The sequence below is a fragment of the Hermetia illucens genome, chromosome 3 (genome assembly GCF_905115235.1).
Source record: "Hermetia illucens chromosome 3, iHerIll2.2.curated.20191125, whole genome shotgun sequence".
NCBI classification, from domain to species: Eukaryota; Metazoa; Arthropoda; class Insecta; order Diptera; family Stratiomyidae; genus Hermetia; species Hermetia illucens.
Genome location: NC_051851.1, coordinates 104656807 through 104728895, shown reverse-complemented (window position 1 = coordinate 104728895; position 72089 = coordinate 104656807). Strand labels below are relative to the sequence as shown.

The window sequence follows — 72089 nt, the reverse complement described above, 5'->3', positions numbered from 1 at the left end:
GAGAGATCAGGTAGGATTCAGCATAGTGGAATAACTCCAACTATAGTCTATTTATCTCTTTCCCTGATCTCAGCATTTTATTTTCGTTTTACTGAGGATAGTAAAGAGTACGTTGCCTCAAACCCTCCTCTTTTACCTGGGCTTGGGACCAGCATACTATGTGAATAGCATGGCGGAGTTAAACCTTAAAAGTGCCACTTGCTATGTGTAAAAGATTCACAGACCGATATAGAAGCTGTGAAGGAATTTTCTACAAAAGAACAAAATATATCGATAGGTTATATCGATTATAAATAGGTTTTGGCTCCATATCACATTTGTGTCTACTACAAGTGTTACGAAATTTGTACTTCGCCTGACGCACGAAGCTATAGGTATTCTCCCGGAAATCCGGACATCTGTTGCATGAGAGCAAATACAGGATCCAACCCAAATTTAGGGTATTATCGAAAAGTATGTTGAGCCAGTTTATTGACGACATCAAATTATAGACTAAAGATGAAAATTAGCTTCGTTTCTTGCGAGACATCATCACCCAGTTTAGAAAGGGTATCGACATGCAGTTAGGTTTATAGCAATGTTGCAGAAAGACAGTTACTCGTGGGAAACATACCGATAATATAATATGCATCCAAATTGCTATTCAAATTGAAGTTATGGATTCGGATTCTGAAAATTGAGCTGTTCGGAAAAAATAAAATTATATCAGTCAATACCTTTGCCATTCGCGCCCTTCTACACGCTTTCTACTCAGCCCTTTGTTAGGTTGATTGTATGTACTATCTTTCAAATCGTCTATTCAATGGCCTCAACTCTGAAGCTTTCAGCCATCTTTTGCGAATATGAGAATATCTTACAGAAGCAGAAAGTTTGACGCTAAGGTGGCCGGACAGCTGAGTATGAAGTGCAGGGCCGTCCTGTCATCTTCTTCACATTGGCTGCATATAACCGAGACCACTACTGCGATTATATTTCATGTGGTAACTTATTGAGCAGTGAACTATTAAAAACTCTAATAAAGTTTGCTTGTCTTTCACAAGATTTTTGGCTGCGGGCAGGAATTCAAATTTGGCTATTCGGCTGCGATCACAGCCTTCAGAACAGAACAAAAGATCCAAGTAGCTCCGGAAGATTTACATGAAGCGCTGCAGACGCACGATCTAGCGGCCGAACTATACTTGGAGATGCAGAAAGCTGTTATCTTTGCAACTTATATAAATTCAGAAGCATTTTGTCTGGTAACAAATTAGTCTAGCGCGCTCTGATAAGCAATTCCTTCTCTGCACATTTGCTGTCACAGGTATTTGTATATTTGGATAACTTGTAGATTAAGATGTAGTTTCCCCATATTAGGAGGTTAAAACATCGCAAACCCCGTTCCAGGATGCAACGTCTCTAGATAGTTCGTAGGGGCATGGTGGGTGGGGAGTGGTACATAAAGTTTTGACGCCGCTCGTTTCGACACGAGCACGTTTCGACGCGGAACCTTTCGTCGCCACATAATAATTGGTTATCCAACATTTTTTTTCAAATTGTATCTGTTATGTGAGTTCATGTCGTTTTAATGATGTACATTTTTTTACCAGCATGATGTTGGTGGTATATTTAACGTATTTAACGTATATTCATGTATGATATAGATATGTGTTTTGAATTGCGTAGCAATACTATTGAATTAGCGTTTAAAAAAACCATATCTGGAATCGTATTACTTTCAGATACAATTGTTTGTATTGGCTTTTGTTCCAGGTTGAAATGTTCTTAAAAGTCATGGTTCAGAGGCATAGCGAGGTGGTTTTACTGGGGCAAAGTCTCACACTGGGGCTTTCGACGCTTTCTACCCCTTTAAATAAAAAGAAGTGGGAATACCGGAAGCTGGGCATTTCGGGTAGAAAGGTTTTGTGTTCATCTTGTACGGAAAATTTCCTATGCACGTTTTTCTATTCATACATCGCTAAAAATTCAAAACACTCGCTCCGCCGTTCGTATGATGAGTGAAATCATATGAACGTGAAATACGAAACCTTGACATACGTTACATTTCACGCAAACCTTCTAAAATTGTGTAATATAACGGTGCCAAATTTTATATGTCTAGGATGAATTTAAGGGGTTTTCGGGTAAATTTCTAAAATATGGTAATATGCTATTGTTAAATTTATTTGAGCAGATATTGGAACGGAATGCACAGCTTATGTAGAGATACATCAAAGGTTATTTTCAGATTTTTCGGTTGGATAGGTTCTGAGAACGAGATCTGTTACACTTTTCGGGGAACATATTTTGAGTTCCTACTCCCCTACATTTCTCGCAATATCAGAAATGTGCTAATCAAGTCCTTTTGTGTAATATCCCACATGACCATATTCTGTGAAAAAAATGTTGGCCCCTCTTGCATGTATGGGGAGCCACCCTTTAATACAAAATGGCGCCACTTGCTGTATGTAAAGGGATTCACAGACTACATGTTCTCACCAAATTTCGTGACAATTGCACCCGTTTCCAAATGAATCGGGTGCGCTGCTTTAGATGCCTTGAACTTGGGAACATAGCGGCAAAAAGCACCAGGGAGTGTGGCAAATCAAAAAGGTGCAGAAAATGTGGAGGAGGAGGTCAGATGTTCAGGCAGTGGAAGGCTGAGCCTGAATCTAACCTTTGTAGGCAGCAGCTGATGCCCAATCTTTAGGAGAGCTTTGGATGCCGTGAAGAAATGAGAGGGGGGGGGGAGGGGGTAACGCAGGACATACTCTCACAGACAATCTATGGGAAGGAATTCGAAGTGGCGATAATCGGCGAGTCTTATCGCAACAGTAAGAGTGGGGCCGGGGCTATAAATGTAGCTGACAAGGCAGCAAAATGGGTGTGTGGAAATTAAGCCATTCAAGAAGTGTTACAGCTTCCAGAAGTTGGTTTCATCAGGGAAATAGGTAGTTGGTATGCTACGCCAAACACGACGATAACAGAATTCTAGGAAATGCGTTTCGGATGCAAGAAATCGAAAACCTAAAATCATAGTGGGTGATTTTATCGCGTGGGTTGTGGATTGGGGCAGCCGAATTACGAACACAAATTTTCGCATTCTGATCAAGGCTTTCGCGGGGCCAGACTTTGTGCTTGCGCATACTAGAAATGTATCCATCTTTTGTGGGACAGAGTCAGGTTGAATAGTTGATCAGATATATGTCATAACCACATTGGCAAGGAGAAGGATTTGGTTTGTCAGTGAGCACTATACCCAGAGCAACCAGGCATGACCAGCAGGATGACCAGACTAAGGAAACATATGCGACCCTTCGAGGTAGGCTTAAGCAGATTATACGAACCGACAAGCGAGAATGCTTCAAGGAAATTTGCGCAGAGGCAGACTGGGCAATAGCGTATAGGGTGGTTATGAGGAAGATGGGGGGGGGGGCAAACATCAAAACTAACCTCCCACATCTTTTGCATCATATCGTGATAGCGCCCTTCCCCCCGGATAAAGGGGAGTGCAAAAACCGTAGACAAGCATTGGACGGCTACACCATATCTGCGGTAACTGAAGAGGAACTTGCAAAGATTTGTCGGAGAATCGGTGATAACAAAGTTCGGGTTTGGATCTTGTTCCCAATAGAGATTTTAAACTCGCTGTTAAGGCCAGACTCGACTGCCTTATCAGCGTATTTAAAGCAGACATGGTAGAAGGAGTGTTCCCCACTCGATGGAAGCAGCAAAAACTAGTTTTAATCCCGGACCACAATAAGCAAAAGGGACATCCATCATCAAACCGTCCGATTTGCCTAATCGACACGGTAGGAAAGATGCTCGAAAGGGTAATTTACAATCTACTTCTTCCTATTATAGAATGTTAGGATGGCTAAGCGGAACGACAGTTTGAATTTTGACAACCCCATTCGTTTGAAGTTGGTTCGAGACGCGATGTCGTCTGATAAATGCTGTGCCGCGGTGATGTTGTTAAAAGCTGGGAGTGGATAAAAAGCCCATTGGCTAAAATAGGTGCTCCAAGTAACTTAACTAAGCTCCTCAGAAGTTACCTATCGGAAAGGACATTTTGGTATGATATGGATGAGAGACCCAAGCAGTATACCGTCACAGCAGGAGTACCACAAGATTCAGTGTTGGGTCCTCTCCTGTGGAACGGGATGCGCAATAGGATTCTTGTCCTTCCCTTGCCAAAGAAGGCCACGATAATCAGTTCCATAGATGAATCTAGCCATTTAGCCGGTTGTTTTCGCGAAATAACCTGAAGGCGTTGAAGCGTAGGCTAGCGATACCATTAGCGCCATAGAAGCGCGGTTGGAGACGATTCAGCTTAACCTTCGGGAAGCAAATATGGAGGCGGTCTTGGTTACCAATTGTAGCAAAAGGAATACGATTAGTATTCGTACTAGTGGTCACATCATCACTTCAAAGGCGGATTTCAAATAGCAGGGGGTAGACGCTAAGATCAATTTCAAGGGACAAGTGGAACATACCAGTGAAAAAGCGAGAAATATCAGCGTATCGTTAGCGCGGATTATGCCTAACATTGGAATCCCAAAATACAGTCGCAGATTACTTGTGGCTGGAGTGGTTCTTTCTACACTATTATACGCAGCACCAGTTTGGGAGGATGAAGCACTAGCGTGTCAGGGCTATCGGAGGAGAGTAAACATGACTTACCACTTTGTGGCGCTAAGGGTATGCAGCGTTTTCATAGCAATCTCAGTCGAAGCGGGGCAAGTGAAGCACGCTGCCTGTACGAGAGAAGGAGAATGAATGCACCTGAAAAGCGTACAGAATATGGGAAGACGGCAAGGCAGGAGTCGCTGGAAAGTGGCAGCAACGTTGGAATGAGTGGTAGAGGGGCCTTTGGACCCTCATTATCCTACCCCGTATTAAGGGCTGGATTCAGCGAAGATACCTTAACTACCACCTGGCCCAATTCTTGTCAGGGCATGATGGTTACAGGAAGTATCTGTACGAATCCAAGTTGGATCATCATCATCAACGGCGCAACAACCGGTATCAGGCCTAGGCCTGCATTAATAAGGAACATCCCGGTTATGCAGCGAGGTCCACCAATTCGATATCCCTTAAAGCTGTCTGTCATCCTAGCCTACGCTATCGCTCCATCTTAGGCAGGGTTTGCCTCGCCTTCTTTTTCTACCATAGATATTGCCCTTATAGACTTTCTGGGCTGGATCATCCTCATCCATACGGATTAAGTGATCCGCCCACCGTAACCTGTTGAGCCGGATTTGTCGTCGTTATGTAGGTTATGGAATCGTCCATCCTCATGTATGGGGCCAAAAATTCTTCTGAGGATTCTTCTCTCGAATGCGGCCAAGAGTTCGCAATTCTTCTTGCTAAGAGCCAAAGTCTCCGAAGAATACATGAGGACTTGCAAGATCATTGTCTTGTACAGTAAGAGTTTTGACCCTATGGTGAGACGTTTCGAGCGGAACAGTTTTTGTAAGCTGAAATAGACTCTGTTGGCTGACAACAACCGTGCGCGGATTTCCTTATCGTAGCTGTTATCGGTTGTGATTTTCGACCCTAGATAGGAGAAGAAGAGGGAGGTTGGATGATTCTTTCTTTTGCCCTGAATGTGAGGACCCGGAGCATGTGCATGATTTTGCGCAGAGAGGAGGAGCCTGGAAGAATTCAGGCAGAAAAAGCGGAGTGCGCAAAGAGGGCGCAAAGAATGGAAGGCTTGGTTGCTTAAAGGGCAGTTCTTTCCGTGAAGTAATGCTTTGCGGCAGTTCCATGCGATAGGAAGGCGCAGAAAGTAGAGGTCGTTTTAGTGTTTTCTAAGATTTCCATCTTCATCCATTAAAAGGAAAACGGAAAAACACACATTGAATCCATTCTAATAAGGCTTTGTTTCATACACATATAGACTTTCCGGCCTGCATCATCCTTATCCATACGGATCAAGTGACCCGCACACCGTAACCTGTTGAGCCGAATTTTATCCACAACATGACGGTCATGGTATCACTCATAGATTTCGTTTTTATGCAGGTTACGGAATCGTCCATCCTCATGTAGGGGGTCAAAAATTCTTCTTAGTATTCTTCTCTCGAAAGCGGCCAAAAGTTTGCAATCTTTCTTGCTAAAAACCCAAGTCTACGAGGAATACGTAGGGATTGGTAAGATCATTGTTTTAAACAGTAAGAGGTTTGACCCTATGGTGAGACGTTTCGAGCGGAGCATCGGAGCTGTTATCGGTTGTGATTTTTGACCCTAGATAGGTGAAATTATCAACGGTCTCAAAGTTGTAGTCTACTATCTTTGTTCTTCACGCTTGACCAGTGCGGCTTGATGTTATTGGTTGGTTGGTTTTCAGTGCTAACTTTGCCACCATATATTTTGTCTTGCCTTCATTGATGTGCAGCCCAAGATCTCGCGCTGCCTGCTCGATCTGGATGAAGGCAGTTTATATGTCTCGGGCGGTTCTTCCCATGATGTCGATATCGTCAGCATAGGCCCGTACTTGGGTGGACTTAAAGAGGATAGTACCTCTTGCATTTACCTCAGCATCACGGATCACTTTCTCGAGGGCCAGGTTAACGAGGACGCATGCTAGGGCCTCTGCTTGTCTTAGACCGTTGTTGATGTTGAATGGTGTTGAGAGTGATCCTGCTGCCTTTGTCTGGCCTTGAACATTGGTCAGGGTCAGCCCAGTCAGTCTTATCAATTTCGTCGGTATACCGAATTCTCTCATGGCCGTGTACACTTTTACCCTGGCTATGCTATCATAGGCGGCTTTACAGTCGATGAACAGATGGTGCAACTGGTGTTTTTATTCCAACAGTTTTTCCATCGCTTGCCGCAGAGAGAAAATTTGATCTGTCTCTGGTTTGCCTGGAGTGGAGCCTTTTTGGTACGGGCCAGTGATGTTCTGCGCATATGGGGCCTGGCAAGATAGCAGAGAATATCTTATAGATGGTACTCAAAAACGTGGTACCTGTATAATTGCTGGACTGTGTGATATCTCCCTTTCTATGTATGAGGCAGATAATCCCTCGTTGCCAGTCGCTGTCCCATAGCCTGAGGACAAGTTGATGAACCACTTGGTATAACTGGTCGGCTTCATATTTAAGTAATTTGGCTGTAATTCCATCGGCTTGGATGGATTATGCTCATCCATACGGATTAGGTGATCCGTACCCGGTAGAGGACGTGCAAGGAACGTGTTTTTGCTCTGGTAATTGAAGTGTCTTAAGTCGTGCATGCTCTACCCAAATCTGAAGAGTAAAGTTCCATGTATAGCTGGTATTTGAAAACCGCTTCATGCGGTTTTCTGCAAGGAAGCGCATTCTCGCCACTCGACTTTGTTCTTGACTTGAACAACAGCAATTAATGAATCGATTTATGCCTAAACGAAGTAAATCTACATAAAGTCGATCCACATTGCCTCTTACAGTAGTGTACCATAGTTCTGTAGGGTACCGGTACGGTAGCTTCTAGTCGATGTGAGGTGATGGTGAGATATTTACGAATAATATCTCTCTGAAGGGAGTTTTACATCTCCCCTCCATCCAATTAGTTAGTAACGAAAAAAACAATTCATCACCAAAGCTGAAGTGGAAATTCGGGCGATTATTGTCTACATTTACAAAATATAAGGTATCTAGAATATATCTACATTTACTTATATTCATGATGGAGCTGAAGTGCTTACATTAAACATTGCCGCTTTTATTTGTGTATTTGAGAAAGAAAACGTTGGCTTGAAAACAGCAGTTCAGCAGTGGGAAATAAAGCAATTATATTAAGAAACTCATTTCGATTCTGTTGTAATTTACAAAGCTTTAATTGCATTGCTTGCTAGTACCATCATAAAACTCACTCTGCCACCGTCTTGCAAACTGAAACAGTAATTAAGGTTCGAAATAACTCGCGGCTACCTTCACAAATTTACCTTTCCCAGTACGCGTTTGGATTCACGAAATTCCTAATCCAGATTTATAGAAATTCTTTTGGGAGCTCTAAGTTGGCTCTGGCTTTACCCTAAGTTCTACGCTTTTCCTTTTTGAGTTATTTCACGGTTTCATCGTCTGGTCCCGAACAGCTTTAATAAGAGCAGCTCGAACGAGTTAGGAGATGAGGGATGAGGCTGCACCCCTTTTTTCTGCGGTGGAAAAGTCATTAGCGAAAGTGAACAATATGCTCTTCGTGAATGAAACAGTTTGTCGAGGATTGCTGACTATTGGGAAAGTATTCGAAGTGAAACTAAAATATGCTGACTGCAACAAAAACGGTGGTGGCTGCTTCGGAGATATTTATTTCTGGTTCCTGAATTTATCTGAAAGCACTCAGCGTGAAAATTAATCGGTTCTCTTTTCAAGGGATTAATTAAATTCATGTCTATCATTGTGAATATATTCCGTGTGATTACATTTTTTTTCGGTGAAATGGAACTTTTCCAGAGTAGGAAAAGTGCAATTTCGGTGATTTCTAATTTCTAGTTCATGATCGATGAACCCCAAAGAATTTGGTCTGCTCTCTTCTTCAACCCCGATGAAAACTCGTGGCGGTTGCCAAATCGCAGCGGTCACCCCCCTAGAAAGTTAATGGGGTCATATTTTGCTTTCATTAACCTTCCGTGCACATCGCGGTGATTATTGACTTTCCAATAAGCTTATTAATGTTACGGAAATAGCCCATTCCGGGGTGTCATAACCTTTCAAAAGAGGATAACCGCCAAATTCTTTAACGATGTTAAAAAAGGACCTTATTCTTCTTACTACCCTCTTTATCCTTTAACATTCCGGATTGGCGCTTACAATTTAAACTTTACTATGATGATTTCAAAATAACTCCCATTTGAACCGCCATTACTACCACGTTACGATTTTCCAATTGTCTTTGAAAGAAAAGATATCCCGCTTCTTCATTCATCCTTTCCGCCTGGGGCACGGTCTTCAAAGTTAAACCTTACCGTTTGGACAAGAAAATAACCCAAAATTAGGGTCCCATAACTTTGTAAGCAGAGATAGCCGTCACCATTTTTTAACTGTATTAAAGAGGCGAACTTCCTGTTCTTCTTTCATTCCCTCCATCCTTTCTCTTTTACTCGCCAGGGTTGAAAATTAAAACATTATTTTAACGACAAAACAAAAACCCATTTTGAAGGGCCACAACTTTTTACGGAGGCGGGGGGGGGGTGATCGCCACGAGCTTTTATCAGGATTGAATGGGACGCCCCTCTCCCCTTCATAAACTATTCACGCCTTGGGTTGAAAATTCAACCTTTACCGATCTCCATGGCGATCGCGTGAATGATGTAGAAGTTAATCTAGTGTAGCGCCATCTAGTGGAGAGCTACAGCAATGTGAATAGGATCAAGATATTTTCCACGGAAAATGCATAGCGGTCGAGTGAACGGTGTAGAAATTGATCATTTCTAGTGGCGAGTTACCGCACTGTATATAGCGTATTAAGCCATTAAAAAATACATACAGTCGGCAGCAATCGTATTCGTATGAAATATTTCTTTTGAGACACTATAAAATAAAAATTGTTCTTCGCGACAGTTATAACTGAAAATGCACACCTAAATTCATTTATGTCTTAGTTATATACAGAAGATCACTTATGGTGTGAATTTTTTTTTTCCTAAATTCACCACAAACTGTACTTGACAAAAGAACAGCAATTAACAAAAATCATGATTGATACTCGACGACGCATTCGTATTCGTACGAGCAAAAAATGTCCCGTTATATTTCAGCTGTTGAATTTTTGGGTATATTCTTAGAAATGATTTCTGTTCTAGAATTTTTCTAGCACTCAAAAACGTCATTGTAGTTCGAAACAAGTGTTCGGAGTGATAAAAAGTGCAGGATGGGCAGAAAAGGCAAGGAAACTTCAATAGAGACCCGTGAAATCGTTGTATCCCTACATAATCAGGGAAAATCGTTAAGCGAGATAAGTAATATCGTTGGTCGAGCTAAATCAACGATTCAGTATATAATTCAAAAGTACAAGTCGGAGAATATGCTGGGAAATAAGCCGAGAAATTTAGGACGAAAAAAGTTGACACCGCGAGACGAACGTTTTATTTTAAGGCAAATAAAAAAAGTCCTAAGGAATGTGCTACAACGATAACCGCAAGACTCCACCAACATTTTAATAAAATAGTTTCTGTTGATACCGTCCGAAGGACACTTAAAAGGTATGGTCTCTTCAACTCTGTACCAAGAAAGAAACCGTATATCAATAAAGTAAATAGAATTAAACGGTTAGATTTCGCGAAAAGATATATTCACAAGGATTACGACTTCTGGAAACAGGTAATATTTACAGACGAAAGTAAATTTAATATCATCACCTCGAACGGAATTGGAAAAATTTGGCGAGAGAAGAATTCAAGCTTGCATCCGAAGAACCTAATACCCACCGTAAAGCATGGCGGAGGATCTGTTATGGTGTGGGGGTGTTTTTCTGCAGCAGGAACGGGCAATTTGCATTTCATTGATGGAATAATGGATGCTGCCAAATATGTGAATATCTTAAAATGTAATTTAAACCCAAGCGCGGAAAAATTACGAATACAAGATAACTTTATTTTTTATCAAGATAACGATCCGAAACACACGGCTCTCAATTCGCGTTTATGGTTACTTTATAATTGCCCTAAAGTATTACAGACACCCCCCCCCAATCACCGGACATTAATCCGATAGAACATTTGTGGTCGGAAATTAAAAGAGGGTTAAAACAATATAATATAAAAAACGCGGCAGACTTGAAAGATGCAATCGGAAAAGAATGGAGGGCAATATCCCCTCTATTTACAGAAAAATTGGTGAGGTCGATGCCAAATCGATTAAAACATGTTATTAAAAACAAAGGCTACCCGACTAAATACTAAATGCTTAATTTTCTCGTTGTTTTTTCTCGAAATTCATAACGTACGAATACGAATGCCTCGTTTAGTTATACGACAGTTTAACTGAATACTTAATTTTTGGATTTTATTTTATTGTTGAGTAATTGAATTTGAATATTATTTTGTAAATTTAATTGGATTTAGATATTGTATTTAAATAAAATTTACGCAATGTAAAAATAATGTTTAAAATTCTTTATTTTTTCATGATTACTTAATTTTTTCCCTCAATACTCACGGTGTACGAATACGGATGCTAGCCTCTGTATATGTTTCATGACAATCGGCTGAATGATGTCTATCGTTCACAAAGGGAATTGGTCCGCATTCTCGATATTCTACCCATTCTACCCATATTCTACCCCACGAGCAGGAAGAGTGAGATACTTCGTTGGAAAAAACCTTGATATTCTTGTTATAAATGAGACTCTGCTTGCTCTTTTTTTAAAATTCAGAGCCATTGACCAAGGTTAGTGTAGTTAAGGTGTTCAAAGAAAAGTGAAATAGTCCTCCAATTAAGATAATATGAAGGACCCATAACAAGAAGAAAAATGTTGACTTAAAATTTTCCAGGGGTTCAACCTCGACGTCTATGTGGGCTTTTGAGAATGAGTACCTGAGTCAAATCAGTGTAATAATCTCGGGCGAACGCAATGCTGACCACATTGCCTCCTACAGTGTACCGTTACGGTCTTGAATGAAGTGATCTAACACATTTCAAGGCCCTGGTCCAATATGGATTGCTGCGCCAATAATTATTATTATTATTATACCAGCTTATAGTTTTGCATATAAAGCACATCATTGCAAGTGCCGTTTTTTTATCCTTTCATGGTTATGTTCGCAGATTCCAAGGCTTTATGAAAATGCGGGAGTAGCAACTCTGCAGGAACTGAAGGGCTGCAAAGAGCAGTGCTGTGCCGAGGAGCAGTCCGTATCCACATGTTGGAGTGGCTTACCAAGAGGAGGAACTGCTCAATCTGCTCGGTTGAGAAGCGCTCCTTGCTTCATTGCCCTCGCCAGAGATTATTACTCATTCACAGCGGGGTTGACTGGTATCCGCAATCCAGTCACGATAACAAATCCTTCTTATAACCTGCTCTTTGGAGAGAGCATGCTATAAAAACGTTAAACTTTTCGTGTTGAGTTCGGTGGCTTGGGAAAAGTGAATACACCCTATCTGGGTTGAATAGCATGATATATATGGACATGACACAAAATATAACAATAACAGAAACTAGTTTTACTACTTCAAATAAAAGTACTATTGAGCAACTTTTTGTCACACTTATTGGTGCCATAAATTAGCCCCTATCTGTGGCAGTATTTACATTTCGGTAGCAAGAACATTTCAAAATATTCAGGTTGTTATATCCAAAATTACTATCCTTTTATGACAGAGTTGAGTTCAGTTTTAAGCTGTAGCAATTGAAGGAAATTTTTTACTTTCAGTGATCCTAACGCATAAGTGGGTCAATTTTTAGAATGATTGGTACGAAAGTAGACATCAACTTTGATGCGATTAAATAGCACATTAAGACAAAGTTCTACCATGAGTCAATTAAGACCTGTAGAGCAACTTTTGGCGTTTCAATTCCTGGCAGCAAAAAGTTAAGTGAAATGTCGGAAAGAGCGGACAACAATGGGACAAGGCTTTACCATAAGCATGGGACTACTGGGAAATCATGAGGTTTCTCCAAAGCCAAGAGGTAAGCGAAAATCTCTAAATCAGACTTTTATGTTTGCGGTTAAGAGCAGAGCCTTGATCTGCTTGAGCTAACCTTCTAAAAACGTGAGCAGATGGGTGACAAACGCTGAAATTAATTCAGATATTGCTTCAGCATAGCAAAGCTGTGACGGTGAAATTAAACTTTTTAATCCCAGCTGAGGGTCTGGGTATATCACTAACGCTTCTTAATTTGTGAATGGGAGGATAGCCGAACTGGGAACGTAGGAGATAAGTTGATATATTTCTCTTTGAAAGCCCAGGACATCGGTATCCACCAAATTTAAACACTACCACTCTGATGATGATTTTATTTGCAGTGGCTTAGTGGCAACAGTGTCCGGATAGCTAAGCGGTTAGAGCATAAGGTTGTCGTACGGAAGGTCGTGGTTCAAATCTCACTGGTGGCAGTGGAATTGTATCGTCATTTGAGTCGGATAACAGTCCACTCAGCTGTGAAAGAGTATCTGAGTTATAGTTAGGATGATAATCTTTGGCGAGCGCAACTACTAACGGCATTAGTATTAGTGGCCACATTTACAAAAACAACATTCACGTATAGCGATTTGCGGAACTATAATAGTTAGCTGCAACCGACCTCACATTCACCATATGATTCACAAACCGCACAGCCCATAAAAGAATTATGCATGGTCAAGTTTGATCACATTAAGAACGATCGGATGGGTTAGTACCTGAATCTAGGCCTTGAAACATGTTACAACCTGAAACATGTTACAACCATCATAGTATACTAGAAGGCGATGTGGTCAGGATTGCGCTGCTTGTGATCATTACCCTGATTCCACTCAGGTACTCACTCAGAGCTGAGTCGTCTGGTATTTGACATACAGCCACGATAAAAATAATTAGACAATTTACTAGTATTCTTACGTGTATACCTAGTCGAACGCCAACACTTCTGTACTCTGACTGGCCCCGTGCCCCGAGACCTCGATACCTGGATTTTTCACACTCGTACGAATTGCGCACATTTTTTTCCTGGATCTGTAACATTGGATTGGGTAACGTTTAACGAAAACCCCTTCTATAACTTTTATAGAAAAGTTTTATTCCATATCCGGATGGCTCCATGGTGAGCACTAGGCTGTCGCACTTTTCGCGCAACTGCGAGCTTGGTGGTAATGGACGCACCTTCAAGAAAAATGGGGAGCCAGTAGTGTCAATGTGGTGCTGAACATCATGCTTAACGGGCTCAGAGAGGCTACGCTCGGTGGTGATGTTGCGGTGTTTGTGAAGAAGTGCGCGAATACGTGGGTCGGTAATCTTCTTCTTTTTCTTCAGCCTTTGTCCCGTTCACAAGCAGAGTCTTTATCGGTTTCACCATTTAGCTCTATCGAATGCCTGATCTGGGTGCAATTTCGAGGCTTCTAAATCCCTATCCAGCGTATCAAGCCACCGTTGTTTCGGCCGTCCTTTTGGTCGTTCACCCTTGACTTCGATGTTCAGACCAATCTTGGCAAGTGAATTCTCGTTAGCACGAATTACATGACCATATCATCGAAGACGCCTCATTTCGGATGTTAAGTCCTTGAGGGTTTTACGTGAGCACCTGTCTGAAAGACTTAATCCCACGGTCTTCTTAGGACATGGATTGATTTCACAAATCAAAGCCCCGCTGGTATACTCCTGGTATGTCACTTCAGATGAGTCCCCGTGCAGACTCGGGTCTGATCGCCCTGATTAGGCCTTTGGAGCATTTGCCTACTGCATCACTATGGAGGTTCTCCTCGGCTACTTCGTTTTGGTTTGGCCGACAGGGTTGCCGCCCCGTCTTCCTCACCGCCACCTCTGAGCACCTCATTTCGGATGTGATCAAACCGTGTCACGCCACTAGTCCAACGCAACATCTTCGTCTCCAATACCGCAAGACGCCGTTCATTGTCTTTTATAGTCGGCTAACGCCCAGAACCATAGACAGCGACAGGACGAACGACATTGCGGTAGATTTTAAATTTGAGACGTTCGTTGAGACGTTGACCACAAAGAACACCAGTTGTGGAACGCCACTTCATCCAGGCTGCGTTAATCCGTGAAGCAATTTCATAACGCAGTTCTCAATTGGCTGATAGTGTTGACCCGAGGTATTTAAATCGCTCAGTCCTGGGCAGTTCACTGCCGCTGACAGTGATTGTACCTGTTTCATGGAGATCGGTTGTCAAAATTTCAATTTTATTTAGATTCAATCTGAGACCGTGTTGCATTCCATTTTTGGACACGTTGCTCAGCATTACCCGCATAAAGCAGTTTGTGGGGCGCTGGACGTTAGATATCCCGTGTGACGGTGTCCGCATCTTAAAAAAAAATGGAAAGAGTGCTGGGTGACCAGGATGAGATTTTTCCTTATGATCTAAGTGAAGTTGTGGGGTCAATGAGGGACCAATTACGAGTATCTACTAGCAAACCATAGTGGCTCAGGAAATGGGCGCCTAAGATGGGAATGCTAATTTCCACGATAATGAAGCGCCAAAAAAACGCTCGTCAAAGTCCTAAACTCAAGTCTATCTGCTGCGCGAGGTTCAATGATTGCGATTTTAAATTGTTATTTCGAGATAGCTGAGTGGTTAGAGCATAAGGCTATCGTACTGAAGGTCGCGGTTCAAATCTCACTGTTGACAGAGGGATTTGTACCATGATTTGACGTCGGATACCAGTCGACACAGCTGTGAATGAGTACCTGAGTCAAATCAGGGTAATAATCTCGGGCGAGCGCAATGCTGACCACATTGCTTGCTATAGGCAACTGTACGGTCTTAAATAAAGCGCTCTCACACACTTGAAGGCCCTGATCCAATTGGATTGTTGCGCCAACGATTATTATTATTATTATGCCGAGATACGGTGAGAATCAAAACTTCAGCGATTGTATCGACCAGGTAGTTGCGCCGGCTCAAGGGGATTTAGATTGTAAAGCGACGTGGTGCTGTATTTCGAGTAACAGTTGCCAATACTTCTGGCAAGTCTGATTTGCTTGGTAAGAAATCTTGTCCTACTCCCCGAACGCAAAGCATCGACGGCCTGTGTCAACTCAAAGACGGCGGCTGTTAGTGCTGCTACCATCTACTGCAGCTGAGCCACCAACCACTAGGGGTCGCACGTGGACGTCGTTGGCGGAGTCTCATGACAGTGCGAGTAGCTGTTTCATGGTCACCAATCGACTTATCATTTTGGACTTATAACACTCGAAAAATCAGGGAGCATGCTTCGAGTTAACAGGTTTTCGCTTCGACTTATCACACAATTTTGCACTATGTGCATACATATTTTTAATTCTACAAACTTTCATTGTTGGAGTTCGTCCGCTTAGATAAAAGTGGATTGGAGGCAATGTGTATGTTCAAATTAAAATATTTCTTCTAATTACTGGCGCCGTTTGGGCATATGTATTGAATATAGTTCTGAAAGTTCACACGAGTGGTAGGCGTTTTCGATTATTAGAAGTATTTGAAAGGTGTGAATGTGTTTTATTGATTCCTTGTTTTCTGGATCCTTAGTTACGTATTAACATATTTGCTGAAAGGGAAGAACTTGGTGCACGCGAACCAACTCCGATGGTTGTGAACGAAAGGAACCATTTGAACAAATTATTTTGGTTTATTATGGTTGGTTTGCAAGTTTACATGAAAACGGAAGGACATTAGGAGATTATTCTTAGATAAACATTAAGAATGATAATTACACTTTCATATAACCCTGGATAAGGATCTGTTGTATGTAATCAATCTGTTCAAATAAAACCTGAAAGGATCGGACGTTGCAAATATTGAAATCCATCCAACTATGTACATAATTATCTGACACGTAAAGTTAGTTTTAATTCAATCTTGGTAGTAGAAGTCAAGACTAAAGGACGCCTAATACGATATTGGCTTGATTTTGAGTAAGAAATTAACGACTAAAACTTGGTAAGAAACTCTCTTTTTAAATGGACCTTCATACTCTAAGCGACAAAATTATTTTAACAGAAAAAGAATAAAAAAACCCACATAGCAGTATGGATAAAGTATACAGCTCCTCTAAAAAGAAGAGATAGAGGCAAGTTATTAATTCAAAAACGAAAGTGGAAATAATTAAACGTTTGGACCAAGGAGAGAAAGCCGCGCACATTGCTGTTTCCTCAGGATTGAAGGCATGTGCTATTAAACAGATAAAAATTCACGTGCATATTGAGGCGTGCATTTCTTCACCAGGAAGTACCATAATAACAAAACACCGACCCTTTGTATTAGAGAAGGCGGGAAAAATTGCTGTATGCCTGCAGTCTCGACATGAACCAGAGAAATATACCAATTCCAACTTCAGTCATCCATGAAAAGGCGTAGAGTTTGTTCAATACGGTCAGAAGTGAAAACGAAGCCTTCGAATTTAATGCAAGTCGAGGATGGTTCGACAAATTCAAATCAAGATTTGGTCTGCATAATTTAAAATTGACTGGAGAAGCGGTCAGTGCTGATTATGAAGAAGCGAAAAAATTGCCCAACAAGCTTAAAAGTATTATTGATGAAGGCGGTTACAGCCCGAGACAAATTTTTAATGTCGGTGAGACAGGACTTTTCTGGAAGCGTTTACTATCACGTACATTTATTTCCAAGGAAGTAGTTACAACATCAGGCTCCAAAGACAGGCCTACACTTGTTTTGGGCGGAAATGCCGCTGGCGATTTCAAACTGAAGTTTCTACTGGTCTACCAGTATTTGGAGACATAATAAAAAGGCTTGGGTAACGTAGGTGTTATTCACTGAGTAGTTTAGAAATGAATTTTGTCCACGGGTCAAAGAATACTGTATGAAGGACAAGTTATCGCACAAGGTTTTGCTTTTAGTCAATAATGCTCCTGGACATCCTGAAACGTTCAACCAAAGTGATGAGGATATGAAAGTGGTATTCTTACAGCCAAATACTGCTTCCCTTCTGCAACCCATGGGCCAAGGTGTAATAGCTACCTTTAAAGCATACTATCTGGTTCGAACTTTCAGACAGTTGGTGGAACGTTTAGACGATGTAATAGCATTGGATAAAGATAAGCAATTATCAATTAAAGAAATCTGGAAAAATTTTGATATTCTCAAGGCTGCTGAAAATATCGAAGCTACTTGGAAAGAGGTAACTAGTTGCACAATGAACAAAGCCTGGCGTAAAATCTGGCCAGAATCGGCTGAGTCTCTTTCTGGCATTGATATCGTCAGCGATTCAGAAATCAACAGAGAAATTCTTGAGATTGCGAAAACTATAGGCTTTGACGAAATCAATGAAGAGGAGATATTTGACGTAACTGATACTCCTGAAGTGCCACTTTCCAACGAAGAATTGTTGAATATTATAACAGATGACACCGAATGAATTGGTACAACAAAATTTAGACGAGGGAGAAAAAGAGTTTCCAACCAAAAAAATTTCCAAAAATTTCCCACGTCACCAGGGAGGAGGGGTACTTGATTTAAAAATATTGGACCACAATCAAGTGCATTCTCTTCGAGAGTTTTTCTTTGAAAAAAAATCCGCTAGACAATTACATCAGGCTACCGTCGTGGCAGATAAAATTATCTCCTTTGAACGTGAAAAGCAGAGAATGGAATCCCAGGTCGAATATTGCTTCAGTCGAAAAGAAGATCGACATGTGGGAAGAAAAACCCATTCACGGAGGTGGTATAAGAAATTTGTTTTCGCCAGGCATTGACATCGAAGCCTCCAACAAATGGTTGAAAAATGATGTACTTTTCTGCAAGACCGAAGCATTCCTAACTTCAGTTCAGAATGCTTTGCTCCCAACAAAAAATTACAAACGGTACATCCTTCATGACTCCTCAATCACCAACTCCAGTTGTAGGTTATTCAACTGTGAAGAGGAGACCATCCAGCACATAAAATCTGGGTGCAGGCTGTTGAGCAGTAGCGAATACACCAATCTTCATAACTCCGTCTGCCGGATTCTCCATCAAAACCTCGCGTTGAGGTATAACTTAGTGGCAACTTTCCATGCTTACATAAGTATTCTCCGCAGAGAATGTTGGAAAATGATCGGGTCAAACTATTGTGGGATCACACAATTGCCACCGACCACAGTGTTAATCACAATAGACCCGGTCTTGTTCTGCTGTTTAAGAAAGAACGAGCGTGCTTCATGGACCAGAAAACTGTTGAAAAATAGCGAGAAAAAATCCGCAACTATGGCCCTTTGGCAGACGATATGAAGCAGACTTGAAGACTGAGAAAGATCGAAGTAGTCCCATTGGTAATTTCAGGGACGGGATTAGTCCCGCAGAATTTACATAGAGCGCTGACAACGCTCAATTTTAAGGCTGGACTATACATGTAAATGCAAAAAGCGGTTATCCTCGCAATCTGTGCTGTAGCCCGAAGAGTCTTGTCCGGTATCAATCTGACGTAGTGGGCTTCAGGCTTGATTTGTACTGTCTTCCATATAAAATCCATATCTCTGTATTATAGAACCACCGCGTCATTGTTTTAAGTGTTTGCGACAATCGGGATGTAGCAATATATTTTCGCATGGTCGCACACGCTTTGCGTTGAAACGCATCATCACTGTGCTGCGAACCTTTGGATGTTGCCTTCAGCCCATCTTTAGGTTGGTCGGCCCTCGGTCCGGTTGGGCAACGAAAAGGGTTCATGGGATTTTTTGACTACTATATATCCACTTGGAAAACAGAGCTTATTTCAGCTTACAAAGCTCTTACAAGACAATGATTTTCCCAGTCCTCATGTATTTCTCGGAGACTTGGGTTCTCAGTAAGAAGAATTGCAAACTCTTGGCCGCGTTCGAGAGAAGAATCCTCCGAAGAATTTTTGGCCCCATACTTGAGGATGGACGATTCCGTAGTCTACATAACGACAAAATCTATGAGCGATTTCATGGCCGTCATGTTGTGGATAAAATCCGCCATTATAGGTTACGGTGGGCGGGTCACTTAATCCTTATGGATGAGGATGATCCAGCCCGGAAAGTCTAAAAGGGCAATATCTATGGTAGGAGAAGAAGATGAGGCAGGCCCTGCCTGAGATGGAGCGATGGCGTAAGTCTGGGCGCCAGACAACTTTTAGGGATGTCGAATTGGTGGACCTCGGCGCGAACCGCATGTGTGGAGTTCCTTATTAAGGCAGGCCTAGACCTGATACCGGTTCTTGCGACATTGATGATGATGATATATCCACTTACGAATGTTTCCTTTTGGGACAGCTAAAAAAGCGTTCAGCGGACTTTTTACGGAATAATTATGCAGCAAGACACGAAACAACATTTGACAATATTCACATCTCACGCGCGAAATTAATTTTGAGATTTTAATCAGCAACTGCCACTTGGCGGTCTACGTAGGTTTCTTAAGGCAATTTGTGACTTCACATACAATGCCGTGGCCTTTTTAGTGCGTTTGAATTGTAAAATGTTGATAATTTAAAAATTACAGTATTTTTGTCAAAAACGGGCTTTGAGAGTTTTATTAGATTGCGTCGTAGAAATTATTGCTGTAATTAGTGCAAATAACGCTGGCAAAAATTCTTTTGCGATATCATGGCTAACGAGATTCGAACTTGCGTGCATGCGAGTCGCACGTTGTTCGTTCTGCCACACCACGTACTCGTGGAAATCCCATGAATACACTAATGAATATAAAAACAAGTCGGGCAAAAATATATTCCTCACGATCGGGGTAGATGACTGATCTCTAGAGGAAATGAAACGTCAAAAGCGGGTAGAAACACCTCTACACGGACCAGAACCCTTTTGTGGAATCGGAAATGGGCTATGGCAATGATTTTGAAAAAATCAAGAGGAGCAGCTGAGGGAATTACAGGGTGCGGCAGCATAACTTCCTTTTTTGAAATGCGCGCCACTCAGTTAGTTGATGTCATAGCGGAGCGCTAGTGGTCTCGTTCAAGAGGGGATACTGTGAAGTTTTGTCCCGACACGGTTCAGTCGCCATCATGCGTTGGAATAGTGAGGAGCGTGCCTTTGCCGTTGAGGTTTACTTTTCAAGCGGATGTTCGGTTATTGCAACACAGAGTGCATTTCGGAATCGCTTTAATTTAGCCCCGTTGGCTCCCGTCCCAGACCGCAAATCAATTGTTACATGAGTCACTACATTCAGACAAACTGGAAGTGCGACGAAAGGAACAACTGGAGTCCTTCGGCCCGTTAGATCACCTGAGAACATTGAAGCAGTGAGAGCGTCAATGTTGCGATCGCCGCGGCGTTCTGCGCGCAAACACGCATCTGCCCTTGGACTATCCGGTCGTTCTGTAAGAAGAATTCTTCGTGATGATCTTCATTTTCATTCCTATAAGATGGCGATAGTGCGGGAACTTTCAGAACGTGACTTGAATTCTCGGATGAATGCGTGTGAGCTTCTTCTTGATGTCGTTTCCGAGGGTGCTATTGTTTTTTTTAGCGATGAAGCCCATTTTCATTTGTGTGGGTCGGTTAACAAACAAAACATGCGCTACTGGGCTGACACCAACCCTCGAGAATTGCATCAAAAGCCTTTGCATTCACCCAAAGTCACAGTGTGGTGTGCAATTTCCTCAGCTGGAATTATTGGTCCCTGGTTTTTTGAGGAAAATGAGGTTACAGTGACAGTGAATTCGGACCGGTACGTAAACATGCTACAGAATTTTGTTTTTCCCACGGCTAGAAAATTTGGATTTGGGGGACACTTGGTTCCAACAAGACGGTGCAACAGCACACACTTCAAGAGCATCGATGGCTGTTTTGAGGGAACACTTTCCACAGCGCCTTATCTGAATTAGAGGCGATTTGGAATGGCCGGCACGCTCTCCCGATCTGTCCCCTTGTGATTTTTTTCTATGGGGTTTTTTGAAATCCCGTGTTTACGTGAACCGTCCAAGAACCTTACAAGATTTGAAGACCAACATCCAAGAAGAAATTCCCAACATAACACCTGCTATGCTAACAAGAGTCATGACAAACGCCAGAAATCGGTTTACGCAATGTATGGAGAATGGGGGACGTCACCTAACAGATTTGATCTTCTAAACAATGTACATTATAAAAAATAAAAAAATATTTTCCGATCGATACAATAGTTTTTATTGAGTTTTGAAAAAAGGAAGTTATGCTGCCGCACCCTGTATAATGGGTGACCTTACCAGAAATAGAACAGTCCAGGGGGGCTGGGATACGAACGCTAGCGCAGTAATGGGGATTCTCACTGGTCGCAGCCGACTAAACTATCACTGAGGAAAACTTAATTATTTATCCCAATTACCTGGAATAAGCTAGATGAACAGTGTCCCACATCGGTGTTCAACAACCTGGCGATACTTTGTTTAAATATTTCGAGACTTTCTGCAGCACTTAGTTTATGGACTTTATGTATTTTTTGTATTATTCATGGGACATGAAATGTTATGGCCGCTCTCTGTGTTTTGCGACTGCAGACTTAACATACCGTAGTGGGGTTTTGTCGCTAGTTCCGCTTTTTTAGTATGTCGTGTTTTTAGGAATCGCTTAGCCGCCCTATATATATAATGGTGCATTCCGGGCATGTGATTTTATAGATCCCGCTTGATAAATAAAATTCTATAGTTAAACTGGAAACTTTTCCTTTTAATAGTTTTATTTAAAAAGAACTATAGTAAACAAAAAAACTAGTTCTAGAACTATTTAGTTCAAATAATTGGAATTAGGGAATATATTAAAATTCTTCACGGATATAGGCTTGCATACTATAGTTGATAAATTGATAGGTACACAATAACTAGTAAAAGGGGCACAACAGCTCTTTTAAGACTCAGTGCATTCCCTTAACAGAATAATAATAATAGTGCATATTTGCAAAAATTATAAAAATATTTGGCAAAAAAACCGGTTTGGATTTTTTTGTAGTTACAGAATTTTACGTTTTGTTAGTAAGTAATATTTCTTTTGTAGAGTTTGGACCCAATTAACATAAAGGGAGGAGGTAAAGGGAAATTTAATTCACTTTTAAATTGAACTATTTGACGATGAGTGTTATGGTGTGGGTTTGTTACGGAGCAGAGGGAGCAGATAATTTGGCATTCGAGAAGAGGAATGTGGATGCGAATATGTACATCAAGTATGCACGTATAGACAATGAAGATGGAAAATCAGGATCTCCTTTGTCTTAACTGATCTGGGTCAACCTTGAAACTTTCCAGCGAGAAGGAAATTTGTCTCTTCTAGGTAAGCGTTGAATGCCCTCTGGTCCTGGTACCTTCTTAGTTTTTCTGGAGAGGACTGCCTTTTCCAGGCTTTTCACCGTGAAGAAGTGTAATCCTCGGCGCCTTTCACGCTTTTGTCATCAACCGGAACGGGTTCATCTTTTCGGGGATCAGTTTATGACCCAGCCTCCACTATTTCCCATCCACCCCGTCGACTAACTCCTGCCCTGCAGCGAGTTTTGCTTTTGGCGATCCCCTAACACGGAGATCCGCTCAACTCTCTAGTCTGCATGAGTTATGCGTCATCTTATAATTTATTACATAGTCGCTAGACATCAAATCAACGACAAAGTCATTCCCTCAGCCCTGGGCCGAACCTGAAGTCGGACGTCGTCAGGAACCTAGCGGCAATGGTTCTTAATAAGTCGGGACGCAATGCAGCTGGGTTTTTGTTCTTGTACTGCTCGCTGATTAGCACTAGATGCTCTTTGATTTCCGCAGCGCAAGCATTGAAGATAGTTACAATCCGGAAAGCTATTCTTAGGTCTTAGGTTCTACTGAAAACGAGTTGAAAGAAAAGTTGAACTACGGTGTTAATAGTACCGTCGTGAATCCGACCAAGAGAAGTTACTTTTAAGAGGAATTCAATATTGCACTTGCTATTTTAATGCTTCTGCTGGAAGTACAGCTTCTGAATCAGGTGGATCATAACTCTTCGAATGCCACAATATACAATGTAAGAATTCCAGATTCTTGTAGGAAGCCACGGCGGTCGGGGACAAAAGACATCAACTGGCTATGATTCCGAAAACGAGAAATCGAACATAAGGACCTCCCACGCAGAGGCAATTAATTTTGATAGCGGTTTGCATAGCTCAACTAAGCAGAAATATTTATTAGCGTTATAAATTGTTGCGATATAAAATGTTAGAGACAAATTCGTAAGCTTATCTGCAATACTTAGCAAAAGGTAATCTGAAAAAAATAATTTTTTCACTTTCCAATTATATTATAAATCACCAAATTAGTATAAATAATTATTTTATACCTTATAAATTCTATGAATAAATATATATGCATAATTAGTCTTGCATAAAATTGAATTTGAAATGGAATAATTTCCAAAAGAAACTTAACTAAAACTGAAAGAAACTAAAATTATCCAATACTTTTTTTCTACTTTTCCAGCGGCTATTGTATTACGATTTTTTACCCCTGTGCGGATTTGAATTTTGACAACGAAAATAGACTTTTTTTGTAATCGCAACAAGGGTTTTGTCCTTCTTCGTTCATTATATACAACAGACGATTCGTCACGTTTTGTAGAAAGCCAAATATTACAACTTCTCACTCTCTTTCTGAACACTTATTTCTTACGACATTGTGTCTAGATTTCAGTTTTGCTCATTGTACGGTATTTTAAGACACATTTTCGAGGAAAACAAGCAAAACTGTTTTTGGCGAGCATACATTCAATACGGCAAAAAATTCCATACTTTTATAATACATGCTTTTCTAATAGTGTAAGACTCGTTCTGGAAAAGTATATATACCAATAAATCTCATTAGCTAAAGTAGTAAGGTGCGTATGCAATGCAAATGGGCAGACAGTTTTACGGAACCGTATTTTTTTAATGTCGTTTTCCACGGTTCGTTTCGACTTTACTCTATATTTTAGACCCATTTATTGACCAGAAAATGAAATCTGCTTCACGCAATGGGTGTAAACCTAGCAATTACGGGCTCATCATAGGCCAATTCATAAACGTAGGCAACTAATATTATCTACCCCACCATATTGTAGATAATATTTGTGTGCTCAACTAATTTATCGATATGTTGTGTCTACTAGTTTACAGAATATGAATAATTAAGTAAAAATTAATAGGCGGGAGTGCCAGCAGGACTAAAGTGATTTGCTTCTACTTTCTGTGTATTCCTTGTTGTACTACAGATATTTACATACATATTTACCACATTGAGAACAATCAAAGTGAGTAACCACGGCTGCAATTGGTGGTCAGGAGCTCGAAAAACATAAAATGTATGAATCAGATGCGCCGCCTTATAAACTAGTGTAATAACAGTGAATGCGTCATCAAAAATATTAAATCATCAATAATCGATTTAACATTACATGGGGACAAAACTGGTCGCTAAAATTCTATTTTCAATACAAGATATTCAAAGGCGTAGAAAGATTAAAGTGTTTCCCGCGAAAATATTATATGTTTTCATTTTACAAGTATAAACTGTTTCCGTACTGAAGGAGTGAACAGTTCATTCCCGATTTATTGTATCTGCAAAATAAAAACAGATTTCGGACAAAAAAGGTAAAAAGCTGCTCTTATTCTTTCTCAACGTTTGAACACTGGCTAAATTTCCCAGCCACAGTTATGAGAAAATGTTCACTTGAGGGGGGAAGTTGCATTCGAAAGCCTTTTCCAGGTACCCTTTTGGGATTTTTTTTAGTGGGAAGAAATATTTGGAAATTGGACATTCTATTAGTGATTAGTCAGAAATAGAAGAGTTACGCGGCAATATTAGAGTTCCCCAATTGCGGGACGTGTAGCGACTCCAATTTTTATGTGAAACTCAAAAGCTTTTAATTTTACATCAATACCTTATTTTCTAAGAATAAGGTAAAATTAAAAATTTTGCAGGTTGCAGAAAAGCACCCTTGAGGATATGGTATCATCCCAAATATTGGTTTTTGTTCTTCCCAATTTGGTGAAGATTCATACTTTTAAATTTGATAATAATTGATTTATTAGTTTTTGAGCTAGAATTCCTGCTACTGTGAAAAACGCCATTTTGAGAAACACGCCTTTGAAAAAAATGATTTAAAAAATCTTCTTTCAGATATGAAGACATTTATCACTGTTAATTACGAAGTAAACACAGTTACAGCAAAGGAAAATGCGTTCGTATAAGGGGCTGACGTCATGTATTTATAAACGCACTATTTACATAACGCTATCGGATTTCGTACGGATATAATTCGACTACCTTCTGGGTGGTGGACCCTGTAGCCCATTATCTGAACGACCACGAATTTCACTTTGAAATTTTTGCTGTGTATTTTAGGTTAGCTAAGCTAACGATCTATACAATAAACAAGTCGGAATACCAGAAGCTCGGCGCTTCAGGTATAAAGGTTTTGTGTTCATCTTATGTGAGCGATTCTCTAAGAACCTTTTTCCATTCATATATACATACAAGAGTATAAAGTAGTCTGTCATATATTGCCCAACAAAATATGCATATCTACATACATATTAAAAACATAAATATTGTGCACAAAATTGATATAACCCATCTTCATGCATTTTCACTTCATTCTGTACACGAAAGTATCCATACGTTCACATGCGCCCATCTTATTGAACATTTTATTAGCATATACGTATACGCACGTCATACACGTCATAGAATGCAATAAATTTACATGAAATGCAATAATTTGACTTCCAATCACTTTGTTGATAATAGTTGGATTGCCAGAATTATCTTCTATATCATCAGCTACACCCTCTCTCCTTTCTCTTCAAACTCAAGATAAAATGGCGCCACTCACCACCGCTATACGTAAAGGGACGCACAGACCACATGCTCCCACCAAATTTCGTGACAATCGTCACAGCCGTTTCCGAATAAATGGGCTGTGACAGACAGAAAGATGGGCAGGCAGACAGTGAACCAATTTTAATATGTTTTTGTTTCACACAAAACTTTAGAAAAGTCCTCCTAATGAGGTTTCCCTCCTTAAATAGAGCCCCTTTTCTAAATATGTTCCTAAACGACCAATTATTTGCAGATTTAGGACTTTTGAAATTATAAGACTGTTTTTTATTCCAACAATTTTAACTATCATCTCCAGTTCAAGTAAAATATTTTTCTGGCATATATCATCTTCTCTTCCTTTTCCTTTTACTAGCTGGTTTTTCGTCGATAAGTGTGAAATGTGTGTTTTATGGTCTATAGTTTCAAAAACGTTCCGAAAATCTATGAATTAGGTGGGATCCTTTTAATTAAGGTTTTGTTGTCTCTGTCTTCTCTCTCTCCGTTGCTCACAAATGATTACTCTTATAGGTATGAAATTTGGTAGAAAGTTGGGAACTGATGATGATTATACTGGAAAATTTGGTGGAAATCCTAGTATTACCCAAGTTATTATAGGACAAAGTTGCCCCCATCGCGTCAAATTACTACTTCCCACAAAATGTCCTTACCACCTCGAATTGAATATCGAGTATATTCAACTGGTCTTCCTGACTGGGCGCCGCGCCACAGGCTGCTAACATTTTCTCAGTATGCTTTTGTTTTGGAACTCGAAATTTATCTTTGGATCGGATCGAAAATAGAAGGAACGGAAAAATGCTACAAGTTTGGAACCTGCAATATCCGCTTGAACAGATCAAGAAGTACAAAATATCGTGGTTATCCAGGAAAAGAATTTATCAGGCAGTGAGGTATTGCCTCATCGATTTTATTGTTTCATCACAGGAACCACAAGAGCTTATAGGCTTCACCAGAGAGGACGACGCTAAACCAGATTTATCACATCCTTATTGAGCCAAGAGCTGTATCTAGCATCTTCAATGTATGCTCATACTGCCGGGCAAATAGCCGCAGCAATCGGTGGGATAAGGGTTCGATATTGAAAAGCCGCAGTACAAAGAAAGGGCATCGAAATATGTGGGACCGTTGGACGAACAAATCCTGTTTACTAGGAAGCTGATGGCATTGACGTAAAGTGGATTAATTTGAAAGGGTTAATCAAAACGACTACAGAGGAAACTACGGACACGTACCTCTACGCAAAACGAATGAATGTATGATGAGTGGATGAGAAAAACACTGCCAAACGAGACAAATATCTAGAATTATGTCATATCGCTAACAACGTCTGCAGAAACAAGGAACGAACGCATATAAACAACATTAATAGGTATAATTTAAGAATCCCTTACAATTTAGCAAAATGAATGATAGCTGGAATTCAGCACAAAATCATCCTTTGCAGAGATGTCACGGGGAATTCTATTGGTTTTGGTAGAGATGAAAATTGATGGGCCCAATATTTCAAGAAGTTACCCGCACATAGTGCGTACAGATACCTACCCCAACACTTACATTTGAAGAACTCTAGGATTTACTAAAATCGCTGACAAACCAGAAAGTGCCGTGTGTGGATAGAATACCCGCGGAGCGCCAGAAGATTGATGCAGAAGTCTTCCCTATTTATAAACAAATTGAAAATCGGGACCTCAGGCATGAAATATTTTGTTTATTCCTTATGTAAATATGTTTGAATGCAATACTATAATATTTCGTTTGTATGTACCTAGGAATGTGTATGAATTACTGTGATTAGTGTGATACTGATATTTAGTATTTTGGGTTACAGTAAATTTCCATGGAAAAGGCTACTTTGAGCTAATCTAACTTTTCAGGTTTCTAGTCGATTTCCCAAAAAACATAGTATTTACTATTATTAACTTAATTTGACTAGACATCGATGTGGGGGTGTTTTGAGGCTTGGACATGGTATAGAGGTAGCTTCGTGATTTTTTCAGACTTTTTGGTTGAGTTGTTTCTGGGAAAAGAAGACGAGGCAGACCCTGCCTAAGATGGAGCGATGGCGTGGGCCAGGACGCCAGACAGCTTTTAGGGATATCGAATTGGTGGACCTCGGCGCAAAACCGGGATGTCTGGAGTTCCTTATTAAGGCAGGCCCAGACCGGATACCGGTTGTTGCGCCGTTGATGATGATGTTTCTGGGAAGAATATAATCACTTTATAGCCCTGGCACTCCCAGGCTTGCCTACAAATATCAAAATTGAGACTGGCTTCGAAAAGTACTAGTCAAGATTTCACATTTGATATTGTACATGACTATATTCGGTGAAAAAAAAATTAAATTAAAATCCCCTTTTTGCATGTAGGAAGACCTCCCTTAAACTCAGCGAAGATGCATGTAACTTCACGTGTTCACACTTTCCATCTTCCCATATCATGTCAATCGATATGGCCGTTCTTGAAAAAAGTGCGTGTGACAGACAGACATTTTACAAACAAAACCTTCAAAAGGTGACAAACTCTGTCTTATGAACTATCGAGGGATATTGTTGTGTATATGTTATAGTGCTGTTAAAGGTAATCGAAGGAAAGATCGAACTTTACTCAAAAAATATCATTGATAAATACCAGGGAGGATTTCAACGTAAATATCAGAGAAGTGTTTAGAATATAACGTTGATATCCATAAAATATTCGTTGACTTCAAAAAGGCATACGAAAGTGAATTGATCGGTGCTGTACAAAATATTGTCTGAATTTGAAGTTCCAGCGAATCTGATTAGACACGTCAGAATAACAATGTGTTAGCCAAGGGCTGAAGTGAAAATACCAGACCATCAATCAAAAGTTTCGATATAGACTTCCGATTAATGAAAGGAGATGGGTCGGCGTTCACATTATTTAATATCGCTCTAAATTATATTATCCGAAGGTGGTGTAAGTGGTACGCTATTGAACAAATCGTCTCAAATAGTGGCCTATGGAGATGATATAAATACCCTGGCATGATAAAAAAGAGCGCGAAGGAGTGCCTGGTAAAGTTTAGTAGTAGTAGTAGTTCTCCTATGTAATAGCAGAGAGTTCTGAGAAATGTCCCTGTTGGCGATTGGTATTGGCGGACGCAAAGGGTACGTTACCAGAACTCCACGCACACCAATAGACAAAAACGTTTTCTCTGCTTTGGTTCACTTGATTGTTTTCTCCTTCTTCCACGCGAATTCCTGTTTCCGGGCCTGAATCGCTGTCGTTGCTGCTGGAAGCGCCTACTTTTTGGCATAATTGGTACTTTGGTTTAAACACCTATCCACTTTGATCTTTACGGAATTGTTCCCGGAAAATTCGGATCCGAAACGTGTCCGCGTATAATACGCAAAAACAAATCACTAACTCTAAAACGAACCAGGGGACACCGTAAATATATATATACATATCTCAAATTATAATATAATAATGTATTATATTAACCATTATCGAAAGCGTTTATATTAACTTTTTATATTTACTATAAACTTAAATATATAGACTATTAAATTTATGCAGCCGTATTTCTTTTCTCTCATGTTAAGCTGTTCAACTGTCTATCAAATCAGCCGGTACCGGGCTCGGTTATCTTCATCCCGCTGAACACGGACTTCAACTTACAAATCAACGCCGGTTTAGCGATAACAACAACTGCACGCTATTGCGATGTATCATGTGGCACGCAATTCCTCCCAATAACGATCAATCGCCTGCCTGCATGCAATAAGGCCTAATATGCACAAGTTAATGAGGGTCAACGAACTATTGAGCCGGCCAGTTTCTGTTTGCACCATCTGCAAGTTATCAAACAGATGGGGAAACCACAAGCTCTACCCTTCAGGTATAAAAGGTTTCGTGTTTCCCTACGTAGGGAACGATGAGTTTATAGCAGTTCGGTGTGCAGGTTAAAAATCCGCTTGGGTCGCTTATCTCCCATTTACAGTTAATTCCGAAACATTGTAAACATTATTGAGTGCACCTGCATAACGGATGCACAAACCAATAGAATCATAAACATTATTAAGTGCACCTGCATAACGGATGCACAAACCAATAGAATCATAAACATTATTAAGTGCACCTGCATAACGGATGCACAAACGAGCGAGCATCGTAGGTATTAAGGTAGCAGTAAGATAATAAAAGGAAGAGTCTAGTTGGAACTGTGAGAGGATGAAGATCAATAAAATATATTAAATAAATAACTAGGAGTCTAGTTGGAACTGTGAGAGGATGAAGATCAATAAAATATATTAAATAAATAACTAGGAGTCTAGTTGGAACTGTGAGAGGATGAAGATCAATAAAATATATTAAATTAATAACTTCAAGTGTTATTAATTTTAGTGGCGCAGTCGGTAGGATCCATACATCGAGCAGGATCCAGTGATACGCGAAGTTACGTGTTTTAAATTCGTTCAAGAACCGGCGCAATTTTTTAGAAACAAAGTTGTTTTAACTAAAAAAATCAAGTGTCGCGATTCGTTTAATAATATAAAAAAAAAATATATTAACTAAAATAAATACAAAGCTAGGAGGCGGAGTAACAAGCATAAATCCGTCTTAAAACACATTCTGAGGCTGGTTTGGAATCCTAGCAATAAAAAAAAAAAAAGAAAAAATCTGATATAAAAGTGCAGTGAAATAGACTCACCTCAAGACTCAACGTAGAGACAGACTAGCTATTTACCATCGACGCATCCTTCAAGCCGAAATGGATAACGTATTAGCGCAACGATTGATAGCAGCTTTGGAGAATTTAGCTAATTTGCAACGGCCGAATCGAGCAGAAACAATAATAAAACAAATTGCCTACATAAAAGAGTTTTCGGGAGACAGGAAGCAGCTAACGCAGTTTCTAACAACCGTTGGTGGTCATCTCAGTGCTATTGATGGGGACTCACGGGAAGAAGCCTGGCAGGTAATTTATAACATAAAAATTACAGGAGCGGCAAAGGAACTTTTGTTAAATAATCGTCCGGAAAACTGGGAGTCGGCTAGAAATTTACTCAAACAACATTTTCGACCATCTACGAACTACAAGGACCTTTCGAGAAGAATAACGCAACTCAAAGTATGTTCTATCTCCGATCTTAACTCTAAAATTGAATATATTATAGAAGAAATCAATACATTCGCTACTTATGAATCGAATACAGCGGAAACTCGCCAAACTTTCTACGCGTTATTAGTGAATAGAATTAAGCAAATAGTTAGTGGTAATTTGTCACGTGATATAAGAAATTTGTTTGATTTACATGAAGTAAAAGAAATTTTATACTCGTACGTGGGCTACGATCAAGATAATTTAGACCGAGAAACCCTATATCAGGAAAGAAAGAATTATAACAGTCAGGACTATAGAAAACACCATAACAAACAGGACAATAGACAGAAATAATCCGGTAATCATGGACAATACAATTCAAATTTTGGTAGACCAAATAGGGTAGAATCAAATCAATACAGACGTAGCTCGGGACATTTTTGGCAAGATCGACAAAATTCTCGACTAAATAACTTCCGAGATTCTGGGTTTAGAAGTAATAATAATCCTACTCAACATAGACAACATTCCTGGAATCGTTCTGACCAGGTTAGGCGATCACCACCTAAACCTATGGAGATAGGTACCGTGACCCATAGAAGATCAAATCAAAATAGAAATGACCCATCACCCGGGTCTAATTCAGTAAACGAGGAGGTTCATAATATTGAACCAGAGTTTTTTTATGAATTAGGCCTCGGAAACAAAATCTTTGCTAATCTTACCATTGATAATAAACTGTACAAGTGCTTGATAGATACAGGTTCAACAATCAGCATTGTGAACTCTGCTAGAGTAGATTGTAGCAAGTTTAAAATCTTCGATAAGACTAACATCCGGTTGCAGACTATAAACCATACAACCACGGAAAGCGTTGAACGAGTAATTACAAATATTCCAACAGAATTTAACTTTGATCCAAAAGGTGGAATCAAATGTTATAAGAGGGATTTATTAGGGAAGTCGTATGACTTTTTAATCGGAATGGACATATTATCCAAAATTGTGAAAATCTTCAATTTTGAGAATAAATGTCTCATCCTAAATAATGGTAGTAAAATATCTTTAGATCCTTCAGAAAATGAAGAAAGCCTCAAGTGCTTTGAACTTAATGCCGAACAAGGGAAAGTTGACTTAAGTCATTTAAATAAAGAAGAAAAAAGTGAAATGGAAAAATTATTGAAAGAATTTAGTCAACGTAATCAACGGTGGTTACTGAACTTCAAGAGTATCAGTTTGATATAGAGTATATCAAAGGTAAGGAAAACAAGGTTGCAGACTTCTTGAGTCGCATTCCAGAAGCCACTAATCAAAAAGAACATTCCACTGATAACCAATCGATCAATGATTTGTCAGATAACGCTACAGTTCATTCACAAGATGAACAACAGTTGGATCACATTCCTATTAAAGAGACCATAGTAAATAAATATAAAACGCAGTTAATACTAGCATATGACGTAGATCAGGAAATAGAAATATTGCATAATCGTAGAATAATATATATGGATATGACTAGGGATAGGGACCATTGGGTTGACCTTTTAAGAAGGTATATTCGACCAGGTATAACAGGAATCTACACCGAACTTTCATACCATCAGTTTAATAAAATTCAGCAAGTATTAATTGAACTATTTGGAGACGATAGGAACATAAAGTTTATCAAAGCTACAATGAGGGCTAGAGAAATAAAAACAGCAGAGGAAATCCATAGACAGATATCCTTATATCACACAGTTGAGAGTATGCACAGTGGGATTATAGAAACCTTTAATAGTCTAAAAAATAAATTGTATTACCCGAAGTTAGTCGAGGAGATAACCAAAGTTATTAATAATTGTAAAACGTGTTTGGAAACCAAATACGAACGTAAGCCTTTCAGAGTTAAATACAAAATTAGTGAAACTCCCACTAGTATAAACGAAATTTTGCATATGGATATATACTATTTCATGAAGCAGGCATTTCTAACGCTAATTGATAAGCTGACGAAAAAAGCTTATATTTATCATTTGCAAAATAGAAATTGGAATAGGAAGATCGAAGTGTTGGAAGAACACTTCTCTAAATTTGGTAAACAGCAGAAGATTATTACCGATAATGAGTTCGCCAGTATTAATATCAAGGACTTCTTTAGAACGCAAGGTATAGCATTACATTTCACGAAACCTAATACCCATACAGGGAATAGTGATATCGAAAGGTTTCACTCAACATTACAGGAAAAACTAGTATCTATGAGGAAATTAGATCTAACTTTATTACAGAAAATACATAGGGCAGTAAGTAATTATAACGATAGATATCACTCTTCTATCAAAATGACTCCGAATCAAGCAGTACGGGCTGATCCTGCAATGCTTGAAAAGACTTTGAAGGAGTACAAGAATAAATATATAAATAAGCTTAATAAGAAAAGAGAAGATTATAGGGAGACTAGGAGAATTATTCCAGTTAAGAACTATAAACGTAATTACTATAAGAACGAACCGAGATATAGGATTAAAGAATTAGGTAGAGAACATCCCATTAACATAAAACGTCCTCGTAAATTTGCAGGTGATGACCTCAGTTTGGGTAGTTGCACTGCAACTTCTACTATTAGCAACACCACAGATAGACAGGAAATAGTGGAACATATCCAACTAATAGAAGAGAATTGTGAAAATGCAGTTCAAAACCTTAATAAATAAATTGAACTCAATTCTCATTTTAATAACTCGATTAAATACCTTAAAAATCTGATAGAGTCAGACCGAAACGCAATTAGTAAAACCTTTCAACAACTCACAGAAAACGAAAAATTATTATTAAAAAAAAAAAAACAAAAAAAAAACAACTGAAAACAGACCAAATTTTAAAAACTCCGAATTTTGGAAGAGAAGTTAAATCAGATTATTGACAACATAGCAATGATGAAACATGGATTGATTCACTCTAGTATGCTGACAGCAACCGAAATTTTGACGACTAAACTGGACTTTTATAAACTCAAAAACGTACGAACCGGACTACTGAAGTATAAGGAAAACACAATAATTTTGGCCCTTAAAATTCCAAATTCTTACAAAATTGAAGAGTACAAATTAATTACATCGTTACCCACTACGAATAATTTACAAGCAATGTTAGAAGATCAGTATTTTATAGAAATAAATGGAACAAAATATGTTTATGATGAAAAATTGAATTATGAAAGGGAGTTGAAACCCTTGAGTAAGAGTATTACAAGAAATAATTGCGTACTTGTAGAAAATAATGGAACAGAAATTGTGAATGTTGATGATAACACTATAATCTGTAAGAATCTTAAACAAACTAATATTGTTAATTATTGTGACGACAGAAACATACACCTAAATGGTAACTATTTAATCAACATCAATAACTGTACAATCCAGATACTAAATCAAACCGTTGGTAAAACAAATGTAAAATTTATTGACAGGTTCTTTTATAATGAAAATACGGATTATAATTTCACCAAAAACATTGATTTCAAAGAGATAGTTTAGAAAATAAGAGAAACTTGGAACATATCAATATTTTAAAATTTCATAAAAATATAAATTACCTATCTGGTTCAATTGTAAGCGCATTTTTGTTAATACTATTTATCATAATACTTACCCTATAAAAAAAAAAAAAATTGAAAATTGTTGTAAAAAGCTCGCAATCCAGTAAAATTACGGAGAATTTCAAGTTAAATAGGGGAGAGGTTAAATATCCGCTTGGGTCGCTTATCTCCCATTTACAGTTAATTCCGAAACATTGTAAACATTATTGAGTGCACCTGCATAACGGATGCACAAACTAATAGAATCATAAACATTATTGAGTGCACCTGCATAACGGATGCACAAACCAATAGAATCATAAACATTATTAAGCGCACCTGCATAACGGATGCACAAACCAATAGAATCATAAACATTATTAAGTGCACCTGCATAACGGATGCACAAACGAGCGAGCATCGTAGGTATTAAGGTAGCAGTAAGATAATAAAAGGAAGAGTCTAGTTGGAACTGTGAGAGGATGAAGATCAATAAAATATATTAAATTAATAACTTCAAGTGTTATTAATTTTAGTTGCACATAGTTAAAAATTCGATTGCCCTCTATTTTTTAGAAAGCGATTTAAATAAATCATTTGATTGAAAGCTCTATGTGGATAATACCCAACCTCATACCTTTCACACTCAGAGTTTAATATTATTAGCAAATGTGAATAACGTAACCTACAACAGATACAAACAAGTCGGGAAACCGGAATGAAAGGTTTGGTGTATTTCTTTTATAAAGACATTTGAGTGTGAATTTGTCCCATTAGTACGTAACACGTAATATATGCATATTTTACAAATATGTGAGAAAATCCACATTCAGTCTTGAATTTGCAAGGAAGAGCTAACTTTGACCTATTATAGCTCTGCTAGTAACAGTTCGATTTCCACCAAACTTGGTAAAATTATATTCTATTTTATAGCCTACGTTTCGTGGTGCTAAAGTGGAGTTAAGGGGGGTTTTGCAGCTAATTGTTAAATATTATGGTAATATATTATTATTAACTTTATTTCAACAGATATACCCTTCAGGGTATTTCGGAGCCTAGGGACCATATAGCCTCTTGATTTTTGTCAGATTTTTCGATTGAGTATTTTCTGAGAAGTCTTTTCGACCACTCCACGGCAGACTTTGGATGATGCATTTGGAATTCGGACATAGTTATCCGTATCCGCCGCTGGACGCTTTCCAGATAGCTTTTCGTTCACGGCAATATTCCGAATGCATAAGCCAGTGAAGGGATAGCAAATACTTTCAACGCGCTTATCTCATCCTTCCTCGAGAGATGCGATTTCAGCACCAGCTTCACACGTCGCAGGAATTCGGACAGCAGAGCACCCTTCAAGTGATCCTTGCAGAATTCCTAGGTACTTGTAGAAGTCTGTCTCGGTTATAGCTTCGATGTAGAGGTCACCAATGCTATGTCCGGCATGCGGCTCGTGATGACCTATGCGGATGGCTTGGATTCGATACTTGTTTAATCCAAACTTCATCCGAATATTACGGCTGAACATGTCTATTATTCGCAACAGTAATGGAAGTAAATCAAGTATGTCAGTTCACGTTTAGCACGTAGGCCATATTTTATTCCAAAGCTATGCCCTCTAGCATCATAACCATGAAAGAGGGTTCAGTGTCATACAAAACCAAAGGGGACTCAACGAATTCCCCTGGAAGATGCACCTCCGTATACCGATGGGGTCTGAGGTATTAGCACCCTCAGATGTACGCATTGATAAGGTGGTATGCCACCCTTACTTATTAGTTTCGGATCAATGCGATACAGATGTGGGACATCGATTAGCCAGGTGTACGGGACGCTATCAAAAGCCTTGGCATAACCCATATGGCAACTAAAGAGGTTTTTTTGGCCTCTAGTTGCTTGTCGAGTGGATAATGAGTTGCTCTTTGCACCCCCTTGACTCAACTCGGCAACCCTTCTGTTCCTCGGATAGAATGTTGTTGGCCTTCAGGTGCGGTCAATGCGCTTGTGTCTTGTGTCTGTGGGGTCCTGCACCGTGTCCTTCTTAGGGATAAGTTAGGTAAACCCGCAGTGAGGAAGGGTGGAAATTCTTCCGGCCGACTCACACCCGAGATGACCTTATTTATACTGTGGCCAACCGACTGTGTATGTTAGTTAATTTCTAATACCACACATACATTCTGCATCCGATCCAGACCTGGGCCTCTCCAGTTTTTCAAGCTGTTTATGGCTCGTCGAACTTCCTTTTTGGTAACTTCCGCAAAATTCATGCGAGGCGTATTGGCATGGCGGGTGCCTTCGGCGGTGATCCACTCAGCATGCTGGGCGGGTAACCCCCAAACTCCACCCCAATACTCTTTCGCTTACGTTACCGAGAACTGAATTATCTGAACGCTCTGTTGGGATTCGTTGAGAGATCTTAAAAAACTTCGCTGGTTCCTCGCGTATGTTGCATTCTAGACACGTCTGGAATGATTTTCGCCATACCGTCGTAACTGACTATATATGACAGAAAGTTTCTGTTTTAGTGTGTCCGGAATTTCAGCTACGGGTGCCTCACTCGGGATGGCATATTTCCGGTAAACCTTCTGCACTTTATTTCCCATCCGTCTGCTGGCATTGTCAGTGCTGATCTGAATCAGTCTAGCAATGTCCTGCCTTGGTGAGTCCCGCCGACGTTCCAGACGAATTTTCCATGGTGGTCAATGAAACCAATAACACGGAAGCGAATTTTCTGACCGTGCAATCTGATTGCCGTCCACAATACACAAGTGATTTTAGTTGCAGCAGCGATATATCAGCACACCGCCGAGATGCAATCTCATCGTTGATTTGAGATAGAATTCCCGGAGTTGCTGGAGATGCATTCTTCTCATTAGATGGATTTGCATTTTATACCTAACTGCTAGGTGTGGGGATAGCTTCCTCACCTACCCCTGAGTGTTGCAGTGGCGTACAGCCATTCAGACTGAAGCTATCCATCCCTCCTCCTTTCACAACCGGGCTATTATTATTATTACCTATATTATGATTATTATCTATTAGCTATTCTCCGCTATCTTGCTAGGTCGGGTAGCCCCATACGACCTGGACATCATTGGCCCATACCAAAGAGGTTTCACTCCAGGCGAATCAGCACCACATAAAATTTTCTCTTTGCGCAAGCGATGGAAAACTGTTTGAATATGGACATCTGTTGCACCATCTTTTCATCGATTTACCTGTGATTGCCAGGTTAAAACTGGGTATAGTTTGGTCATGAGGGAAATCGATATCACAACGAAATTGGGAAGACTGACTAGGACGAACTAACTAGGCACTCTCGAGTCCATTCAATATCAACAACGGTTTAAGAAAAGGAGGTGCCCTACTGTGTACCTTTTTTAACCTGGCCCTGGGAAGTGATCCGTGATGCTGAGATTAATACGAGGGAAACCATCCTCTTTAAGTCCACCCAGCTAGTGACATCGTGGGAAGAACGACCCGAGCCATACAAAGTACCTTTATCCAGATCGAGCAGGCGGCGCTGCACATCAATGTTGGCAACGTCAAAAACCAACCAATCACCAACATCGAATGGCACCGGTCAAACGGGAACAATAAAGATGAGAGACTACAACTGTGAAACCGTTGATAATTTTTCCTTTCTAGGGTTGAACATCCCAACCGTGGACAGATACGACAATGAAATGCGCGCGTTTTCAACGAGTTTGTAGTGGGGGCACAGGTTTTACTGCGGACTTGCCTAGGCCAATATTTGAATCATTCTTGTCAAAATTCCTAACAAATATTTCAGCTGAGGATAAGGTACCTATAGCATATCTGGCTTTCCTATTATTGTAATATACATATTCTAACAATTCTACCCAATCAATGTTAACGCAATGAAGTGGTCGTGATTGTGTTACCAAATTTCTAGTATTTTTACTCTCCGATATTTAACTTATTCTTATTCAAGATTCACATTAGTTTACTTTATGATTCTTTTTTCCTGAACTTGCGTTAGTGAAGTTTACTAGGGAATATGTACCATTTACCCAAACATACATACATATGTAGCCCCATGGCGTTATCATTTGATTTCAAGTATGTTTTCGTCAGGGTAGATTTAACATGCCATTATGTCATTTCCCTTTCAGAATTATGTGCCACTTTTGCATATGTACCCAAGCGAATAGGTGAGCGAAAAGTTTAATCGGACTGGGGTAGCATTGTAGTTGGCACAGAAACGACCACACTCAATTATGCCGGGCTCATGGACGGAAGACATATTTCTGTACAAATAAGGATTTATGGGTCAATAAAAGAAATTAAAAGGGATACGGTTTTAACCGAAGTAACCAATATTCCGGAAATTCGACCGTTTCCTAACGAAATTATAAATCATAAGCTCATGTTCCTAATGCTTACAGGATTATTCCGAAAGAGGGTAAATATTGTATTGTTATGGTGACCGTGCTCAGACGCATCCTCCTTTCGTGCGACGGGAAATTGATAGTGGCTAGTGCGTGGGTGAGAGGGTGACCTGGGACGTTAGTCCTATGTACCTACATAGTTTTATTTGTGCATGTATAGATGATGCGAAATATTATACTTACATTAGCGTAATTAAAACACTCGTATGTAAATATGCATTTGTATATACATACATACTATATATGTTAATTATTTTTGACTGACGTACTAAAATTTTATTCGCAGAAAGGTGGAATTTCTTATGCGATTCCTTTTCATATTAAATTTTCAAATCCCGTATTGTATTTGCAGTTGAAGATCTCCCAATTCATGTGTACATACATAAATATGCGCACACCTCAACGAATAAGGGTTTGATGAAATATGATAGTTTAGAGCTGTTCTCTCATCTAAAGATACTCCATCCTGAAAAGGGTCTAGTTCAGGATGGACTATAATGTCCAATGCCCAATTCTAAAACTCGCCTACATATTTCAGGGATTCCTACAGTTTCCGAGGTTGTAATAATTGTTGATTTAGAATTTGATTACCTGAATTCGGAAAAGGACTAGTCAAAAGTGCCTCAAGTTCAAATTTCGAATGGAGAAAAAGCAAGGTCGGAAAACTCTCGCATTTCCATGTTGTAAACTATTTTGAATGAGTCAGTGGTTTAACCCTCTTCCAATTTGAAGTAATTAAAATCATCCCTAAAATAAGAAATTCGATACTTTGCAGGGAGTTTGCTTAGATCCCATGGCGAAGAAATCCGTTTAATTTCCTTTCCAACAATGAATTTGATGTCTTAACAAGATATGTAGATGCGCCGTTTAGTGTGATACTTTCACTGAATTATTTTTTTAGGGATGAGATTTCTTATTCAGATTTTCAACCCTTTCTAATTTGAAACGGTTTTCATCGTTTTGTTGGAAGTCGTTGTGCCTTCCAATGTTTTGCCGAAGATAAAGCGCCGCAGGTTGGCTCACTGTTTGCGTCACGCCAGAACCGTGGCACACTCTCCTTGGTGACGCCGCGAAACAATTGTTTTATTGGGTGTGACGTGAGTGCGGTCGGGTTCCAAGACGCCAATTTAACCCTTACGTTCTCCTAAGTTTTAATTATTATTGAAACCCTTTTATGGAGTTACTTCGAAAAAGGGTGACGATGATGTGATTTATTTTTATGCGTGTGGTTGAAAAATACAATTTGAAGGCGATAAGGAAATCGCGCGTATAACAAGATTCAAGTAATTGGCTCGTGTGGAGCCGGAAAAAAGGGTGAACGCTGTTAAAAATTTGTTGCAGTAATTTAAATCGATTGGCTTAGGGATCAGGGCTCGTTAAAGCAATTTATTTTACGGGCTATAGTCCCCAAATCGCTAGTCTTCTAATTTGGATAAACGTGAATGCATTTATTAGAAACTTAAGCATTTAAAAGAAATAATACAAATTTTAATATCACTTGAAACCAAATATAAAATAAATTTCACATGTCCATCACTAACCATTCATTGTCAGAAACATTGTGTGTAAAGTTTTTTTTCTGCAGGTATATAGGAAAATTGTTCAGGGTCTCATATGCCTCCTTATCCAATTTCCGTAGCCGGAAACTCTCGTGTATACTCCTGGCCATAAGCCAAAGCCTCCACAATTATCATTGAAGGAGAAGATTCCTTCAATTACCCAGTGGTTGCGAATACGTGCCATGAGGGGACCTCCAGAATCTCCACTGCAGCTATCATCCGCGTCACGTCCGCCAGCGCAAATTTGAGACTCTGCAATCGTGACGTTCGTCGCTTGGAGCATGGATTGGCAATCCTCCAAGCTTATGGTAGGAATCGTGCCGTCCAACTTAACGAGACCCTGACTTCCTAGAATTGAAGTTATGTGTATAACTGTGTGTTACAACAAGAAAGAAAATATAATAACAACGGTTTTAGTTACCTCTCGGGGAAGTTCCCCACCCGGCTACCCGAAGTTCTGTGTTGATCGCCGACCTTTCAAAGCTTACCGTGGCAGGCAAACATATTGGCCTAATAGAATCCGAGTACGGTATCTCGCGGCTTAAGCGAATTAGAGCTATATCGTGGTAGCGATTTGCTGAGTTCGCATTATAGAGCTCATGGGCAATAACTTCTTCGATGCCCACTTCTATGCATCCAGCTGGATCGGATTCGGTACAGTTTGCGAAGTCATCGCTGAGGGATACCAGTCCGAGTCGAACAGCGTAACTGTAATTCAATTTTATTTAGGTTGACTTATAGAACATGAACAAGCGTTATCATGAAACACTTCTCAGGAAATAATGTTATGATCCAATTAAAGGGCAACGATACTTACAGGGGGCCAATCATTCTTTCTACAGCTCCTTTAACGCAATGCGCCGCTGTGAGAACATATCGGTTGTTTATTAAAGATCCTCCGCAACTTAGGGATGAAGTGCCTTTATCTGATAAACAAATTGGCTGACTCTATGAAAGTATTATAAGTTGAATCGATACTCACCTGTAACATAGGCTAACAAGGCTAACCACGGGAAAGTATCACTAGTTTCAATTTCACCTTGGGGTACTTCGTTGCTATTTCCTTGCGTCCCGCATGTTGGTGGTGGTGGTATAATATTCCCTACTCCTTTGCCATATGTTCCAATGCTAGATGATATAGGGCCACTTAAAAACCCAATGTCGTTGTTGCAACACACAAACGGTGGTTCTCCGGGGCCGTCATCACATTGAGATTCAACAAGGAACCTCCTATCTTCCTCATTCACCGGCTGTTGAGTGATAAGATTTAAAAGAGTCGGGCACTGAAATATAGATATGCAGATGCCAGGCCGCCGGTTCGGATTGTAACAATCTGAAATAAAATTTAAGCAAGTTGGAATACCGGAAGCTGGCGCTTCGGGTATAAAGGTTTTGTGTTCATCTTATTGTGAGAAACTTCTTACGCACATTTTTCCATTCGTGTATCGCTAAAAACACAAAATATTTCTTCATAATTTTTTCAAACTACAAGGAATACGTACTCATTACAGATGTAGATATTATGTTCACGGTAAACAAACAAACATCGCCTATTACCGAATACTGCATTTTATATATAAATTGATCGTACACCTATTTTCGATTTACTTCATACATAAAAGTATACACACGTACATATAAAGTACGTATATTGAATACCGCTTGTTCAGATATGGGAATGGGATGTATTTTGAGACTTGGATTTCATTTAGATACACCATTGTGTTTTTTTCAGATTTTTCGGTTGGATAGATTCTGACAGCGACACCTGTTACACTGTTTGGGGGTCATATTTTGAGCCCTCACACCATTCCGAAAGGCACTAATTGAACCCTTTTATTTGCTACCCCACATCGCTACACTCTGCGAGCCGCCCTTAAACCCCTCCCTTAAACTTAAAAATAGCGCTGTATGCAAAGCGAACAACAGACCACATGCTCTTACCAATTTTCGTGACAATCGGTCTAGCCGTTTCCGAATAAATCAGATGTGACAGGCAGACCGACAGACTGACATCGACTCGTTTTGTGTGAAACAAAACCTTGAAAATGTCTCTATAATAGGTGATAATAAATTGAGAACTGTTTAATTCATATAATGATACCGTTATGTCATGTACAGAGAGTTACAAAACACCGGTATACTTGTATGAGCGTTTTAATTATTAATACAGAAAAACCTTCACTTAGCGTACATATTGGTACCACGAAAGTGACGTAAGTGGAAATATAGCAGAAGGGTAGGGAGAGGTGGAATTCTTGTCTTCTTTAGCATAAAATTCGAAATAAAAGGACATTTTACCAAACAGGATTACTCGTTGTTACATAAATTTGAATATCTTTATTTAATGTTCAACTTTCATCACTTCGTAACAGAGTACAATGACCTATAGCTTAGGTTAGGAGTTAAGAAACTTTTTTTGTGAGCATACCGTTCGACGGAAACCCAGCATATTAAGATGAGTGCGACAGCCTGAATGTAGTGACCCGAAATTAATTAGTTAGCTGGTAATTTAAGTGCAGGTAATTTTGATAACAGCACTTTGTAAATAATAAATAAAAAAAATAATTGAATATATACAATCTGGAAAACTAAAACAAGTCGAAAAACCAGAAGCTGGACGCTTCAGGCATGAGAGGTTTTGTTTATTCCTTTTAATGCGAGTATGCATTTGTTCCATTAGTGCGTAGCACGTAATATATGCATATATTAGGTGAGAATATCCACTTTCAAAGCCTTGAATTTTCAAAAAAGTGACAATTTTGACCTATTATATCTTTGTTAGTAATAGTGCAATTTCTACCAAACTTGGCAGGATCATGCTTTTATAGCCTGCATTGCTGCAAAATTTCGTGGTGCTAGGATGAAATCAAAGGGGTTTTGCAGCCAATTACTGAAAATTGCAGTAATATAATATTAATGACTTTATTTGAACAGATATGGGTATGGAGGGTATTTCGAAGCCTAGCGGCAGCCTATTGATTTTTTTCAGATTTTTGGGTTTGGTAGTTTCCGTTAAAAAAGTGATCACTTTGTAGGTTCTAAACAAAACCTTAAAACGGTAGTCTGAAGCGGATTGGCAATCGCTGGGGATGTTAAATCGCGGCTAATCTGCCATCAATCATGATTTATCCTACGATCATAATCATAGTCAAAGTCAAATGCTTTTTTTCGTGTATGAAGTTGTTATATCCGAAGACATTATTTGGGATTTAGTCTTGAGCTTTTCCCAACCCGTTATGTAAAACTTGCGCTCTAATTCTCTCCACAAGGTTTATTTAATTTATTTTTTTTAACTTGTATACAGATGGGATCGGGCGCACCTGTGGTCTTGCGAAAATCATAGACTTCTTCTTTGTTTTCTATTTTTCCGCGGTGTTGTGTGCAGAAGAGGCTTACGAAATGTTGTCGACGGCGGCGCGGTTTTGTTCAGTGGCGGGGCGGTTTCAGGGGCTTTCTTATGGTCTCGATTCTTCAAAAACATACATTGGCGTAGATCTTTGAAAAAGAACGTTGACTTCTCCGGGATATGTTCGGCTTAATAGTCTGCGCAAAGCTGCGGAAACTCTCGACAAATATAGAAAAGCAGGCGTATGGAGGCCTCTGAGTGGAAAAGAATTTTCCCGGGACCCTGAGTGTATTGTCGTAAGGCATCTCTCCAGGGGATGCCTGCAAATCCTTCTGAAAAGTGGTGCGAATGTGAAGGAAAACTAGAGGAAGCAGATTAGGTCATGGCGTCCTTGGTTCGCACGGTTGCTTTTAGCGTGCGGTGGGTGCGCGCTACGATTTTATTTGATTGTGGATGGCAATGTGTGGTGCGTATCTTCGAGAGTCCCAAGAGTTTGGCCAGTTCGGAAAACGGGGTGGTTTTGAACTGAGCCCCGACGGTAACTGCTTGCTGGTCGGGTAACGAAACTGCTTCCGGCGCTCTGGTGGATTTGTTCATGATGCAAGGGGGCCTACCGAACCAACAAAATTTGTGCGCATATGTGCTTCGTGTTGCCGATCTCTTGCGTGGTCGGGATCAAAATCTCGATGTGAGGTGCCCTTAATGTCGGGTTTCTTCTTGCCTGTGGGTGAGGGGATGAGTTGAGCCATCGAGACCCACATGGCTGCCATATCCTGAACGAGGAATTTGACCGTGGGAGGCTGACCCGCGGTCGCGACTGATGACGTGCTAACTACTGCGGTGGGCGGAAAGTCATGGACGAGCTCGTCAGCCAATGAAGTCAGTTCATCGAGGGTAGATGATTTGAATACTTTTAACGTGCGCACGATGGCTGGTGGCAATATATATATTCTTATGAGGTCGTTGGGTACAGCGGATCCTGCCAATGTTCTCATGCTGCGTAGAAGATGCGACAGTTGTTGTCTTCGCTCGAGCTCGATGAAGAACTTATGTAGCTGCGAGTCGGTCAAACGTTTTTAAATTTCTATCTTGAGGTACTCATATTTTCCTACTTCCGGAGAATTTAAAAGAATGTCCGCAATTTCCTGGACTGTTGCATGGTCGAGCGCTGAGAGGACGTGGTCGAATTGGTTCCGACACCTTATTTGACGCGCCGTCGTCCATGCTGTTCGGTACATCGTCTTCGCATGACATACTGACGGAATCCTAACTTCGGGGTTCACTAATTTCAGCACGATTGCGGCTCACACTTTGCACTGCATGGCACGTGGTAAGGAGAAGAAAAAGAAGATGGCGGCGTAGTGGCCGACAGCGGTGCCACAATTAGATGTATATTGCTACGTGTATGTTTAGACTTACTCGAACTGGTTTACGTAAAAACTTGAGAGTTGAAAAGCCCTTTTCACTAGAAACTTCGAGACTTCTGTAATCAGAATTTTTATGCCGGATCCACATGCTTGCCAAACATCACCAAGCCATCGCAAATTCAAATGTGTGTATAGAGGGTTTGGCAACGTTTGTGTAGGTCTGCATGCAATGCTTCCACATGTGTCAATGCATGGGTTTGCCTTTAAAAAGTCTGTCCTTTATGCTTGCATGTTCAGAACAGGCTAACGTAATTGCAAGTGTGGATAACGATGTTTGATTCCCCAGAGTCAAGCCAAATGTTTGTGGAGGTCTTTTGATCATATTTAATTATACGTGTCCGGTTGTCGTACGAAAGGTCGGGGTTTAAATCGCATTGATGGCAGCGGAATTTGTATCGTCATTTGACGTCGGATACCAGTCGACTCAGTTGTGAATGAGTGCCTGAATCAAATTCGGGTAATAATCTCGGGCGAGCGCAATGCTGACCGCATTGCCTCTTACAGGGTGCTGTAATCGTGCAGTGTACCATAACGTTCTTGAATGAAGTGCTCTAACATACTTCAAGGCCCTGATCCAATATGGATTATTGGGTCAACGATTATTATTATATATTATTTAATTACTGAAAGGCCGAGCTTCCGGTTTCCGACTCATTTATTTATTATTGTCTGAGGATGATTTCTAATCATTCAATCCTGTGGTGTCAAAATTGGTAAAAAACAAAGAAATATCACACAAAATCGATGATGCCGAAAAAATATCAAAAGGCTGAAAGTTGTAAACAACTGCCACAGTCGTTTTCTCAGAAACGGTTATTATTCGAAATCTCGCATGCAGTGAAGACTATTTCTTTAGCATTTGACTTGATAGTCCCCCCTTAATTTCATCTTAGAATCATAGAAGACCCACCACCACCAATCGCACGCACCATTTACAGTTGCAATGAGTCACATTTGTTTTTTATGCAAATTTACTACAATTTAAAACACTTAACGTCAGCATCACACTAAAAAGAATGTTAAATGCATAAACATTACGAGCTACGTACAAAAGGGACAGATATCAGGTGAAATATTGTTATAAAAAATACACAAAACCTTCTATGCTTGAAGCGCATGGTACTGTCGAAAGTTATAATAGAAGTTTTTTTTATGCAAATTTACTTCAATCTAAAACTGTTAAAGTGAGTATCACCAGCAAGACAATACTAAATGCAGAAACAAATGAGACAAATATTCTTACATGCCTGATGTGCCGAGCCTCCGGTTTTCGAATTGTTTTAAATATCACAAGAACCTAATATTAAATTTTCAGAAGGCAACTGAGAAGATATACACTTCTAAAAGATGTTAAATTTTTGTTCGTTCAAAATTTTTTTCAAATCACTATCTTTAGGCTATTATATACGGAGATCTCGTTGTCAGTTGTAAATAAAAACGCGTGTTACTCTACCATTTCCGGTTCGGTAACAAGGTCGGTTTATTCAGATCGGGTTCACCATTTTTCTCGGTCATAGGATTGGTCCGGATGAAATAATAAATAGTTAAATAAATTTCTTAGAATCAATACCCCCGAATTAAAAATTATCTTTCGAATCCCCATCATCGAAAATCATATCTTCAGTTGTTGGCGGCAACTGTAAACCCTTAAACCAAGGAAATCCATACTTTTTTGGGTTAATGACCACCGTAAAGCATCGGGCTCAAATTCAAAGGGATCTGATGATGTTGCATTATGATGCGCGAGAAATTGATTTTGTTTCAATGTTTCTTCATCTGCTAACTATACTTCATGGAAGCCATAGGACGTAAAAAAATCTGCCCAGAAACTCCACTTGGTAATTGAGTAGGATACGATTCCTAGTTGGGGAAAACATACATGTAATTATAAAAGATTCTGCTCATTTATTTAAAAAAAAAAAAAAAAATGCCATCTTGGTTTGCACAATGGTTCCATTTAAAGCAGTGTCAGCCGCGTCTTCTTTTTCTACTGTCGACTTTACCCTTATAGAATATCCGAGCTAGATCATAGATCGGCGAAATTATCAATACAGAGGCAACTTCATGATTTTCTTCAGATTTTTCGGTTGGGTGGTTTCTTAGAATGGGTCCGTTAAAGAAATCATCACTTTCCACCCCTCCCACTCCCCGGCTTTTCAACACATCTCAAAACTAAGACCGGATTCGAAAAGTACTAATCGAGACCTTTCATTTGGTACACATGACTATATTTGGTGGAAAAAATTTGTACACCCCCTTTTACATGTATGGGGAGCCCCCCTAAATCTCAACGTAGGAGGATATCACTCACTGCATGTCTGGGGGTCCACAGTTCCCACCTTGTCACTAAATTTTGTGTCAATCGGTATAATCGTTTCTGAGAAAAGTGCTTGTCACAGACAGAAAGACAGACAGACAGACAGACGGACAGACAGAAAGACAGTGAACCCGTTTTGTTTTGGAAACAAAACCTTAACAACCAACAACAAATTGTTTTAGTACGAACGCTAGCGTTTTCTTAAATAAACCAAATGTCACAGGCACTTTTCTAAGAAAAGACTATACCAATTGACACGAAATTTGGTTAAAGGGTGGGTCTGTGGACTCGCAGACATGCAGTGATTAATATCCTTCATGGCAGACGATACTGCGGTAAATTTTAGATTTTCAAATCCACGTTTAACCGTACAGAGCACTTTATGTTGGATGTCCCGTGTGACATTGTTCAAAACAAGAGCAATGGGGAGTGGTGGGAGGGCACTTCCTTGATGAACACCAACAGAAACGCGAAGCGGTTTTGATATACTCACCAAACTTTGAATTTTACTTTTCGGATCTTGATAGAGCAACTGAACCCAGAGCACGTATTCCTCTGGTACTAGGTGTAGTCGTAAAGCATACCAGATGGGTTCATGTGGTACATGGTCAAACCCTTTCTCCCGATCCGGGTGCTATTTCTCACAGTGTTTCTCCATGAGTAATCGCGCAGCGTGTATTGCGTTAGTAGTCCCACAGTTCGCGACAAATTTGGCTTGATTTATTGAACGATTTCGCGAATGCGTTAAAGAATTTTTATGGTGTGGAACAGCAACCTGATTAGGCGAAAATTTGGACATTCTGCTGGATTACCTTACTTTTTAAGGTTTTGTTTGTCTGTACGTCCGTCTGTCTGTCTGTCACAGCCACTTTTCTCAGAAACGGCTATACAAATTGACACGAAATTTGGTGAGAAGGTGGAAACTGTGGACTTCCAGACAGGCAGTGAGTGATATCCTTCTACGTTGAGGTTTAGGGGGGTCCCCATGCATGGAAAACGGGGTTGTAAAATTTTTCAGCAAATATAGTCATATCAAATGAAAGGTCTCGATTAGTACTGTTCGAAGTCGGTCTTAGTTTTGAGATTTGTTAAAAAGGCGGGGAGTGGGAGGGGTGGGAAGAGATGATTTCTTTAACGGACCCATTTTCAGAAACTATCCAACCGAAAAATCTGAAAAAAATCATGAAGCTGCCTCTGTATGGTGCCCAGCCCTCAAAATACTCTCCATATCGATATCTGATCAAATTAAGTTAATAATAGTATATTACCATATTTTTAGGAAAATTGAGTAAGTTATTTAAATCGGTTTACTGTCTGTCTGTCTGTTTGTTTGTCCGTCACACGCGCCAAATTTGGTGGAAAGGTGGGAACTGTGAACGTTCACGCATACAGTGAGTTACATAATTCTACATTGACTTTAAGGGGTGAGGGGGGGTTAGTTTTGACATTTGTTGGAAAGGTGGGGAGTGCGGGGGGTCGAAAGTGATTATTTCTTTAACGGACCCATTCTCATAAACTATCCCGCCGAAAAATCTAAAAAAATCAGCAGGCTGCCACTAAATGGTGCCTAGGCTCCGAAATACCCCCATGCCGATGTATTTTCAAATAAAGTTAATAATAGTATATTATTATAATTTTCAGTAACTGCGTGTAAACCCTCCTTAAGTTCTTCCTAGCATCCCAAAATTGCAACATGATCCTACCAAGTTTGATGGAAATCCCGCTTTTACTAACAAAAAGATAATAGGTGAAAGTTGTCGCTTCTTTGCAAATTCAAGACTATCATATCACCTGAATGTGGATATTCTCACATGCATATATTACGCACACGTAGTAATGGGCCAAATTCATATACAAATGTCTTTAAAAAAGGAATACACAAAACCCTTCATACCTGAAGCGTCCAGCTTCCTGTTTCCCGACTTGTTTTCCATTCGCTAGGGTTATTTATTGGTCTTGCCATATATATTTTGGGAACCACTTGTTCCCTTCATCAGTGCTAACGAGTCTGAAAGTTGTTCATTGTATGCATTTTAAGATGGTATGTTATAATGGTTGTTTAAAAGAGTTTCGTAATTTTCTTGAGGAAAAAATTCATGAAAATGACTTATATTTTGCGCAACAGGTGGAGTTAACCCCTTAATGAATGCAATTGTCTCAAATGGTTGTAATGTGTCCCGAACGGTTATTTTGTCTTCCAAGACCGAGCTTCCGAACATGCAGAAATAGAGGCTTCACTTGATCTAGACTTGTGCTAAAGGAAGTGATAATTGACGCGATCATTGTATATAATTGATTTAAAAAGTCTTTCCAAAACGTTTTTTAACTCAGAGGGATGATTCACAAGCAAGGAGTTTGGATGGAATCTGAGCTGTAACCGAGATGTGTTTGTTTGCATGTAAGAAGTCAAATACAGAAGGGATTTCTGCATTTCATGGTAAATTGGGACTAAAACATTTATTATGAATATTCACGGTTTCAAGGTCATGCTTGAATCAGCCCGGTATTACGAGCTATTGAATCTCAATAAGAAAGTTGCCGGCGTATGATATCGAAGCAATTGATATATTTGAGCTGAACGTTCAAAGATAAACTGGGGCAATGCAAGAGATAAAATACAGTGATGTTGCAGCGTAATAGTCCTGGACCCATGTTATTAATGGCACACAGCCTGGCTGACCATCATTTCCGTTATTATGAAGAAGTATAAATTTGGATCGATTCGTGGAACGCGTACCACGCTCAACCGGTTCAATTAATAACCTAATTGAGGAGTAAAACTATCAAAGATAATATTCAATGAGATGATCAAGAAAACCCAAATATCGCCAAAGCACAAAATATTGCTACATTGGGTGGGGAAAATTTAACATAGCCATTAGAAAGTCAGGAATTGGATCGGAAATAGCTATGTTATCCTATTTAAATCGTAATAAATTTCCATATGATTACTTGTTTTGGAATCTGTTTTGAACAGGAACGTTGGACACGAAAAAAGCAATACATCTAGGGTGGTTAGTTTGATCACAGATCCATCAGCTCAATACACGATGCATTAGCAGACCAGACTTGAAAAAAACTTCAAGATTAGGTAATGGAAACCGGCCAAATCCACTCTAAATAATATACTTACAAGAAAGTAGGAAGTAAACGTACTGCGCTCTAAAGCCCGAGCTTAAAATATTTTTCAATGAAACAATAATGACTAAATCAAGGTGTAATTGTTGATCAGAGTTATTGAGAGAAGGAATTATTTTAATATCCTGTTTTTCATACTTACGGAAATTCCGCAGATAAAAATTCTATACATAAATAAAGTTTTGAAGGCTGTATTGCATGTTCATTTTTTACTCTGCACAAATTTGTGTACGTATACATATTTTGTTGGCGTTTCATTTATATTTAATTTACATTTCGAATCTTTTTCTTCTTTATAGGAAAAAGTTATGTAAAACGGCAGTTGTAATTCTGTGAGGTGACCTTGTCTAAATCGAAAAGTTATGTGGAAAACCCCTCGCGCTGTAGCAGGTTTGATTCAAAAATTATAATTTTAAATTATGCAGACATCTGCACCTAAATTGGGAGAAACATAACGTGTTTGCTTTTGTCTTATCATGAAATTACGGATTTTTTTTTAATTTAGGGAGGAAATTATTTCTTGCCTTAGTAGACAGTTATTCATAAGCAAATATGTTTAATAAGAAAGCAAGCGAAGCTTGTTCTTATACTCCCACAAGCACTTACTATGGTTTTGTCCAATAACTTTTGCACAAACGAGTAGTAGTGTAATTGCAATTTCTTTCATTTTGACGATATTTTGGTTCGTTATTTTTTCGTTTTGGTTCAAATTCACTTCACTTTTACTGTTTTCATTCACATCTACACGCACGCGTTACACCTGCTCTTGGCTAACTAGTTTGATGGCAGTTTGTTTCTACTGTTCACCAAAAATTTAACTTTTGGTCGCACTCGATGCGGTTGAGAGAATTTCAGATCTGCAGAAAACCGGTAGGAGTTGGAGGTAGAGCGCATACCAAGTTTCTGTGGTTTGTTGGTTCGTGGTTCGTGTTGGCAAGAGGCTTTCGTTATTACATATTCCGAAGATAAAGATTCATTTCCAAATGACCCTACCTAATGTTGACTTTTTTGGACCTGAACCTTGACGAAGTGGTTCAGAGCAACATTGATTTTGTATATGATGTTGGCATTTAACTTTTTGCTTGACTTTATCGAATACGGGTTGCATTATTTGCTCAGTATTTCCATAATAAGCGAAAAACGTCAATACGAGTCTACATAAAAGTGCGGATCAAGTGTAGCATATCCTGCATGTTAAATATGAAATTTTGTTAAATGATACGAATTAACAATTTATGGTCTTCAGATATTTACCACATTGGGATTTCTTCTAATGGATCTCTCGCAAGTTCTCGGGTTTTGCACCTATCATCACTCCTGAGTATTTGATGACCAATTTGGAAGTAACGATATGATTATTAATTCTAATGAACGCGTAATTTCTCTTCCGGCCGGCGCTCGGTCATGAGAAGCGCTCTCTAATTAATCCTGAACAGCACCGACCGTATCGCTTGAGTGCATCTTATCATCTTCGAAATTCTTTGCGAATGCAACCAGTGCTATGATGTTAGTGTAACCCACTTCTGCTGTCTTCCTTGCATCGCTTGGAAATATATATCGTTGTACCTGATGTTCCACGGCAGTGGGCTCAGTACAGAGTACATGGACGCCCGCAGTCAATGGGGGCAATGTTTTACTGGTGTTCATCATCGGTGTCATACCAGAGTGTCCCTTCTCATAAGTACCTGTTGGCAATAGCAGCCAGATAACTGGGTACACCAATCGTGGCAATAAACTTCCACATAAGGTTTCAACTTGCCGAATTGAACACATCTTTGATGTCCAAGGTCACCATCACAAAATCTTTGTCGGGACTACCCTTTCTGTGAGTTCCATGTTTTGCCAAGCCAGCAATCAATTTGATTGCATCATTGGTTGATCTGCCTTTAAGGAACCCATACTGCGGATCTGAAAGATTGTGGGTCTGTAGGAAAAAGGCTCGCCTGGATGTTTATCAACCTTAGGCAGCAGTACCAGCTTTAGTTACTCCATGACTCTGGAACGATACCCTCGGACATGCACGCGTCAGATAACTCAGCGAACATGTTCGATCTGGATTTAATTGGCAAGTTCACTATTCCACCAGTAATTGGGTCTTTTAGTGGGGAATGACTCATGGTAATACGTTGCGTTATATGGAAAGCTCTATCCGTCTGTGGAGCTGGTTGGCTTGTTAGACGGGTAAAGCCACGCCTCAATGAACGTTTGCTCATCCGTTGCTTTGCAGAGGATCCTGACATTCATTTCGATTTTGCCTTTCGATGTGCGGGTCTTCTGCCCTGTGGCTCCCTCCGTAGTTGGAAGTTATTTTCTGGTGGTTGCTGTACGTGAAGTCCTCGCTAACATATTATGCGCAATCCCGAAAGGACGATGTACGTGACGTCCTCGCTGACTTGCTAGGACATAATACCTGATAGTACAGGTCTTCATTTCATTCATTTAGCCAAACTTAAAAATTGACTGTTCACAGTAGAAATTTTCCAAAATAAATATTCTCATTGATTGTAGAGCAATTTTCATAAAATGGAATCATCATCCCAACACTCAAAATGGAAAACTTCTGTTACTTCATCATCACCCAAACACTGAAAATGGAAAACTTCTTTAGATAAAGTAAACTAAGTTGAGAATTTTGAATCATTTAAATTTCTCAACCCAGAAAACTAATCAATTCTTGCTCCTAATTCATACCTGTTTACATTGCGAGACTTTTAAAGCGTGAAACTTATATATAGTTCTTCCAGTCTTGATCATTCGTCACCGGATTAAAAAATCGTTTCGTGGTCGAATTAGATAGTCGTTCAGCTTCAAGTTTGAAGTTTAAGATTAGTTCCAAGTTTAAGATCAGTACTAAACTCTCCATTATAAAAGCATTTAATTAAATCTTAAGATTCGACATCAAAGTTTCGTGTATTTTTTTTAAAGACATTTGAGTGTGCATTTGTTCCATTAGTACGTACTACGTAATATATGGAGGGAGCCTAAGCACTATATAGTGGCAGCCTCCTGACTTTTTTCAGATTTTGGGTCTATTTTTCGGTTGGATAGGTTCTAAGAATGAGGCCCGTTTCATACATTTTGGGTCCTCACTCTCCTGGGTTTCACTCGATATCAAAAGTAGCATCAATTCCATGTCATTTGGTGTCCCACATGACCATATTTTGTCGACAAAAAAAAATACACCCCTTTTGCGTATATATGGGAAGTCCCCGCTTAATCATCATCATCATCAACGGCGCAACAACCGGTATCCGGTCTAGGCCTGCCTTCATAAGGGACTCCAGACATCCCGATTTTGCGCCGAGGTCCACCAATTCGATATCCCTAAAAGCTGTCTGTCATACGCCATCGCTTCATCTTAGGCAGGGTCTACCTCGTCTTCTTTTTCTACCATAGATATTGCCCTTATAGACTTTCCGGGCTGGATCTCATCCATACGGATTAAGTGACCCGCCCACCATAACCTATTGAGCCGGATTTTATCCACAACCGGACGGTCATGCTATCGCTCATCGATTTCGTCGTTATGTAGGTTACGGAATCGTCCATCCTCATGTAGGGGGCCAAAAATTCTTCGGAGGATTCTTTGCTCGAACGCGGCCAAGAATTCGCAATTTTTCTTGCTAAGAACCCAAGTTTCCGAGAATACATGAGGACTGGCAAGATTGTAGTCTTGTACAGTAAGAGCTTTGACCCTATGGTATCCTATGGTATTCCAGCGGAACAGTTTTTGTAAACTGAAATAGGCCCTGTTGGCTAACAACAACCGTGCGCGGATTCCATCATCGTAGCTGTTATCAGTTGTGATTTTCGACCCTAGATAGGAGAAATTGTCAACGGTTTCAAAGTTGTATTCTCCTATCCTTATTCTCCCTGTTTGACTAGTGCGGTTTGATGTTGTTGGTTGGTTCGTCTTCGGTGCTGACGTTGCCACCATATATTTTGTCTTGCCTTCATTGATGTACGTCTCGGGTGGTTCTTCCCATGATGTCGATATCGTCAGCATAGGCCAGTAGTTGGGTGGACTTAAAGAGGATCGTACCTCTTGCATTTACATCAGCATCACGGATCACTTTCTCGAGGGCCAGGTTAAAGAAGACGCATGATAGGGCATCCCCTTGTCGTAGACCGTTGTTGATGTCGACTGGTCTTGAGAGTGATCCTGCTGCTTTTATCTGTCCTCGCACATTGGTCAGGGTCAGCCTAGTCAGTCTTATTAATTTCGTCGGGATACCGAATTCTCTCGTGGCCGTGTACAGTATTACCCTGGCTATGCTATCATAGGCGGCTTTAAAGTCGATGAATAGATGGTGCAACTGTTGTCCATATTTCAACAGTTTTTCCATCGCTTGCCGCAGAGAGAAAATTTGATCTATTGCTGATTTGCCCGGAGTGAAGCCTCTTTGGTATGGGCCAATGATGTTCTGGGCGTATGAGACTATCCGGCCTAGCAAGATAGTGGAGAATATCTTATAGATTGTACTCAGTAGCGTGATACCTCTATAATTGCTGCACTGTGTGATATCTCCCTTCTTATATATGAGATAGATAATGCCCCGTTGCCAATGCATTGATTCGCTGTCACACATCTTGAGCACAAGTTGATGAACCACTTGGTGTAATTGGTCGCCTCCATATTTAACCAATTCGGCTGTAATTCCATCGGCTCCTGGTGACTTATGATTTTTTAGCCGATGAATTGCACGGACTGTTTCTCCTAAACGTGGTGGTGGCATTGGTGGTGTATTTGTCCGTCGTCTTCAGTTGGCGGGACTTCCAACTGGCCGATGTTCTGGTTGTTCAGTAACTCATCAAAGCACTCAACCCATCGCTCCAATATGCCCATTCTGTCGGAAATCAGATTTCCCTCTTTGTCTCGGCAGGATGAACATCTTAGTGTGTAAGCCTTCATCCTGCTGACTTGTTGGTAAAACTTCCGCGCCTGGTGCGGTTGCTCCCTGTACTTTTCTAGTACACAGACTTGTTGCTTCTCCCAGGCTCCCTTTTTCTGTCTGTGAAGTCGCTTCTCCGTTCGATGGAGTTCATGATAAGTCTCTGCGCGTGCCCGCGTTCTTTGAGAATGCAACATTACTCGGTATGCGGCATCCCAATGCTAAATCTCAACGCTAAATGATGCCACTCGTTGTAATGTAACAGACGACATGTTCTCCTGAGGTTTCGTGACAAAAGGTTCAGTTGTTTCCGAGTAAATCGGGTGTGACAGAGAGACAAATGGACAGACAGACATACGGACATACCGACATCGATTTTAACCCTTAACTTTTAGTAATACGTTTTATTTTATAATTTGTATTTACAATTAATATTTTAGATAAAATACGAAATTAAAACGACCTGCCCGGTCGGCGGTTCGCAACTTAATAATTTTCAATTATATCTTTTTCATATTCAGTTATTTTATTTACAGTTCAAAATTAGCAGGGCCTACTACGCTACGGAGAACACCGGTGGTGGCATTTGTTAGTCAAATTCGAAATAAATTTCGAATGTTGCTAATCCCGCTGCGCCACAAACTCGTAGCGATACTTCTAGTCACGTTGTTGGTATCTTGGGTTCAAAATGAATTCAATTGAAAGCAAGTCGGGAAACCGACAGCTAGACGCTTCGTGTATAAAAGGTTTTGTGTTTTCCTACGTGATGAATGATGAGTACATGACAGTTCCGTGTGTTAAAAATTCAATTGCTCCCTATTTTTTAAAAAACCTTTTACTCCAATAATTTGATGAGGAAAGCACTATATTCATAGCCGTTCTCCTTACAGGCTTCACACTAGGAGTTCAACATTGTTTACAAATGTGAAGAAGACTACTCACAGCAGATACAAAAAAGTCTGAATACCGGAAGCTGACGCTTCGGATATAAAGGTTTTGTGTTCATCTTAGGTGGAAAACTTTCTATGTACATTTTCCATTCCTGTATGGCTAAAAACACAAAATATTTCTTCATAATTTTTTTGAAACTACAAGGGATACATACATATTACAGACGTAGATATTATGCTCACGCAAAACAAACAAACATCCCATGGCAGAGGTGAGGCAGCGTCTGACGATTTGCCTCTGTCCTGGTAAGAAATCGTAAAGCCGTCATCGCTTGCTTTTTTGAAAAGTTTGGGTGCAAGCCCTAAGCGAGGGGTCCGTGGACCAAGAAAGAGGGAGTAAGTTGCTCTCCATTTGGTCCGGTCCAGCATTAAATTGATGCGGACTTAGGACCCCATCATTCTCAAAACGAATATTTTCAGCTCTGGCCAAGCTCTGGTCAATAAGGCGGATTTCCGCTCAATATAATTCGTAGGCTTGTCGTGTTCTACGAAATATATAAAGGAGCACTCAACATCTGCGAGCCGCTACGGTCACGCTGCTCCCAGGGCAGAGGTGAGGCAGCGTCTGACGATTTGGCTCTGCCCAGGTAAGAAACCGTAAAGCCGTCATCGCTTGCCTTTTTTTAAACAAACATTTTCTATTACTGAATACTGTATTTTATATACATGCATATAAATTGATCGAACATATATTTTTGATTTACTTCGTGCATAAAACTATATATACGCTGAGCTGTTGTAGCGGAACATCGCGGTTCAAATCTCACTGGTGACAGAGGGATTTGTTATCGTGATTGGATGTTGGCTACCAGTCGACTCAGCTGTGAATAAGTACCTGAGTCAAATTAGAGTATTAATCTCGAGCGAGCGCTATGCTGACCACGTTACCTCCTACAGTGTACTGTGTTGTACCGTTATGGTCTTGAATGAACTGCTCTAACACACTTCAAGGCCTTGATCCAATATGGATTATTGCGCCAACGATTATTATTATTATTATAAAGCGAGCAGAAGACCACACGGCCTCACCAATTTTCGTCGTTCTAGCAGTTTCCGAATAAATCGGGTGTGACCGGCAGACGGATAGAAAGACATCGACTCGATTCTAATAAGGTTTAGTTTCACACAAAACCTTAAAAAGGGCTGGGGAGAAGTGGATTCTTTATGAACGGGATTTTAATATTGGGTTGGGGAAAAATAAATGTTGTATTTTGTCAATAGATGGTGATACTTAAACATATCTTGTCTTGTACTTATCGCATCGGGTCATACCATACGGCGATTTGAAGACGACAATCTGTGCTACAAGTGTCTCTTTAACAGTGTTGTGATTGTACGTTTCAGTCTCAAGTTATAGCACGTCAAAGATGGAGTCCACCAAGCAAGAAATTCGTCTTATTTTACGTTTTTACTACCTGGGAGGTAAAAATTCACCGAAGACGGCCGAAAAAATTTTGGAAGCACACAGCACAGCGTTGGTTCGATCGACTTCGTTCTGGTGTAGTGGATGTCGAAGATACATCCTGTACTGGTAGACCAATCCACATAGAAACCGATAAAATTGTCGAGATCATCCAAGTAGACCGGCATGTGACCATTCGCTCGATTGGCCAGGAACTAAGTATAGACCATAAAACCGTTTGCAACCATTTGCAAAAGATTGGATTCCAAAAAAAACTGGATGTTTGGGTGCCACACGAGTTCACGCAAAAAAATCTCTTGGACCGAATCAACGCCTGCGATGCACAGCTGAAACGGAACGATTTCGACCCATTTTTGAAGCGGATGGTGACTGGTGATGAAAAGTGGATCACGTACGATAACCTCAAGCAAAAATATTGTGGTCGAAGTGCGGCGAGCCGGACCCAACCATCGGCAAGCCCGGATTGACGGCCAGGAAGGTTTTTCTGTGTGTTTGGTGGGATAAGAAGGGAATCATCCACTATGAGCTGCTCAACTATGGCCAGACCCTCAATTCTGTCCTCTACCGTCAGCAAATCGATCGTTTGAAGCAGGCGATTGACCAGAAGCGGTCAGAATTGGTCAATAGGAATGGTGTTGTGTTCCACCAGGACAACGTTCGGCCGCACACATTTTTGATGACCCGCGAGAAGCTATGGGGGCTCGGAGGGGATGTCCAATCACACCCACCATTTAGTCCGGACCTGGCTTGCGAAAACTGGCTGCCTGAGTTTTTTGCAAATAAGGAGGGGGTTTTTATTAGGGGGGGATAATAAAGTTGCCTTCTAAATGGCAACAAGTTTGCGAACAAAACGACGCATATTTGATTTAAATCGGATAATTCTAAGTATGTTAAATAAAGCACCAAATTTCGATCACAAATAGGACATTTCTTTTTCTCGTACCCAATATTTCACTCGCATGTAAATTATTCTCGTTAATTATGACGTCAGCATCTTAATTGGATGGCTTAGGATGCAGAAAATTCGCATGAAATTGATAAGTTTGAACTGCTATAACTTTGACACTAATAGTCGGATTTCCATGAAATTGGCATCCGTGGGTGCGATGATGTCCTCTATCTCGGTGCAAAATACTACTAGTAGTAGTAGTAATATACTTTTAGGATGAAATCAAGGGCGGTTTTCAGGTTTTCAGCTAATTTCTAAAAGTTGGTAATATACTGCTGGTAAGATTATTTGAGCAGATTTCCGTGTTGGACATATTTTGAGGGCTAGATTTCATATAAGTGTTTATACAAAACCTTAAAATTGCTGGAGAGAAGTAGATTTTACATAAACGGGGTTTTAATATTTCATGCGAATGTCGATCATTCTTGTTAATTGCGACGTCAACATTTTATTTGCGTGGCGAAAGCTGCAGTAAATTTGACAAGTTCCAATTGCTATTGGTTTGATAGTAATGACCAGATTTCCATGAAACTTGGCGAAGTCTAGATTTCGTATAAGCGCACCACCCTGATTTTTTTCAGATTTTTGCCTTATGTAGTTTCTGAAAATGAGTCCTGTCTCACTTTAAGTGTGTACCTTTTGCCTCTTTACCTCCGAATTTTCAAACCTACGTCAAAACTAATAAAAATAAAAAATAATAATATCCCACATCATTACAAAAATTTACTTCCCGCCTTTGCATGTATTGGGGGAGCCTCCCTTTAAACTCCACTCACTGTATGCGTGGGATTTCATAGCTCCCATTTGTCCACTAAGTTTCGTTCGCATTGGCTTAGTCGTTTTGGAGAAAAGTGCCTGTGACAGACAGACAGACAGTGAATTGATTTTAATAAGGTTTTGTTTTACACAGAACCTTAAAAACCAATAAATGGTATGTTAAATAAAAATTTTGGGGAAAATTTTCACATTTGAAAAAATAACCCTTTTTTTAAATAGAAATCAAATTTTTGTTAACTTTATCATAGATCTTTCATCACACTTACAGTGTTCGATTTGGATTGTCTTTTTTAAGTGTGTACTTTAGATAGTTGGAAAATATGAAAAAATAAAGAAAAAACAAACGAGACATCTTTTTAGGTTTAATTAATCTCTGAACTAAAACATAATAAAATCTTCTTCTGAGATCAATGAACTATAAAAAAATACAAAGTAAATGTAACTTCAAAATATTAGCGAAAATAAAGCCAGTTCCTTAGAATATTCTTACAACTACTTACATTTGACATTTGGAACACATTACTGGTTTTAGTAAAGGTTTTTTACGGTCACATAGATAGTAATGTCTCTTTTTGCGGTCAGATATTGCCATGACGTAAACACTTAGATTTTCACTGCTGTAAAGTTTTCGACATGTTTCGTGTGCTCTAGAAAGTTTTCTATTCTTTTTTTTAAATGAGTAAAACATTACCGAGCATTTGTTCTTTTTGTTTATTATGTTTTTCGTGAACACACAAATCTAAGAATTTGCATCAATTCTTGCCTCCGAAATGCCTTAAACCGGCTGCACTTGTTTTTTTCCTTTTCTCCAGAGCTGTAAAAACTATGCACATAGATAATTACACCATCTTCGGAGGAACTAACATTCCCTACTTCTTCTCTATCACCAATAAGTTCATCGTCACATAATCTCCTTCTACTGAGGACATTGTCGCTCTCGAAATTAAACTTTTCTTCCAGAAATATATGTACTGGGTGGGCATATACATTTCGTGACATTATTGTTTTAAATTAATGAAAAAAAACAAAAATAGTATTTACAAATTCAAATTAAAAAAAAAAAAAATTCGTGTCAATCGGTAAAACCGTTTCTGAGAAAAGACAGAGGCAGATAGACATTGAAGCCATTTTAATAAGGTTTTGTTTTATAAAAAAATCTGGGAACATCATAGTTAAAATCTCTGTCAGAGAGCTTGGATGACTAACTCATAATACGTCTCCTTTTTCATTGATTTCATCACCGCACGGTGTTTATAAAAATGTATTATAAAATAAAACGGTTGGAAATATAAAAAAGTATAAGTAAATAATATTTAGTACGAAGATAGGGAGGTAAGTCTTAGTACATACCCATCGCTGCTCACGCAGAACACGTCCACCATTCTCAACAATCAAATGATACTGGTCCCTTTTGTGCCCGTTCCAGGGCGCAACATATATTTCAAGGACGTATTCACGTGTCCTTATCCGAATTCAATGTTGAGGTGGAAATCTTCAAAAGACTCTGGCTGGGCACGCCAGAGTGTGGCATTTTTACCCACCACCAACATGGTGTTGACGAACCTCTAATAAAATGGATCTACGCTATGCTAACGCAGAGATTGTTGTGTACTGAGGTGGGTGTTGATCGCTACTTATCAATGGAAGTGACGAAAGGTTGCTCTCAAGGAGGTGTATTATCGCCACTTCTATGGAGTATGCTGATCAACTCACTCCTATGTGAACTACAAAATCTGCCAATACACGGTCAAGCTTATGACGGATGACGTGGCTGAACTCACTGTTGGCCGAGATCTCGGAATGGTGTGTAGAAATACACAACGCGCCATTGATTTGATTGATAGTTGGTGTCTCAGGCATGGGCTTTCAGTAAATGATATTATTTACAAAAAGGAGGAAACGGAATGGGCTTTGCCTTCCAGAGATGAAGGGTACAACTCTTTAACTCTCTGAAGAAGTAAAATATTTGGGAGTTATTCTAGAGGTCAAGATGAAAGTTCTCACAGCTTATGGGCTGCTTAGGCGCATCTTTGCCTCGACATGGGGACTTAGACCTCAGGTAGTAATGTGGATATATGTTGCTATCATTAGGCCGATATTCGCGTCTGCATCCGTAGTGTGGTGGGTTCAGGTGAAACAGAACAGTTTTCGCTGTAAACTAGCCACGCTGCAAAGAACTGCATGTCTGGGTGTCACTGGTGCCATGAGCACCACAGCAGCTCTGAATACATTACTCAATTTGCAGCCCTTGGATTTGTTTATTCAGAGCACTGCAATGAGAGCGGCTCATAGAATAATTTGATTGAACTATAGGAAAACAATGGACGTGGGGGGTACAATGCATTGGAAGAGTCATTGGGAGAATTGAATCTAGTTTTCGAGATTCTTGAGCTCACTTGAATGGGGGGTTACAAAGAAACATTTTATTTTAAGTTTTTGGGTTATTTGTATATCAATATTACAGACATATGTGTGTTTGGAGGTATATACAAATACGTAGTTAATTCAGATAGATATATTAGTAGATTAAACCAGCGGTATTCAATACGCGTACTATATATGTACATATGTATAACCGGAAAAATAAGTACGGTCAGTTTATATATGCATGGATATGTACAGTATTCAGTAATAGGCAGTTTGTTTGTTTAGGGGTAGTATAATATCTATGTCTGTAATAAATGTTCGCATATTTTGTAGTTTGGAAAAATATGAAGGAATATGTTAGATTTGTATTGGGAAAATATGCGTAGAAGTTTCTCAAATAAGATGAACACAACATCTTTATACCCGAAGCGCCAGCTTCCCGAATTCTGACATGTTTGTCGTTTAACATACTTAATATTATTGTTACATGAAATGCATCGTCGAGTTATTTGCGAAAAACCGTTCAAAAACATGCATTTTTTCTCGAACTCGAATTCGAAAACTACTATTTGTACGAAAAAATTTGCAACAAACAGTTTTTACTTAGAATCGACCATCTATTTCTGTGGTTATTTCGAAAAATACTTTTGTTTCTCATGTCATCCTCTACCCCCACCCCAAATTTCATGTCAATAGGTTGAGAGCTTTAATGACTGCACTAATGATCACTGGTCGAGTTCGGCAAAGTAAAGCTTGTTTGGCAGTTGTTAGTGCATATTTAATGTTAGATGATGTGTCTATGTAGCAAGAATATTTTTAATTCGATAACGACGTTCTATGATGTCTCGGTGTGCAATAAAATTGCTTTAAAATAACAATTTTGACCTATTATAACTTTGCTAATAATAACAACTTCAAATTTGCCAAGTTGTGACAATCTTGGCAGACGGCAGATTAATACTAAATGCCAAGCACTTAGGGTCGGACAATCCTACCTACTTAAAAGATAAAGCACCGGTGGTGGTGGTCGTCAGTAGGTTAGTGGGAGGATTCGTTCAGAGCTTCCCGCAATGTCGAGCGTTGTATGTAGGATGGTGTACTTCTGCAGAGAGTCCCAAGACATCAACAGAAGCTGTAATAGATTGAGATATTATGGGAACAATATTATGGGAACTACAACCACTTCCTCGGGACGCCATGGGTCATAGTTTTCCTTCTTCTCCAAATATTCACGTTCTATGTTGCTATTATGGGGGACAGCAACATTAATAATATACACAGAACGTCAGGCTCGTTGATCACTTGGAATTTATATAATAATAATCGTTGGTACAACAATCCATATTGGATCAGGGCCTTACCATAACGGTACACTACAGAACACTGTAGGAGGCAATGTGGTCAGCATTACGCTCGCCCAAGATTATTACCCTGATTTGACTCAGGTACTCATTCACAGCTGAGTCGACTGGTATCCGACGTCAAATCACGATACAAATCCCACGGCCGCCAGTGAGATTTGAACCGCGATCTTACGTACGACAGCCTTGTGATCTAACCACTCAGCTTTCGGGATTTTTTGGGAAGGTTGGTGGAAAGGGGGTTGAAAGTGATCATTTCTTTAACGGACCCATTCTCCCAAACTACCCAACCCAAAAATCTGAAAAAAAATCAAGAAACTGCTACTGTATAGTGCCTAGGCCCCAAAATACTCGCCGGTCCCAATATAGAACTATCAAGTACTGCCCGCGGCTAATATCGGTAAACCGGACATGTTCCCGTGGTTAGCCCATGCTTGTATCGTTTGGATGAAGCACCATACATACAGCATTATGCCTATTGGTGTATTGCACCAGGATTGAAAGACCGGTCCTTCAAGTTAAGTGGAATCAACCGGCAGTTTGCCTCACTGCCCTGCTCTTTGCTGCAATGAGCATGTAGTTATGAGGCAGGTTCATCCGTTTCCATATGGACGTAGGGGTTTTTAAACAAGTAATCGGCAAAGGAGGAGGGTTTGCGAAAATGTATTTTGTACTATCCTCAATAAAACAGAAATAGAATGCTGAGGTCAGGGAAAGAAATAAATAAAGTATAGTTTGAGTTATTGCACTATGCTAAATCCTATCGGATCTCTCTTGGTGACAGGACTCACGACAGGCCGACCAGGAAAATGCATCTAATGTCGTTAAAAATAAAATGATCGGACTGAGTAGCAATGAGCCTGGAAAAGATACTAGGGCGTCCACGTCAATCGACGCGGCAGGAAGGGCCTCGGCTTGTCAAGACATGGGAAAGGGTTCCCGACGCATGGACGGCGCCCCGACGTAAGTAAGTTAGCTACGACATTGAACGCGAACGCGGTGAAAATGGCTATAAATTTATCTATTTTGGTAGCCTACACACTCAATATGGTGTTGGCATTGTCATTTCAGATTTCTGCGTGATGCCATTAAAGATATCGAGTGATTTGATGACCGGCTGCTGACGCCCACTACGCGTTAAATGGTGGCGATTTCGCGGGAAGAAAGAAGAAATGATCTTCCTTACGTGATTACCAACCATTACGAATGTGGAAGAATCGTGGAACCAAATTAAAGACACAATGCACAAATTATTTGCAACCTCTGCAGCCCTCGGGGTCAGCAAGTCAACCGAGATATTTGGCTTTGGAATGACGATGTTGAAATGCAGCCCCGTGAGAAGAAACACCTCTACTACAAATTTCTCGACGATAAAACACTCGCCAATTGGGAAATTTATAAGAATGCCACCCGAGCGGTCCATTACAATAATATTTACGATTAACTGGACCCTCGGGATGGCGACAGAGAATTCTATCGACTTGCCAAAAGCCGACACGAACGCACACAGGATACCAAACACTTTTGATGCGGTAATGACAAGAACGGTACTTTGCTAAAATATTGATAAGCCGCGACAGATAGATTGCAGGAATAATCTGAGCAGATTTCAACGGATGAATTTTTTTATCGTCCACTTCCACAATCATTGTCGACATTCGGAATAATTCCACCTATCCACCATCTATCTATCCAATAAACGGAACGAAATCAGGCAAAGCAAGAGGAATTGACGACATCGCATCTGAGCGAAAAGCTGGGTCCCAACGCTGTGGCTAAGTGAATTCTTCATTCGGGTTATTGAGAAAGGTAGAATACCCTCCGACTGGCAAGAAAGTACCACGGTTCCAATATGGAAAAAGAAAGATACTCCACACAATATTCAAATTACCATGCGATCCGATTGCTGTCCCATACCATACTGATTTTTGAATGTTTAAATAACTGTGGACCAAAGGAGGTTTGTCAAAAACTGCTTAACTACTGACGCATCGCCCTCCTTACATTACACTTCTGGATCTGGAGAAAGCATTTGGGCGTGTGTCATATGAACTTATCTGGTATTCTCTATGATAACAACTAGCGCCAGAAGAACTTGTGCGCTGGGTTAAATTTTGGAAAATTACAGTTTGAAGTTTGGTGGGTGTACCAAAATCGTTTTGTGTTTCTGTCGGTGCTCATCAAGGAAGCGCCCTCTCACCACTCCTCATTGTTCTTGTTAGGGACGCTACCAAACAGGGCATCCATAGTCCAGCGCACTATACTCTTCTTTATGCGAGTGATGCTTTCTTGGCGTCTGGTAGCAATGATGATCTCGAGCACCTTATTCGCAGATGAAATGGTCGCCCCAAGCAGATTCAGATTGAATCTGAATAAAACAGAGTTTTCGTTGACCGGGACCTATGAAACAGGCACTATCACTGTCAAAGGCAGTAACCTACTAAGAACTGAGCGATTTAAATATCTCGGATCAATGCTATCAGCCAATGGAGAACCGCGTTGGATGATGAGGCCTTCCAAAACTGGTGTTGTTGGTGAACGACGTATCAACGAACATCTTAAATATAAAATTTACCACAATGTCGACCTTACTGTCACCCTCCATGGTTCTGAGTGTTGGCCGTTTTATAATCGGCCAACAGGACAGAACAATGAACGGCGGCTCGTGATAACGGAGACGAAGATGTTTCGTTGGACTAATGACGTAATGCCCCATTATCACATCTGAAATGGGGTAGTCGCAATCGATATGGGGCTGTACCGAGAGTGGCGTCTTGGATGGTATGGTCATTTAATTCACGTTAAAGAGAATTCTCTTGTCCAAGATTGTTCTGAACATCGGAGTCGATGGTAAGTGACCAAAAGGCCGGTCGAAGTAGCGGTTTCTTAATACGGTGGATGGGCAGAGCAAAGTGGCGCAACCAATCGGGACGAGCCGACCTCTCATGTGGCTCTCGCAGGCAATGGCAGATGCTCAGTATTTGGAGAGCTTTCGATTCAAAGAAAGAAAAGTTGATGAACATCAATCTGAACCATTGCGAGGACAGTGTAATAAGAGCATGCTATGCTGCACGCGAGGAAATTACGAAGTTGTGGTCTGCATGTTTTCGAGCAAGAAGGATCTGTCAAAGATCAAGACTAAATTTTGGCGAAAACGGGAAGTATACCTGAACCTTAGGCGAACACCGCTACTGATCTGCCCGCATCTTTTCTTCGGTGCAGTAAAGGTGCTTCTCCCTCCGCATAAAGAGGGGCGCAAAAAATATGAAGAAGCGTTAAACGTCTTTACCGTCTCCGGCGCAACAACTGGTATCCGGTCTAGGCGTGTCTAAGGCCGAGTGCAAATAAAGAGCGTAAGCGGGCGTTTTCTCCATTGTTTCTTTGATACTGCGCATATCGCAAAAGTAGCGTCGCTTATGCAGATGAGCGTAATTTGAACAGTCGTGATTGATTTCATTGTTAGTGAAGATGGATTGCGAAGTGTTAAGGGCTAATATCCTCGGTGACAAGATACAACCCCGGCGGACTCTGCTTTAGACCTCAAAATTCTCCGAGATTTTACCTCGATGCAGTACGTGACTTTTTGCGTCATCATATGTTGTTCTGATAATAGCTATTAGTTTCTCCGGAATGCCGCTCCTACGTAGAGCGCTCCAGATATACTCCCTGTTCACGCTATCGAAAGTTTTCTCGAAATCGATGCAGAGTAGCCGCAGCGGAGATCTAAATTCTTCTAATGCTAAATTCACTATTCTAAAATGATCCGTAGGCTGTTGATGTGGCCAATGCAGGGAGATCCGGGAAGCGAGATCGACGATCAATTTCTTCTTCCACTCTCCCCGAAAGGTCTCGGATTTCCAAGCTTTCTGTACATGTCGGAGCACCATATTTGCAGTAAGTGCAAGTGTAGCGATAAATAACTCTGCAGGAAGACCATCATCCCAGCAGCTTGGAGGAACAATCTGTATCCACATGTTATAGTGACTAGTCATTCCATCTCGAAGAGGAGGAACTTCACTGGATGTGATACGGCTAAGAATTGCGGTGGAGTGCCCTTTCCACCTCTTCAGTTGCTAATCATCGTGGATGAGAAGTCGACCGTTAACCTACTTCCCAGGAGCATCGAAAAATTTGCCACCACATGCAAACTCTTTCGTATGCCGTATACATTTCAAATCATTGCGTCCTGCAGCACTTTCTGCTTCCCTGGCCAGCGCAATAGTAGATTTCATTTGGTACGGCATACACCACGCTGAATTTCCCAGAATTTCGCTCGGTATTGGAGTTCGATCGCGTCACGTCCGCCATCAATCGCAACCGTTACCAGAGCTCTCCACAATTTCGCAGTCAGTCAGATCTTTGGACGCCCTTTCAAGACGTGACTGAGGATCTGTTTGACCCCAGAAAAAAAAGCATTTTTGATGGCAGTCTAGTGCTCATCAATATTCTCTCAGGTTACTCAGAATATCTGCCGTACGATCAGCAAGATAGCTCTCCCACTATCGGTCGATGTCGAACTTGGTGGCTGGGAGCTCCCCAACCCTGGGAGAGGTTGCGACTATCGGGTTATGATCCCTTTCGAGGCCGATGACAGCGCCTCTCTCGTTACGCACATCCAGGGAATAACTGCTAAATCCACTATTCATAGCGAAGTGTTCGATCTGGTTGCTCATACAGTGTCTGTTAGGCAGGTAGACTCTCTGCTTAAACAATGTGCTACCAATGACAAAGCGGTGAAGGCTGCAAACGTCGCACCGTTATCGTAACGATAGCCAAGATCGTGTTTCCCATCACTTGTCCGAGGAAGGTGTTTTCAGTGCCCACCTCGACAGATCACCCATGACGGGCGCCACCTTTAGGAAGCTTCCCCTGAACTGCGTTCAGTTACTCGCAATCGTTCAATTAGCGCAAATGACCATACCATCGAAGACGGTTCTCTCGCAATTTTTGCACGATCGGTATAACTCCATATCCATGACGGATATCCTTATTTCGGATGTGATCAAGGCGTGTCACCCCACTTGCCCGATGAAAGATCTTCGTCTCCGTTACCACGAGACGGGTTCATTGTGTTCTGTAGTTGACCAACACTAAAAACAACACTTATTCGATTAATTACTTCAGTCGTTCGTTTGCTTGTGACATCTGCTGGAAATATTCTCGCAAACTATCCGCCGCGGCTCATCGATCGATAGACATTAACGAACTAGAACTATTCGATATCCTGTGTGCGTTCCTGTCGGCTTTTGACAAGTCGATATAGATAATTTCTCGCCGTCTCGAGTGTCGAGTTTATCAAGTAGATTTTTGTAATGGTTCCCGGTTAGCATTCTTGTAAATTTGCTAATTGGTCAGTGTTTTACCGTCGACGGATTGTAGTAGAGCCGTTTCCTTTCACGGCCCTTTATTTATTGGTAATCGCGTAAGTCAGATCATCTTCTGACTAGATAGCTACCGTGCGTGGCGGGCCAGTGCTTTCCTCTCACTGTTTCATTGGTGGCTTGATGCGCAAGACGGGCATCAACGCCGATGTTGAAGTGCGATGGTCTCATAGGGAACAGCTTTGCAGTCAGTGACGGTGGTAAAATGTTGGCGTTTTATGGGAATAGAGTCGATTTGCGTCTTACGATTCCCAGTACAAAATATAGGAAGATCAGACAATCGTTTGGTGAACTATGTACTTATTTATAATTAGAAGGTCATGGGTGTCCGCAAAATCGACTATATGCTCACCACCCTCATTGCATGCTCCAAACTCTTTCCCCGATGGCACTTGGCTGGAATGATTTATAGTAATCAGCAGGCACGTTCTATTTTTTTACATCGAGAAGTTGCCAGACGGCATCTTTTTCGGCATCAGGGCAACCTGCCTGTGATGCATACGCGGTGAAGCCGTGACTAGTGCGATCAGCTGATATAATGGAGAGATTCATCAGCCGGTTTAATGGCGTCACGGAAACCCTCAGAGATGACAATACCGACACCGTATTGAGTGTGTAGGCTACCAAAATAGAGAAGTTTACAATCGTTTTTATCGAGTTCGGTTTCGGTCTTTCCAGTTAAGGTACTAATATTTAGCGCGACACGTATTTGATTCACGCGGACTAATTTTCTCAGGTCCTGATGCCATCCATACGTCAAGAATCCTCGGCAATTTCTTGAGAAGGCTGACAACATGGTAGCGCATTGTATAAACCAAAGCAATCGTGTTACTTTCGTGGCTATTTGCCGGAAACGTAGTTCGCAGGGAAATGATGACAGATGTGCAGTAGAATATGGGCGACTTTGAAGATGTGGCCAGCCAACAACAGAGAGGTCGTGCATGTCGGAAACAAGTCTATTGCATCCAAGGCTGATTATGCACGTAGTGGACCTGTCGAATAGCCGCGCGCCAGGTATCAACCGATAGTCAGGAGATAGATTGTCGTGCATCTAGGAAAATTAGCGACAAAGTCGTTTAGCTTCAGTATAGAAAGAAGCAGCAGATCCTTCCAGACAACCGCCAAGGGTAAGATATGAAGGTGGAAATCCATACCTCATAAAATTTAATATTGAATTTAATAGTACTCTATGAGTTAGAATTTCAGAATATTCTCAAATATTTCTCGCTTGTCGTAAAAGGCGACAAAAAGTGATTGAAGCAACCTGCAAATAGTGAAATTTTATTGCTATCAGCGTTAATAATGCCTCGCATCGCCCCCAGACTACTAATTTTTCTAATTAGAGCGAAAATTCCAGCGATAACATTCTGGATTTAAAAGAGGCAAGATGATTCTTTTAGGGAACTCCTCTTCCTTTTGCGGTACTATAATTTTGTACTCTGGAAAGCCAAGTAGTAGCAGAAGTAAATCCGGTGTCGAATTGTTGTTGTCGACTAACGCAAGGTACACTCTCTTTATCTGAGAGCTAGTTCCCACCAACGGAGATTTCCGTTATAATGGAAAAGGCTGTTCCCTGTAACCAATAACAGGCCGTTCGGAAGAGACTTCCTAAAGATGACATTGGGATCTTGATGAGTGTTTGCTGTATTTTCCATGCGCTAATGAATACACGTCGTCAACAAGAATTTGTTTACATTTTTCTCGGTTAAATAATAGGTCAAACTTGATCACAATCACATGAAGAACGTTATCATAAATACTGCCACAAACATACTTGGCCCCAGCTGCAAAAACAGTTGGAACGGCTGGTTTGACGATGAATGTAAGCTAGCAACGGAACGGAAGAATGCTGCGTACCGAGTAATGTTGCATTCTCAAAGAACGCGGGCACGCGCAGAAACTTATCAGACAGTGAAAGGAAGCTTGGGAGAACCAACAAATCTGTGAACTAGAAAAGTACAGGGAGCAACCGTACCAGGCACGCAAGTTTTACCAACAAGTCAGCAGGATGACGCCTTACACCTCGATGTTCATTCTGCCGAGACAAAGAGGGAAATCTGATTTGCGACAGAATGGGCATATTGGAGCGATGGGTTGAGTACTTTGATGAACTATTGAACAACCAGAACATCGGCGAGTTGGAGGTTCCGTCAACTGAAGACAACGGGCAAATACTGTCACCACCAAGTATAGAAGAAACGGTCCGTGCAATTCATCGGCTTAAAAATCATAAGTTGCCAGGAGCCAATGGAATTACAGCCGAATTAGTTAAATGTGAAGGTGACCAATTACACCAAGTGGTTCATCAACTTCTGCTCAAGGCGTGGGACAGGGAATCAATACCTGACGACTGGCAAAGAGGAATTATCTGTCACATACATAAAAAGGGGGATATCACACAGTACAGCAATTATGGAGGTATCACGCTGCTGAGTACTCTCTATAAGATATTCTCCGCTATCTTGCTAGGCCGGATAGCCCCATATGCCCAGAACAACATTGGCCCATACCAAAGAGGCTTAGTTCCGGGCAAATCGGAGACAGATCAGATCTCTCTGCGGCAAGCGATGGAAAAACTGTTGGAATATGGACACCAGTTGCACCATCTCTTCATCGATTTTAAATCCGCCTGTGATAGCCTAGCCAGGGTAAAACTGTACACGGCCTTGAGAGAATTCGGTATCCCGACGATATTGATAAGGCTGACTGGGCTGACTCTGAATGTGCGAGGCCAGATAAAAGCAGCAGCGTGATGCTGAGGTAAATGCAAGAAGTACAATCCTCTTTAAGTCTACTC

General features: G+C 40.3%; 1 protein-coding gene across 2 annotated transcripts; it reads right to left on the bottom strand.

The window, feature by feature from the left end:
• Positions 1 to 40829: 40829 nt before the first annotated feature.
• LOC119652944 (serine protease 7-like) lies at positions 40830 to 52600 on the bottom strand. Of its 2 annotated transcripts, none has more exons than XM_038057334.1 (6): positions 52447 to 52600; positions 51799 to 52379; positions 41944 to 42336; positions 41779 to 41887; positions 41383 to 41669; positions 40830 to 41309 (listed from the first exon to the last, which is right to left on the bottom strand). In XM_038057334.1, the coding sequence occupies exons 2-6, from the start codon at positions 51857 to 51859 to the stop codon at positions 41005 to 41007; spliced, it is 1155 nt and encodes a 384-aa protein (XP_037913262.1). In that variant the 5' UTR covers positions 51860 to 52379; positions 52447 to 52600; the 3' UTR covers positions 40830 to 41004. The 2 variants fall into 2 exon arrangements, with proteins under 2 accessions (XP_037913262.1, XP_037913263.1); XM_038057335.1 differs by having other exon boundaries at positions 41944 to 42294; positions 52447 to 52594.
• Between the last annotated feature and the right edge of the window lie 19489 nt (positions 52601 to 72089).

Coding starts and splice junctions, on each gene's coding strand:
- LOC119652944 (XM_038057334.1), bottom strand. CDS start 51,859: ATGAAAGAAATTGCAATTACACTACTACTCGTTTGTGCAAAAGTTATT. Junction 41,888..41,943: donor CTTGTTAGCCTATGTTACAG/GTGAGTATCGAT, acceptor TTTGTTTATCAG/ATAAAGGCACTTCATCCCTA. Junction 41,670..41,778: donor GAAAGAATGATTGGCCCCCT/GTAAGTATCGTT, acceptor ATTGAATTACAG/TTACGCTGTTCGACTCGGAC.